Raw genomic sequence first — 68545 nt, 5'->3', positions numbered from 1 at the left:
GGCCTAAAAATGGCTGCTTCTCCCATCTTCGACTCGTTCTGTGGGCCATGTGTGAGATTCTATGAGAGCACATTTAAAGAGTTCTATATGTAGAGCTGTTTTGCTAGTCGATTTACCAAAACAGTTATAGCTCTACTAATAGAATTGCTCGTAGAGCTAAAACAAAAAAAAACTACTTTATTAGTAAAGTAGAGCTATGCCAAACAAGGGCCTTAATTGTTTTTTATGGTCATCTTCAAACTCCTTGTCCATCTCTCTGCACAGGGATCAATCAAGTTCTCAAAAGTTATGACCAAGGATCGTTTGAATCTTGCAAAAATTTTCTTGCCTAAAGTAAAAGTCAAACTACTCAAATTGCAGCATTTTACATAAATTTTGAGTCGTTTATTTTTTATGCTATGGTATAGAGTTCTATTTTTGTTGACACTGTTGAGTATGGAGAACAATATACTTCCTCAGGGAAGAATACAACTATGAGTTACATGACAATAAAAATAGTTCATGTTTAACCAAGTTTTTAGTGAAATAGCATTCATATTTATGGCTCTAAAAACAATTTATTATGAAAATACATTTCATAATTAATGTAATGGTATTTATTTGATATCATAAATTTTGATAATTTTTTTATCAATAATTAGTCAAAGTTAAAATTCTAAAACGTGACAATGTGTTAGGCTCTATGAGCGGTTCTATTTTTTTATCAGGTATAATTTAAACGTATACAACCACACACGCTCCATACTCACACCCAACACAACGCAAGTAGAGCTAAAACGTGACATTTTTTAGACGGAGGGAGTACCGAACTGCGCTTTCTAAACTTCATTCACGTCTCATCCAGTGTCAGGCTGACAGGTAGTTGCATCCACTGGCGGAGCCAGAACAATGGCCAAGGGGGGGCTAGATTGAACATTAGACTGATTTCCACGGTCATTAATAGTTTTTTGTCCCAATCAACATCAATAGCCACCTTAAATCTTCATAGTTTTGTGCAAATCAAGGGGGGCCAGGGGCCAGGGCCCAGGTTGGCCTGAACGTGGCTCCGCCACTGGTTGCATCCACTCACATCGATGTCCTCGTTAATCCTCAAATAATACTCCAATGAGGGCGGAAGGAATCCAAAATATAGAAATAGGAAAAAACGTAGGGACCAGACACGATGAAAAATGAAAAATTACGGGATTTTAAAATACAGGAATAGAAAATTTAGGCTATTTAGAACACAAAAATTTATAACATAGAAATTGTAACATGTTAGACAAATATGGGTCAGCAAAGACAAATATGGGTCAGCAAAGAGCCAACGATGATTGTTTCCTTGGATCGCAGTGTATGTTTTATTTCCTGCGTTTTGCACATCAGCTACTCCCTTTCCTGTGGAACATAACTCGATATTCCTTCGATCCAAACGCTCCAAGGTGATTCTTTCATCTGCAATCTGTTCCTCAAAATTCCCGTGGAAATCCTTCGTTCCAAACAGTGCCTGAGAGTTCCCCAAGTCGTATTCAAATGATCACGTCATCGAAAACCCAAAGTCTGAGGGGGTATCGTGGTCATTTGCCGCACCGCACGCTCCCTCGCGAGCACCGCTTTTTGCCCAGCCGCCGCAAATTTACAAGTTTACCCCTCAGCGAAGCACAGACCTCTTCTCTCCCCTGCTGCCGCCCCCTTTCCCAAATCTGGCAGCACGATGCACCAGCCACCAACCGGACACCCCCAAAACTCGAAGACCAACCCGAGCGCCAGGTCCCGTACCATCCCACGCGCTCGCCCCCCTCGCCTTTGCGCCGCGTCCGGCCGGCGGTAGCGGGCCGGGCACCTACCGGTGAGGGCTCTCCCCACAGATCCGTTCAGTTTTCCATTAGCTTGGTTCTTGGGTTCTTGGGGTTCTTGAGATTACGAGGGTTTCTGTCCTGGGGGGTCAAAAATTCCGACTTGGAAGTCCTCGGTGGGGTCACTTCCTGGTTCTTGGTAATGCCATGGTTTCTTGTTGCTTTGGGTGTGGTTTTGTTGGATTTTCTTGATAATTAGGGTTTCCTTTCGTGGGTTTCTTGGTAACTAGGGTTTTGGTGGATGCAGCTCTGTTTTGGTAACCCGCGTGTTCTCTTGGCTTCTGGAGTTGTAGGGAGGGAGAGGCGCTTTGGTTCCTGGATGATCTGCGAAGGAATTGGGAGCAGGAAGGCGTGATGTTTACTCCGCAGGGCAAAGGATGGACCGGCTGGTCGACGCCGACTGCGGCCAACCAGCGGAGCGGTGGTGGCGCTCCTGCTGCGTCGGCGCCGCTTGGAAAGGGGAAAGGAAGGGTCGCCGAGCTCGAGCAGGAGGTTTTGCTCAATCATTACCTTTTTCTCCAGTCATTCATCTGCTGTATGAATCTGATTTAGTGCTAAATTTCTCTGCACCTTTTTGTTACCGATTACTGATTGTTTTGCAACTGGGACTCTCAAGTAGGTCTGCTATTTTATCTCCTGTTTCTATATCATGTAGTCAATCTGTAAAAAAGATTAAAAAAAAACAATTTAATTTGTAGACATCCAACTTTCACTGCTGAGCGAGGTGCTTTTTTAAAGTCGAGTTTGGTGCTTACGTTAAATTATTGCAGCATTGCCTACCTCTTAAGAAATAAGCCATATTTTAAATGGCCCATTGAAGGCATAATTGTGAAATAAAGCATCACTCCTGGGCTCTGATGGTATTTTGATATCCCTAAAATTTTTTGCCATGTTGGTATTCAATAATTTGAAATTTTATACCTCTGTTGTAGAAATTTTATACCTTTGTGCCCAATTTATATATTCAATGATTAGATTCTCTGTTGTATAAAGTGAACTGTAGCAAATTATACTATTTCAATGAAGGCATGCCAACACCTATTCAAGTGTCTCATTACTTCTCATTTGGTACAATTTTGATTTTGAATCCAATTTCTTGTTTTTCTTGTGAAAGGTTATTTGCTATCAGGGCACTTTAGAGCTCCAGTTTTTCTGGCTTCCGTTCATTATCGTAATAGTTATTTAATTGTGTATTCATCTGCATATCTGCAGTTGCATGAATATCAGTACAATATGGGGCTTCTTTTGATTGAAAAGAAAGAATGGGCAGCAAAATTTGAAGAAATTAGTCAAGTGCTGACGCAGAAAGAGGAGATATTGAAGAGAGAACAAGCCGCACATCTTAATGCTATATCAGAATACGAAAGGCGGGAGGAGAACATGCGGAAAGCACTGGGTGTTGAGAAGCAATGTGTGGCTGATGTGAGTTGGTTTATCTCACAGATCTTTTTTCTTGTTCTTACAGCTCCATGATCATTAATCTGATTTGAAGAGAAGCCTTTAGTGAAAAAGCGCGAAGTATATCTATAACCTTCTGTGACAATTGAAAAGTTTTTGGAACGGCCAATTCTGGTCATGTTCCATGACATGATAATTGTAATGGTGACCTTTAACAGCCACAATAATAAGAAATTGTTAGGCAACAATTTACCCATATAGTAGTTTTTAGAAAAAAATATATATTAAACATAATTCTGTCCCTGGTACAACATTATGCTTAATTATTTATATGCTCAATGGTTGTATTGCTGTAAATGGATGTATAGCGCTTGCCTTTCCACTCCTCTAGCTGTTATATACCTTTCGTAAACATAAACTTTTGATGATATCCTAAATATTTCCTTGTAGCTTTCTGCTTTCTTTATTGATTGTTTTGTTGAATGCTGCAGCTTGAAAAGGCCTTGCGTGATATACGAGCAGAGATAGCTGAGGTTAAATTTACATCTGAGAAAAAGATAACAGATGCTCAGTCTCTTGAGGCTAGTTTGGAGGAGAAATCCTTGGGGATCGAGGTAAAACTTCATGCTGCAGATGCCAAACTTGCAGAGGCAAACCGCAAGAAGTCTCAAGCTGATCGGGATTTAGAAGAGGCTGAAGCTCGTCAACGTAGGTTGGAGAAGGAGAAGCTATATTTTGAGACAGAGTATGCCAGTTTTGCTATGTCTTGCAAATCTATGCTCTGTTGTGCTTAGCATGTGGTTAACTTGTTATGTTTGTTTAATCGTTCTAATACGTTTAGGCTGAAGGCCCGAGAAAAGCAACTCAAGGAGCAGGAGGAATCACTGCAGGAGTGGGAGAAAAAGCTCAAGGAAAGTCAGAATAGACTTAATGACTTGCAGAGATCTATAAATGAGCGAGAGGAGAGAGCAAATAAGTATGACCAACTTTTCAAGATAAAACAGGACGAACTGGAGGAGGCAAGAAAAACAGTGGAGGCCGCTAAAGTTACTCTGAAAGTCAAAGAGAATGATATTAACAAAAGACTAAATGAATTGCATTCACAGGAAAAGGTAATTAATTGATTAGCATCTTATTTTCTCCGTTTTTCTGATTTTCGTGTGTTGATTTTTAACAGTTCAAGACATTTGGTTTGCTCAATTCTGATTTGTTTTGCAGGATGCTGACTCAAAGCGCAGTGCCTTGGAAGAGCGGGAAAAAAAGTTGGTTGAGAGAGAGTCAAAGGTCACTACTAGGGAAAAGGTAAGTGCAACAGTCTGTCTTCCTCATTTTGCTACTTCCAGTTAATACCCTTGATGAAACAGTCCACTGCTCTTGGTCTGGTTTGCTCGTTGTACCTTATGAATTTATGATTTCCTGTATATGGTGTAATCACTTGTAGGCACCTTGTAGTTTATGATTCTTGAATTGCCTAATGTTTTGTTTTGCCAACCAGTGAAGTTAAACTCAACTGGGTTGCCTTTGTTCTTAAGTTCGCCTTAGCGCTTGCCACTGTACTTCTTAAATAGTTTTCACTATATGCTGTTTCTTTTCTTATTGCATGCAGTGTCTTCTATGAATCAATCTGCACCAATCATCATAATGTTTTGGGTGGACTACTATTTCTTTACCTTTTCTTCCCCTTCAGTGGACTGATATAGCTCTCTCCCTTGTTCCAGGAGGGGCTCCAGAAGCTTCTTGAGGATCATCAGGTGGAACTTGAATCCAGAAGACGGGATTTCGAATTAGAACTAGAGAGGGAAAGGAAATCATTTGATCAAAAGATGACACAGAATGAAGTGGATTTATTGAAAAGGGTGAAAGATGTTAAATCTTTGGAGGCTAAACTTTCTAAAAGTGAGCAGGCATTGAATGATAAGAAGAAATCAATGGAAAGTTTGCAGAATGATCTTGATGCCAAATCCAAGGCTCTGAAGAGGTGGGATGAATCATTGAAAAATGATGAGAAAAGATTACCCGAAGAAAAGCAGCAACTGAATCATGAAAGAGAGCAATTGGAGACATACAAATTGGAGCTGGAAAGGATCAAATCAGCATTAGAAGCTGAAAAGGAAAGAATATCAGAAGAGAAGAATAATCTGAAACTCACAGAGCAAGAGAGGCAGGAGCATAGCTTGCTGACAGCAAAACTTAAGAAGGAGATTGAGGAATACAGAATGCGAAGCAACTCCCTATCTGAGGAAATGGAGGATTTGAGGAAGCAACGGCAGAAATTTGAAGAAGAGTGGGAACAGCTAGACGAAAAAAGAGCCCTCCTAGTAGAGGAGGACAAAAAGCTGAAAATTGAGAGGATGAATTTAGAACGGTGGCGTGACAATGAAGAAAAAAGGTTAAATGATGTGAAGCTCGAAATGGATGAAAAATACAAGGACCAGCTGGAGAGTCTTGAGTGTAAGGAAAAGGCTTTGACTGATGATATAAAGCACAAGCAAATGGAAAATGATGAATTTCTGAAGGGAGAATGCGCTGATCTGCAACGTAAATTGCATCTGAAACAGCATGAATTGGAGATGGAGATGGAGCAAAAACAAGCAAGTAAAGAGAAGGAACTGGAAGAAAAGGAAAATGAGTTAAATAAGAAAATGGATTTTGTGGAAAATAAGCTACAACATGCTATTGAGTTGAACGAGTCCAAGATTCAGAAGATATTAGTGGAGAAAAGGGAGCTGCAGATGGAAAGATCATTACTGCTAGAGGAAAGAAAGAAACTGGAGACTGACAAGGCAGATATTAGAAGGGATATTGAGAGTCTGCATTCACTGAGCAAGAGTTTGAAGGAACGCCGAGAGAAATATAACAGGGACAGGCAACACCTCATCGATCTATCTGAAAAGTACAAGGCATGCAAGAACTGTGGGATTTCTATTTTTGAGGTATCAGATTCTCTTCTTCTTAAAGACAGTGCTGAAATTGAACATCCCAGTTTGGTTGTTGAGGGAGATGATCGTGCCTTGACCACTGATACATCAGGTCTAGATACAGGAACCCTTGTTAATTCAGGTGGTCCTTTTTCTTTGTTACGGAAGTGCTCAACGCTTTTCAAGTTCTCCCCTAGAAAAAAAGGTGAGCAGTCATCAGAGCAACCAGCAGAAAAGAATATACCTTTTGGCGCAAGACTTGAGGAAGCAACACAGAGCTATGGAGATTATGAGCCAACTCCTATCTATGAGATAGCCCATGATTCTTTTGATGCAGAGGATGAGCTCCCTTCTGATGGTGGAACCAGGGAAAACGAAGAGTCTGAAAGGCATGACATAGCTGATGATGCTCAGATGGAGTCTTCTGTTGGTGTAGCAGATAACAGTATAGATATTATTGGCACTCAGTCCTTTGATGGAACTAACGACATGGCAGTTGAAGCAACTATTGCCTCTGTTGATCAAAATGGCAAGGATTCTGCAGCACCTGCTGAAGCAGGTGTACAGCCTGAAACATCAAAGCAAGGTTGGCGCCAACAAAACCGGAGAGGCAGAGGGAAGGGTGGTGTGAAAAGGGCACGGTCCGTTCGTGCTGTAGTTGAAGATGCTAAAACGATACTTGGTGAGACGTTTGAGGAGAAGAATGATGGTCAGGGAGATAAAGTCATGATGGGTGCTACACGAAAGCGGAGGTTTGCTGGAGCTACAATAAGTGAACAAGATGAAGAAGGCAGCGAAGCACATTCGGAAAGTGTTTCACTTGGAGGGCAGCGTCGCAAGAGGCGGCAAACTGCTGGGGCAGTGACAGAGGCCCCAGGAGAAAGACGTTACAATCTGAGACACAGTAGAGTGTAAGTATCGATATTGGTCCCTAATTCATCATGTCTACTTGGTGCTTTGGTTTTTGTTTCCTGATTGTGTATCAAACTAATACTTTTGCGTTGCATTGTTCCAAAGTGCAAATGCTCCCGCCGCAACAGCCCAAGCTGACAAAAAGAAATCTGCGAAGGCAGGAAATAAACATACAGTAGAAGCTACTGCTGATGACACAGAAGGAACCTCAAAGGTTGACGAGGAACCTGCCCCTGAGAGCAAGAAGGCCTCTGAATCTGCAGACTATGGTGCATCCCAGTTGCACGAGTTTTCCCAGGTAATACCCTTTGCTGCTGTGCTCTGTACTGCCCACATGTACTGCCAATGCTGTAGCTACACATGCCTTCAGGCAATCTTTGAATTGTTTTTCAGTATTTGGATATATTGGTCATTTTGGGCCATGTGCTGTGCTTCTATGGGTATAGGCGTATAGCACATATGGGGACCAGAGCCCAAATCTAACTGTAACCTTATCTTTTTGTTTTAGGCTGAAGTTGGTGATGCCCATGCCCCTGTAGAGGGTGCTGGTGAGGAAGATGGTGATATTGTGGATGGCCAAGGTGCACTGCCTGATGTGCCGATGACACCTTCTGGAAGTGAACTTGGAGCAGAACAGGAAGACGAGGACGATGATGATTCAGAGAGGCGAAATCAATCAATCAGCAATAAACTATGGTCATTCTTCACTACATGACGGCTGAAGATGCCGCTGAATAGGTTGTTTCTAGCTTTTGTGCTTTTGATTCATGATACCCCATTCTTGGAACTGGAGGGCGTGTGCTTTTGGTGATTATGTACTAGATTTCCCACTTAATTGTGCTTCTCTCCCGTGTAATTGAAATATACTTGTAGTACATAGCTTGATGGCATTCACAGAAGTAGCTGATGAGATGTACTCCCTCTGTCCCATATTAATTGTCGTTTTCGGTTTTTGTGCCACAAGTTTTACTCGATTTATAGAAAATACGTATAACATTTGTATCTCTAAATAAATTTATTAAAAAACTAGATTCAAAGATCTTTCCAATGATACTAATTATGTACCATAAACATTAATGTTTTGTAATATATATTTTATCAAAGTTGTTTCTCGGAAAGCGAAAGGGATAGATATTTTGGGACGGAGGGAGTACAATGGTGATGATGATATGCCCTGTAACACCAGTAGCTTGGTTTGTAAGGGTCTGTTTGGTTCTTTTAGTCCACGGACTAAAGTTTAGTCCGGACCTTGTTTGGTTCCAGAGACTAAAGTCTATTAATGTAGTTGTATAAAGACAATATTATCTCTGTTGAGATGAAGATATTATAGCTGGTGGCCACGGGTGGGATGTGGAGTAATGAGGGGCAGGATTGTCTCCAAAACACTTTAGTCTAGTTTAGTCACACCCTCATGGACTAGAGGACTAAACCCTTTAGTCCAAATTTTAGTCTGTGTGTTTGGCATTTTAGTTTAGTCCATGGAACCAAACAGGCCCTAATTGTTGTTCCTTTTGCCTCGGTTCGGGTTAGTTACTTCGTTGACCTTACCAGTGTAGTGAATTTTGTCGTCCGGGGAAATATTTTAGTGCTCTGATGATGGTCTAATGGCCTGTTTGGCTAGTATTAAAGCCGGCTGAAGGTATTTTGTTGTGAAAGAAAAATATTATAGATTAGCTCATAAGTCGGCTGATAAGTTTAAGCGAATAAACCTTTAATGTTTGTTTGCTTATTGAAACTATACAATAAATTAGAATGCCACAAGAGTTTCTGCCAGCTGCAGAGACTTCAACTACATTGGAGGGTAGTGTTTCTGCCTGTTGCAGAGACTTCAACTACATTGGAGGGTAGTGTGGGCGGTACCCTGGAACTCCTTCCATCGTAAATCGTAAGTTTTTATAGAGAATGTATAGTACCGTACTTTTATATTAGTTAAACTTATTAAAATTGTTTGACTCCTTTAAAAAAGAAGAATTGCATTCTTTTTCCTAGATGAAAGTAGTAAGGAGAACTGTAGCGTGATGTACAGATAGAACTTGAAAGTCTTTGGTATCCGAGACTTGGGACTTGGGAGTTGGGTCCTGCGTGTACCCTGGAGCTGGTCTGAGATCGGACCATCCCCTGGTAGAGTGGTAGAACGTCGACGATCGAGAGTTCTTTCTGGGGCCTTTCAGGCTTTACACGGACACGGCTAAGGAATGCCCATGCAGGCCATGCTGATCTGTTTTCCTTCGTCTGTAAGGCATGGGCCGCCTGAGGCGATACCATCTTCAATCCTAAATAATTACCTTCATATTCTATATATTTCATTTCAATTCATTTATGTGGCTTGAGATCACATGCGGAATAAGCAGTATCTGAATGTCCGATCCAACAAAAATATAAGAACAAATAACATTCTTCATTATGCTGCATAAGTTAATACTATTATTCTTCGGCGAATATCACAGTATTAGTACACAATCGCCCTGTTTGACTTAACTTATTCAGAACTACTTTTTAGCTATGGAATAGTATTTTCCTTTTACAATATTTCAACATAAATATCAGTGTAAGCTAAATTTTAGCATAAGTGAACATGGTTAATATCTTTGCTTTTAAATTACGCACCGTGTAAAAAATAAAAAATATCCGCATTGGTTTCACGGCCAAAGTGTGCTGGAACACGGGGATAAAATTCAGCCTGTTCGTTTGGTCGTATTCGGCTTATCAGCTAACGAATAATATTTTTCTTTCACACTAAATTAGTCAACAATACTTTTAGCTATGGTTTATAAGCCCAGCAAGCCCAAACAAACAGAACGATTATCTTCTCGTTATTAACACTCATCGAACACATAAAAGGCAACACGCCAACAACACGGTGTTCTCGGACACGCCATATCAGCCCCAAAAATACTATTCCAGGCTTCGCCGCTTCGGCAGTAAGAAGAGTTGGTTGGGATTGAGCAAAAAAAAAACCCCCGAGATCGCACCTCTCCGCGTGGCGATGCGTGGAGGAGACGTAGCAGCAGCGGAGGCAGGGTCCCCACGCTCGCCGGACCTCTACGACCTCTCCGACGACTCCGACTACGCCGCCGCCGCTTCCGACCACACGGTACTGCCGCCACCCGTGATTAACTCGATGCTACCGCAGTTTATCTAGCTTGCTCCCCTGCGCGATTTAGGTGCGGCGCGAGCGGATTCGTCGATTAGGTCACTGGTTCCCGTTGGGGGTGGGGTGGACTTGGATTGCTTCTCTCTTATGTTGGGGTGGGGGAGTACTCTTCTTCGATGCTAATCACAGCTGCAGTTGCCCCCCTCTCTGTATGCAATAGGATTGCAGTGGCACTCAGTACAGCTTCTGGTATTCTGTTGGTTTCGTTGGGGATGCTTGTTGTGGCGAGGAGCCTACCTGTGTTCCCTTTAGATTGAACTGATACCTGTTTGGTGTTGGAAGGCGATGCGGACTGATCCGGCGGACAGAGGCTCAGTGGAGACGGCGAGGGTGGACGTGGTATATGAGAAGGAGCGTGTGACCATCCACCCATCGCAGTATGGCTCCGGTCGTATCAGCGGGAAGCTGCGCCTGTTTCTGCAGCAGGGATCATTGTTCCTGGTGAGTCATTCCAGCTGATCTCCCTGAGCCATTAGCGTTCACATACATACGTGGTTGATTTTTATATCTACATATTCACTGAGACAATCGAACATTTTGCTAAGAACATAATGACAGCACTAGCAAATACTCAAGTGGGGTTCATATTGTAGCAGGCTGCAGGCATGTTAGTTGCCATATCCTAATCTCAGGCCTTTTGAGTTTCTTAGGATGGTGAATAACATTGCTAAATGAACCACAAGTTGTTTGTCTTTTGTTGTATTTTGGTCATTATTATCTGTGCTAGTAACTAGTCACATGCTACTATTTCTATCTCGTGTTTCTCATATACGGCCTGTTCGTTGGTTGGTTTCTGGTGCTGGTTTTATGTGAGAGGAAAATACTGTTGGTTGGCTGGTTTGGGCTGGTTGAAACCAACAAGCGAACAGGGTGATAGTTTCAGCTATATATGTGATATTTCACTGGCACAGTTTACATTTTGAGAACCCACAGGGCCTTATTGCTTAATTGCTATATGGATATAGATTTAGCAATGATTCGTGCGATTCCCTTGTTGCTCCCTTTTTATTTTCTTCCTTTGTTGTTGTTTTGATCAATATTTATGACAGAGTTGGGAGCCAAACGAAGGAGCCAACTCTTTGTCAACCAGTTCAGTCGGTGTGGAAATAGAAAAATGTATGCCAGCACAGTTTGTTTGTTTGTTACTATCATTAATCATCTGGCATTTGGCAATAAGGACAAGATGATGCCTTACTCTCTAAACTTCGTGATCCTACGCAGATAGAAATCTGTACACTATCAAGGCCTTGCCTTTAAGTGATGTACGCTTCATCCGTAGGTACACCCCAACATTTGGATTGGACTACATAATAATTGTTCTCTCATCAGGTGAGATGTGCTAGCCGTTTGTTCTTCATATCATTAGTTTGAAACCCCACATGATTAAATTGCTACTGCCAATTGATTCTGCTCTACCCTGTCGACACATAATAGCATTTCTGCTTCTTGTGTCTAGATAAAAAAAAAAATCATTTTATGCACATGCTGACAGAAAATTAGAGAGAAAGGGATCATGTTCATTTATTTTTACCTACTAACTTTTGCAGGCCTGGCTTTTCCTCCATTCTATTTCTACAACGGTGGAATTCGTGAATTGTTCGCAACGCTGAAGCAGCACGTCTTCATTATCAGGTTTTCTTTTCTGTTTTAATGGTTCTAAATACATAATAATAGTGGTCCATTGTTTCATTTATATTGCCCATAAACTATCATTTTGATTTCTCCATATGGAAAAATAATGTTACTTCCACTAAAGTGGCTGAGTGTTCTTTGTATGCATGAATCATCCATATAATAAGGCAGATAAATTATACCACGTGAATCTACAGTTCTACACTGAAGGAGATAACTACAATTGTCGAATTAGCAACCTATGTATAGAGTTTGTTTAATTATGAGTTTCTAGCATCAACTCATTCAATTGAAAGGTAATTAAGTTTGAAACATTGGAACTTTTCAACTATAGTGACCAAAATCCTGATTGCAGACCTAATTTCCTTATGCATTCCCCCCTGAATGTATGATTCAAATGTTTTCTCTTCTATTTCAAGGTCGGATGACGATCCTAATGTTTTTCTCGTCAACGACTTTCAAGATCCCCTTCAGGTGTGTTATCGTATTCTAGTTCTTTCTAGCCAAATAAACCACTCTCAAGTCTCAACTCATCATTGAACTTAATTCTTATCAACTGGAAGAGTTTGTAAGTGTACCTGCCAAATTGTTGTACAGTGGGAAATCTTTTCTTGGTTAAGTTTGAACTTCAATGTGAAGTAACTTAGCCTGTTCTCTGAAAAGTTCTCTTTCCTGACGCAAATGTTTCCCAGTTTGAAGACTAATTCACCTTACTTGGTCACATTGCAGAAAAGCTTGTCGTCCTTGGAGCTTCCAGGAGTAGCCTCTGTAGCAAATGCCATGTCAAGACAAAATTCACTCAGTTTTACTGGGTCAAATGATGAGTCCAGACATGGGGCAACTTCTAGCATGTCTCAGTATAGCTCAAAGCAAAAGCACAAATCAAATGACCCAGGTCGTGATCTTTCAATTCAAGTCTTGGAGAAATTCTCATTGGTTACTAAATTTGCACGAGATACTACATCAAGCCTCTTTCGAGACAATAGTGGTGCTAATGCTTATGGACGGCAACAACATGAATACATTTTGGACAATAAAGCAGCTGATAAACATAAAAATCAGTATATAACTCCAGAAAAGGCTTCTACACCCTCGGCAACAATCGAGGTAATGCATCTTGCATTTTATGTGGTATAGTATCATTAAATTATGACTGGAAGGCATTATTTACTGCATACTAAATCAGTACCAAATCTTCAAATCTGTTGTGCATTTGTGTATTTGATCCACAATTTGGCACAATTACATTGCCAGTCAGGATCAACGGACCATCTGATATTTCTAGTTCAAAACCACCGTGGGTTGATCTGGAAACTAAACCTCTGATCACCCAAGTCATCTCTAGGCTTGTAACATCAGTAAATTAGATAATTTACCTGAGGTTTATTGGCTAACTGGGGATAGTTGTCACCTAGCCAGGCTAAACCTTCTGCATATTAATGCTACTGTGGAAAACTGGAAATATTTCCAGGGGTCAAGTTTTTGACATCTATAAATTATTTATAGTGGAAAACTGGAAATATTTCCAGGGGTCAAGTTTTTAACATCTATAAATTATTTATAGAACATTTGCTCACAGTTTAGTTGCAAACTATGAGTTCACAAAAAACTTTTAAATGAAAACCATTACTCACTTGGTTTTGTCTTCTGACCTTTGATGCCCGCTGAAAGCTTTAACTGATTAGCCTTTCATGATTGCAAAATGCATATTCATCAATGTGTAACATCAGCTTATCCACTCTTTTGGCAGTCAGATCCATTACCTCTGGTATGGGGAAAACAAAGAGATCACCCGTTAAGTGTCGAAGAGGTAATAACTCCTTGATTTCTGATATCTTCGCGTTCTTCATTTCAACATATTTATATTTATTTATTTAAATATGTTTCTTTAAATTGAATTCATTCATGACATTAGAAGTCCATGCTGTAGTAATTCAAAATTTTCATTTTTAATGGGAATTACAAAAATATACCCTGTTTCAATGAAGTTACAGAAATAACATGATGTCGCCCCTGGGAAAACAAGTTTCACTAAAATCGCCTAGTGGGAAAACAAAAACATGATTTTATAAAAAAAAAATAGTCGTTTCCTGGGAGAATGAGTTTAGAAATTGGCTGTCCAATAAATGTTTTTTGAAAATCGTCTGTCCATGAAATGAATTCCAGGAAACGCTGGCCAAATTTGGAAAAAAAAATCTTCATTGCCAGGGTAGCCACTGCCCTGCCTCCCCTGGCACCAGTCCTTTTTGTCAGTCTGACGGGCACACCGCCGTGCCATCTGCAACACCTGCCCTCAACACCAACCGCCCCCACCAACCCCCTGCCTCCTCAGGTGCCAGACCTTTCCAGCAGCCCGTTGGCAGTGCTGCACCGCGCCGGCCATGATGCAGGATGCACGGCCACCCTGCACCAGCACCCGCCCCCATCAGCACCCGCACAGCGATCGTGCCGCTCTCCAGCAGCTGCAGCTTACTATGCCGCCGCCTGGCCGAGGTCCAACGTGGAAAGTGACGCGCCCGAGGTGTGGTTCTGCACAACCCTTATCCGTTAGAATTCGGCCTCTGACCAAACGATTTCTTTAAATCGTACTCCAGCACTATGAAATTCCAAAGTCGTTCCCTGGTAAAAACAAGTTCTGTGAACATGTCGGTTTTCTGTTGTATACCTAGATCTTGTTTTATGTTAGTGCGATCACTATCTAATTTCGTTCAACGGTTGAACGAGATTTCAGTTTCGCTTTACCAACGGCCAACGTCATATTATTTTTGTAATTCCGTGTATCCATGGTATATTTTCTGAATTTCCATAAAAAATGTATTAAGAAATAAAAAATCCATAGTTATTCTGTGATCATAGCAATATGAATTATTAGTTTACTTCTAGATCCATAACCGAGTCCATGTGATGCATAAGTTGTGAGTTGTGATTGTACATTGAAATGAGTCCAAGATGAGTTTTCTGGTATATGTTTTAGCATAAAGTACAATTATCATTAGGACAACTAAGTTTCAGGCAAACTTGATAAGCATGTCCCCAGGTTCACCTCTGGCTCAGACTCTAGGGGTATACAATTTTATTTTTAACTTATGGCTTGCATTCCAAGTAAACCTTTAGGACAGTGATATTCTAACGGAACTGTTGCTCAGTAATTTTCAAAACATGCTTTTACTGGCAGAAGACCTAAATTCTTGGATTAAGTTGATATGAATAACACAATTTTTTTTGAAGATATAGATAGGTAAGTACATGGACCTAAAGCTTGTCTGTAATATTCAGCCCATATGACTTGTCCCAGTTTAAACTTTTTTAAACCATCTAGCAATATCTTTTTTGTCAGTATCAGTTTTCCTCTTTGAAATCTTCTGATGTTTGCCTGAAAAATCTTTGGACAGTGGGCAGCTTTCTTAGATCCTGAAGGTAGAGTCATGGATTCAAAGGCACTGAGGAAAAAGGTTTTCTATGGGGGAGTTGATCATGCTTTGAGAAAAGAGGTCTATACTTAACACTTGATCTGACAGTTCGTAACTAGCGAGACCTGTTTTTCTATAAATATATTCTGATATTGGACATATAGGTCTGGAAATTCTTGTTGGGGTATCATGAATATGATTCAACATATGCTGAGAGGGAATACCTTGCTGCCATGAAACGAGCAGAATATGAAGCCGTAAAATCTCAGTGGAAGGTTAGTGGTTCACAAGTGACCCATGCTGGTATTACATGTTCCCTTCCACAGTATGTTGGCATTACATTATTTAGTATTTGCCACATGGTTTGGTGTTAACTCTGGACGTATTTTAAGAATCTGAAACTTTTGGGAGCCTAGGCATCAGTTCCCTCCTTGTGTGGGTCCTTCGATCATCAAGTAGGGGTTTCTGGATATATCATGTCTATGGAGTAGAGCTTGAGTTTTCAGAATGAAATGCTGTCGTTTTTGGGCAGCTGATAGGGATCTGTTCGATGCATTTTTTTAGCTCCTCTATGTTGGAACAATGCTTTCACATTTTGGGACATACTTTACACTTCATTTACTCAAGTATATGCATGATTTTCCTTGATACCATTCTGCAGAGTATCTCAGCCACCCAAGCTAAAAGATTCACCAAGTTTAGGGAAAGAAAAGGCCTAATTGACAAAGATGTGGTATAAATAATTTCTCTTTTCTATTTGCCATTCTGCACTACACTGTTGTAGCTTAACTGATGCTTTGATATTTTCTCTATCAAGGTGAGAACAGATAGGTCCATTCCCTATTACGAAGGGGATGACAATCAGAGTGTTGTAGTTCTACGTGATATTCTGTTAACATATTCCTTCTACAATTTCGATCTTGGTTATTGCCAAGTAAGTTTTTTTGTCTTGCACAACATCCATGTAAAATGATTTAAGCTTCCTGTCATTTCTGTGGGAACACAAAATACACTGTGTCTGTTGGCTTCTACTCCCTCAATTCTCTTTTACAAGGTGCAGTTTGACATGACACAGTCTCCCAAATTACACTTTGACCATTTATTTATTTTATATTATATTGTTTATACTTATAAACTTATGATAATCGGATAGTGCATTTGGTTACAAATCTAACTGTATCAAGTTTGTATTATAATGATAATTAAAAAATGTTAGCTAAATTATTGGTCATTAAAGTTTGAATCTTGGTATGCGTGTGCACCTTATAAAAGAGAATGGAGGGAGTACTAGTTATGCTAAGTCACATCTTAGGGCTGATGCTTGAATAGATTATTAATGCTTCTTTTTTTTCTCAAACATGCAGTAGAGCTGTGTATCATTATATTTAGAAGAAGGGGTGGGGGGAGGGGGGAGAGCCCTTGCGACACACTCATACCATGCAATAGATGCTTAATTCTCATGCTCTTTTTAGACAATGACATCATACATATGCACACAATATTTAAAAGCCTTCAGATTTGTTCATTATTTAGGTACTTCCACTTTTAGATATACCACTGCTGCTGCTAATTTGTTTACTGTCAGGCGTGCTAACAAGAAGGAATTTTCCAGGGCATTTACCTTATTTCTGTTATACTGAGTTACTGACTTCTTCAATAGCTTTGTCGATAAATTTTTGTTTGTTCTTTTATACGAACCCAGTAAATGTTGATGTAATTTTCTCATAATTTACATGATATACAGAGCTTATCGTTTGTGGTTCAAATGCTCAACTTGAAACTTGGAGTCCATGTTATTTTTTGGCTGTTGTCTTCCTGTTACTATACTACAATGTTGGTGTATTCCAGGGAATGAGTGACTTTCTGGCTCCCATACTTTATGTCATGGAGGATGAGTCCGAATCATTTTGGTGCTTTGCTTCCCTGATGGAACGTCTAGGCGCCAATTTTAATCGTGACCAGAATGGCATGCATGCTCAACTACTTGCATTATCCAAGGTATATAACATATTCATCTGCCAAGTGCTGAGTGAGCAGCTAGTAAGCAGCATCATGTTGCTCCTTTTCCATTCTCTGATGTTGCGTGACAGATTCAAAAGTTTGTCACATCCTGTATTAGGGAGACGTGCAGAACGTGGGGGGTTGAGGGTGTGTGACTGAATGGATGCCAAACTTCACATTTGAGATTGGGCACGCCGAGGATGGCAGCGCCCAATCTCAAGGCCTGGAGGAAGATGAGGATCTCTCCTGATAATTATTGCTTGCCTTTGATTGATACATCTCATGTCCTTATATAGAGAGGCTTACTTGATGCCTAAGCAAGCTGGCTTATCTTATCTCTGATCCTAACCCTAATGGGCCTCTCAGACCGCCGATCTGACCCATAGCGGCCCCCCCTCCCTCCCTTTTTTTTGAGCAGCTCGTCCTCGAGTTGCAGCATAACCGTGGCTTGACGACTCATCTCAACTTGTCACAAACCTATCACCTGAAGACAAGCCTTTTACATCTCCTCTTAGTGTCTTATTCGCTACTAAAAAAATAAAATGAGGAACTATCTTTATTTGTTGTGCCATCTGGCCTTCCTGACTGTCAGGTGGCCGGGACTAGCACATCCAGTCCAAGATTTGTGGGCCAACGTGGCATGATGGTCCCCCTGGATCCCATGGAAGCAAACCAACCATGATATCACGGTCATTGCCCTTCAGTAGTAGTACCGCACAGGAGATCACATGTTCCTCCACGCACATAGTGCAGATGGACTCCGAGCTGGGGATGTACTCCCCGCCTTCATGCAGATCCAAGTGATGAGATTGTAGCTGTCCTATCCGCTGAACTTGACCATGTATGCACAAATCTATTAGTGGGGACAACTTGCATGCAGCAACCACCCCTCCTCAGGGAGAACACGAGCTTGTAGATTCCATTGTACAAACACTTGTTTCCATGGCCATAGCGGAAGCATCGGGGACAACGATGCAGACAAACAAGTTCATGGAAACACCATGTAAGCTACGAACCAGCAGCTGCTGTAGCGCGGTGCTTGATCAGCCAGAGAGTCTCACATGATGCGCTGCCTGCGCCTGGCGCTTCACCATGAATGGCCTAGCTGACTGCCTGTGAGGCATTATAATCTCAATAGAATTTTGCTTAGCTAACTTAGGAGTGCAAACGTGCTAGTTCTTGGATTATGTCTATACTGTTCTTATGTCACTGTGCATCCATCTGTTCCTTCTCTGGAATTGAGCCATATCATGGAAATATCATTGTACAGCTTGTTACAAAATTTATTTTAAAATGCCAAGTTATTAAGATCTGGAACCTTTCGCATGCTCTTGCGTTCGAAATTTCAATGGTTTGACACTTCAGTATTTATCATACCATTGTTACTTTGATTAACGCCTATCAGCTTAGTGGGCTAATTTTTTTTGTGTGTGCCTCAGCTTGTGGAGCTTCTTGATCCTCCATTGCATAACTATTTTAGGCAGAATGACTGCTTGAACTACTTCTTCTGTTTCCGCTGGGTTCTTATACAGTTCAAAAGGTAATATTTTCTTCTCTTTTTAAGTTACAAGTGTTTTGCATATGCATGTGACATATCAGTTTGTATTCCATCCTTGAACCATAGCTTCCTTGAAATGTGTCCTGTTTCTGTCTGTGTGATATGTATGGGTGGGGCAGGGATTCGGGGGTTTTCTTGATTTGCGTGAGAAGATCTTCTTAACAAAATGCCCGGGGCCTGTCTTACCCCCCTCTCCCCCAAGGTCATCTTTTTTTTTCTGTCACTGTAGTACCTACCCTCAGACTAATTTCCCTTTTTATTTTATCAATTTTCTACAACCAAATTCACGGACCAGTAGTGCCCCAGACTAATTTTCCTATGCTTTTTTGACTGGAGAGCTGCATGTCTCTGTGAGAATAAGTAAAAAAAGTATCAGCCACTTAAAGGAACCTTTCAAAGACCAAAATCTACTCTGCTCAAACTTGTCAGACTTCCTAGCCCTTTTGCTATACCTGTAATGCACAGCTGTTCTTCATCGGCAATCTCTCTAATCACTGTTTGCTATGGGGGAGGAACCATTTGCCTGGCCATGGATCATCAATCATGATGTTAGTAAATTTGTATTACCTACTTCATTCGTGGAAAAAAAAACACCTAGGTTTTGCCGGTGCATAACTGAAATTAGGTGAGTTCAGACTTGATCTAACCACATGGCAGGTCTTTTCTTTTTCTTTTTTCTTTTTTTTTTTGGGTGGGGGTGGAGTGGTTGGGAGGGCTTATTTTAACTAAGCAACTGATCTATTTTATCTAGCCACGAGCAGTTGACCAATTATGTAAATTGAAGAAAATGTGTCTTACCAGTCAGGCATCAGGTCTCATTTTTTTTAACTCTAAGATGGATCAATTTCTTATGGATCGCAGGGAGTTCAGTTTCGACCAGATCATGCTTTTGTGGGAAGTTCTGTGGACCCATTATTTGTCAGAACATTTCCACTTGTACTTGTGCGTAGCAATCTTGAAAAAATATCGTCAGCGGATAATTGGGGAGCAGATGGATTTTGATACCCTCCTTAAGTTCATCAATGAGCTCAGTGGTCAGATCAATCTTGACCGGGCTATCCAGGACGCGGAGGCATTATGTACTATTGCAGGAGAAAACGGGGCTTCCTGCATTCCACCTGGAACCCCACCTTCAATGCCCATTGAGACCGATGGTGGCCTGTATGTGCAAGAAGACGAGGTCTTGTGAGATATCAGCAGCGACCCTAGAAAATAATTGCACAGAAGCATCACAAGTTTTTATCCTGTAGTGCTCTCGTCGATGTCATAAATGTGATCCGTTGTAAGGTTATACCACTGTGAAGAATCATGAAAAGTTGTCTGTGTATATACTCCACGGGTCTATTTGGCACAGTTCACAACAGCTTCATGAGCTGTTTTATTTACCAAACACTCGTTTCTAAAACAGATTCACTCATGAAGTTATTTTTTTTCCTCTCTCATAAAGACATGAGTTGGGATAAAGCTGAAAAAAGTAGCTTATCCCAGCTTTCTCTCATTTCTCTCTCCATCCATGTATGAGCTCTTGGTGAAGCTGTTTTTCTAAACAATTTTTTTTTCTAAAATAGCTCAGTTTTATTTAGAAAGTTGCTCATGAAGCTGTTTTCTAAAAAAAAAATAGCTTTACTGATGAAGTTGAGCTATGCCTAATAGATCCTTAATAGATATGGGTTCTGTATGGAACCCCAGGTTCCTCAGCTAACATCTGTTCTGCCACCCAACACTTGTTTGGCCAGTTCCTTTGTTACAACTTAATTGCTAAAGGGAGTTCATTCTAATACACCCTCTGTCCAAAAAAATAAATATAATTATGGAATCAATGCCGGTCAAATTAGCTTAATTTGATAAAGTTTATAGTAAATAGTGTTAATATTTATATCTTTAAATAATTTTTTTAAAAATATATTCTATAACTAATGTAACGTTACTTATTTTGTATAAAATGTTAGTATTTTTTTTATATAAATTTAGTTAAAATTTAAATTGTTTGACTCTTCGAAAAACGAGAATTGTATTCTTTTGTAGATGGAGGGAGTACTTTGTTACTTGTACTTCAGGCTCTTCTAAATAAAGTTAAGATGGTATTATAGTTTGTATTTATCACTATATCTCATCTGAAACCCTGCAAGTAATGAGACCTGGGTATAAGTTTATTTCTTCATTTTGTTCTGATGCCTTGTTCAGTCTTCGTGATGAGAACGGTTAAACTGGAAGTGGTTTGTGCGTAAGGGTGGCAATGGGTAAATCCCCATTGGGTATGGTTACCTCATACCCATCTCCGTCATAAAAATTTGGTACCGTCAGAATACTCATACCCGTCATGGGTGGAAAATTTTCCCCATACCCGACCGGGTAAATCATATCCGTCGGGTCACCCGTACCCGTCAACAATTTATTCACACACATAAAAATCAACAATTCAACAGCAACCACCACTAATCAGAGCACATCAAATTAGATAAATAATAGCATATAATAATATCTTCTGCAAATTAAGATTCCTTTCTATTTAGTTTCTCCTCTACATTAGTCATGATTAATGTAGAAGTTACTGATTATAGACATGATTTCGGGAACTTCCAAGTGGAGTATTGGACTCGTTGACTCCAGAACAAGTGATGCACTGCAACACTAAAGAAGAGTGTAGCCATCTTGCAAGTACCCTACCTCCTGTTGAAGCAGCATTGTTTGAATGGGCCATCAATCTCATGGGAGATGTGGTGGAAAATAAAAGCTACGACAAAATGAATGCTCGCAACATTGCTATGGTTTTTGCACTAAATATGACCAAGGTTACTGGCAAGCATATTTGTTTCTCTCTACCTACGTTACTTTTCACAATCTGTAGTCTAACCACGGAGCATTGATCTCTTTTAGATGGCCGGGTATTTTTCATCCATGGGTAAACGGTTACGGGGACTGCTGGAACATACCTATACTCGCGTACCCGATGGGTGAAGGGTTTGGTCCATTTACGTATCCGTGGATAGTGTGTTTAGTCTATATTTAGACCCTAATGGAGTAAATACCCTTCGGATATCCGGTTGTGGGCCCCATTGCCATCTTTATTTGTGCGGAAAGCCTGCTAGTTTTGTCTGTGACGTGAGCTTGGATGCTTCGTTGCACCAGCGTCTCGGCAAAATAATTTGGTCCCGAAATGCGGCTTGAAAAACAGATTTGCAATGATGATGCGCGTACTTTTGGGAAACAAAACAATTTTGCGTGCTCGTTTGCTCGTTGCCATAAGGGTTTCAAGAGCTTATGATTGAACTTCTTTTGAGTACCTTGAAGACCAGAGCGTCTCGATTATATTTTTTAAAGCAAAATGTACAAGCGGTCATTAAACTTGCATGACTGTATCATTTACGTCTCTAACTCTAGAATTTTGATACTTGTGTCCCTAAACATGTACGATGGTGTCACTTTGATTCCCAACTCTTGAATTGAATTTAATTATTTAGGTCCCCCAACTTATACGGCGGTATCATTTGGGTCCTTAAACTTGCATCTTAACACACAAATGGCATTGACGCTGCATGCTAATTGTGTATTGACGTTGAAACCTCTAGTTTGGTTTTGGTGAATTGATAAAACCCTAAGTGCTAATTTATTGCCCCAAGTGATCATGAGATAGGGTAGCACATTCCAATTGGTGGAGCAAATTGTGAAGATCATGATGATGGTGATGGCCACGGTGATGATCAAGTGCTCGAGCTTGGAAAAAAAGAAAGAGAAAAACAAAAAACTCAAGACAAAGGTGATATCCATAGGAGCTCTTTATTTTGGTGATCAAGACACCTAGTGGGTGTGATCACATTTAGGATAGATAGTCGTACTATTAAGAGGTGTGAAACTGGTATCGAAATGCGGTTATCAAAATGTCACTAGATGTTTTAACTCATTGCATATGCATTTAGATTATAGTGAGCGCTAATACCCTTGAAAATATTTATGAAAATATGCTAACACACGTGCACAAGGTGATACACTTGGTGGTTAGCACATTTGAATAAGGGTGGCAAAGTTTGTGACTTGGAGGAGCTGCCTCGAGCTGACTGGACGCTGCCTAGGCAGTGACCCGACTCAGACAGGCACGTCCGGTCAGTGGCGCGCAGTGTGGCATTTCCTCGGTCCTTCGACCAGACGCTGAAAGGAGAAGTTGATCGGATGCATAGGAGGGTGAGTCCGGTCGTGGTGTCGTACGCTGACGCAAGCTCGTAGGCGAGGAAGGAAGGATCGGACGTTGGCCTACGTCCGGTCAAGGTTGAGCGGGCACGTCCGATCGCGGAAATTCCTCTCTGCATGGTTTCTAAAAACGATCGGACGCGTGGTGGCTCAGCGTCAGATCTTATGAGCGGTGCGTCAGGTCGCGGTGCTAAGCGCGCGGGCGTGGGCGCGAGCGGACGCGGCGTCGGGTGCGTCCGGTCGTCACTAACACACGAGCATGAGCGCATTTGACCGTTGAAATCGCACGGACGATGTTGAATGCGGGGGACACGTGGACGACATCCAGCAAGTGCGTCCGATCACTGTGATCTGCGCGTCCGGTCGCCCCGTGAATGTTGGCAGTAGGGAGCCAACAACTCTATTTTATGGGGCTCCTATTTAAGCCCTATGGCTGGCTCTAGCTCACTCTCTTGGCCATTTTCATTGACATAGCAACCTAGTGAGCTAAGCCAAAGCCATCCCACTTATCTTCATCGTTGATTCATCATCTTTGTGAGATTGGGAGTGAATCCAAGTGCATTGCTTGAGTGTTTGCATCTAGAGTCACTTGGTGACTGTGTTTCGCTTGTTTCTCTTGGTGGTTGCCACCACCTAGATGGCTTGGTGCGGCGAGGATCGTCAAGCAGAGGGTGGTGCTTTGTCTTCGGCTCTGATCGTGGTAATTGTGAGGGGTTCTTGACCTTTCTCCGATGGAAAGCCAAAAGGTACTCTAGTGGATTGCTCGTGGCTTGTGGATCCTCATCTTATGTTGATTGTGTGGCATCCGATCGTGGGTTAGGCGTGTGATGCCTATTAGCGCATGAACCTCCAGGTGAGTGAATCGCCATAACAGGGACTAGCTTGCCAGCAAGTAAGTGAACCTCGGTGAAAAATTATTATGTCATCTTGTCTCCAAGGATTTCATTGGTGTTCGTTGTAATTGATTGATCATTTCTCACCATGGTAGGATAACTCACTACCTCTCTTGTGCATTTACTTTCTTAGTGTAGCTAAGCTCTTTAGTATAATTAGTTTTTAGAGCTAGCTTGTGTCTTGTCTAGTGGTTAATGATGCTAAAAGGTTCTTATGTGGTTTTGGTAATTGAGTGACAACCCTAGGTGGACTAATTGTGTTTATATAAGATACACAGGTGATTAGTCCACAGGTACATGTGTGTGAGCAACATATGCCATGAAGGTGAAAATGGCTTAGAGATGTTGCAAAGTTCACACATGTGATGATGAAGGAGCTCATTGCAAATGAGACATGACATTGAGTTATATGATCAAGGTGGAGAAGATCAAGATATGACTTGGCTTGATGGACCGGTTGCAAGCGTGAAGGGCAAGTCGGAGGCTTTGGAGCGATGGACCGCGTGGCGGTGAAGCTTAAGCAAGACTTTGCGCCGATGGACGAAGGCAACGGTGAAAAGCAAGTGAAGTCAAGATCGATGAACCAATATGATCACATGATGATATGAAGTGGATCATATCATTGTTGATTGTGTTGGTGTATGTGTTGTATCGACATTGGAGGAGATGGAATGGAATGCGCAAGGCAAAGGTATAACCTAGGGAATTTTATTTTACCGGTCATAGGTGTGTATAGAAGTTTATGATCGGGTTTAGGATAAATGGTCATACTATTAAGAGGGGCAAACTTATCTGCATATCGGTCATCTAGTGCCACTCGAGTGATCTAACTTTACATCGTCGCTAGGATCGAGTGGCGTGGCAAGTTGAGTGACTAATCCTTTGAAAAATGTTTGTAAAAAACTAACACACATATACATGGTGGTGCACACTTGGTGGTGTTGGCACATTTACAAAGGAGAAGAAGTTAGAGTTGTTGTGAATCAACTTAGAGAAGAGAAAAAGGTTTTTCAGTGTACTCCAAACTATAGGATGGTCCTTGGATTGGAATACTGCTTTGATCCATTGTGATTTGGATCAAGTATGCATGTGGGATGTGTAGCCCTCTGAGTAAGCTTTCCAAAATGTCCAAGATCATCGAAATCGGAGTTCAAAGCTAAGAGTTATAGCCGTTGTAGCATTGAAAGGTCTGTGACCGGACGCTGGCGCGAAAAACGACCGGACGCTGGGGTCCAGCATCCGGTCAGCACCTGCGAGTCCGATCACAGCGTCCGGTCAGTGTTTTTAGCGTGTCCAGAAGCGACCGGACGCTGGGAGAGTTCGATCACTGAAAAACGTCGCTGGAACCTCTCTGTAAGTGACCGGACGTTGGGTTTCAGCGTCCGGTCGTTATGACCTGCGCGTCCGGTCAGTACGCAATTTACCCAGTGAAGAGATAACGGCTATTTTAGCCCTTGTGACTATAAAAGGAGTGTGTGGCCGGCCTTGGGCTGGTGGCTTAGCACCCTCACGCCTATGTGGCTTGTGTAGGAGTGCTTGGATGCCCTCTAACTCACTTGTGCTTGCAAGAGTACGAATCGATTGCGAGTGAGTGTGATTCTAGTGCGTTGCATTGTGAGATTGCATCGAGTGGCACTAGGTGATCGAGTTGTAAGCCGGTGGTGCTTGTTACTCTTGGAGGTTGCCACCTCCTAGATGGCTTGGTGGTGGTTTCCGTCGAAGCTCGCAAGGGGCTTGTGCGGTGCTCCGGAGAAGAGCTTTGTGAGAGGCATTGTGCTCACCCCGCGGGAGCCGCGAAGAGCAACTCTAGTTGAGCGTGTCATTGAGCTACCCTCACTTTCGGGATAGGTTCTTACGGTGCCCGACGTGCGGGCTTTGGCGGGTGATGCCAATTAGTCGCCAAACCACCAAGTGAGCGGTCAACACAACGGGGACGTAGCGTGTTAGCAAGCACGTGAACCTCAGGAGAAAATCACCGTGTCAACCTTGTTCTTCCCGTTGGTTTGCAATCCCCTTACACAAGCTTGTGATTACTTTTATATACATTGTGCTTGTGTAGTTGCTCTTGTAATTAGTTAGCTTATGTAGCTCACTAGTTACCTTATTGCTTGTGTAGCATAGAAGTAGCTCCCTTACGTGGCTAATTTGGTTTGTGTAACCTTGTTAGTCACTTTGCTTAGTTTGTGTAGCTAAGTATTTGCGCTCTTTAATTTGACATTGGTTGCCTTGTTATTGAGCATTGCTAGTGAGCTTAGTTGGATTTGTGCATTTGCTTACTAGCATGTGTAGGAGCTCCCTCATTGCTTGAAATACTAGTGGCATAGGTTTGTGTGACCTTGCTCCTAGAATTGGTTAGGTGAGCTCTAGTTAGCCCGGCACCTTTGTTGTTTAATTAGGATCTTTGCAAGGTGCTAGAGAACATAGATAGAGGGGTGTAGTCTTGGCTAGACCGATAGTTTTAATTCCGCACTTATTTTGGTTAGCCGACGCGATTAAGTTTTATAAACGACTATTCACCCCCTATCTAGTTGCCATCTCAACCCTTTAGAGGCCCTTTAATTAGTCTTTGAGAGCTCACTAACTTAGTGATAGTGACTTTAGCCTCTTGTGTGTTATAGAGATCATAGATAACTAGAATTGTGGATAGAAGGCTTGTATTTTTTAGTAGGCTAGCGCAACACTCGTTTCGCTTCATAATTGACTAATCACTCGGCTTAAGTATTGTTGTAGAAATTTTTTATAGGTTATTCGTCTCCCTCTAGCCATTAGGACCTTTCAGACGTGCAAGTCCGAGATCTAGATGACATTGTGATACAAATTTGGAGACTCAAATATCAAACTTTGAGAGTTTAGGACACCACGTCAGGACTTAAATTTAAAAAATTGAGAGTTAAGGATGGAGATGACATTGATGTACAAGTTTAGGACCGCTAGAGTATTTTACTCATTTTTAGACGAGTGACACTGTGACAGGATGTTGAAGTTGCACTAAGGTCCTGTTTGGTTCTCTAGTCCAGGGACTAGAGACTAAAACAAGAACTAAATTGTAGTCCCTTACCTTGTTTGGTTCAAGGGACTAAAGGGACTAAAGACCATTAAAGACACATGAACAAAGACTAACTTATCCCTAATTAATGCTCTTCTCCTGCACAGTGTCTGCTCGTGCGCACCCCTCAATGCTGTGCTGGCCGTGCTGGCCGGCTTCAAAATTTGCCAAAATTCATATATTTAAAAAAGTGTTCAGGCTGTTCAAAAATTTTCATTATTACAAATCATCGAAGCTATGACCTACTAAACAAACCATCGGCTATCCCGAAACCGATTCATATTTTGATCTTCTTTCCCTTGACGTGTACTAGCTCCATTTTCTTGACGAGATGAGGTTTCTTCCAGTTGAACGTAGTTTTCATCTTCATCACATCTACCAAAGTCCTTATCCGTCAAATCATCTTCTCCTTCATTGTCGTCGTCGCCGTCTACATCCTCTACATCGACGATGTTGTTGGCGGCAGATGTGGATCCACGGTAGACCGACATCCTCACCCTTCCCCCGCAGCCACCGCCGCCGACTTCGCCAAGTGGAAGACCTTGGGGAACGGATCCCGTTGGCTGTCCACCGGAGCCCACTCCGGTAAACAGAGCTCGGAGACGGCTTCCTCCTGGGTGCGCAGCCTGGCTACTTCCACGGCCAGATTTGCTACAAGCTCCGCTCGAGCGTGGAGGCTGGAACTGGCTGTGGCTCGATCTGCTGCCAGGGCCAAGTAGAGGAAGCCCTTGGCCGCCACGAACTCCTTCTGAGTGTAGTTGCTCCTAGTTGGGGAAGATGTCGAGGTGGGCGAAGGCGTAGGCCTGGGAGTTCAGATCCAGGCATGCGTGACCAGGAGCAGAGAGGCTGGGAGAGGCGTAGGGAGAAGATGGTGCTTGGGAATAGAGGTCGAACTCATCGGCGTTGGGGAACTCAGGGTAGGATCCGGGGGGGGGGGCGGCATAGGAAGAAGATGAGGGCTGGGAGAAGAAATCTTGGTAGTTGTTCCCGTGGCCGTCCATGGCGGATGCATCATGGGGAGGAGGGGGAGCAGCGACGCCGACATGGGGACGAGCGGAGGCGGTGTAGGCGTGCGGGCGAGAGTGGCGGCGGTAGAGAGGAGGGGGCGAGTGCAAGGGCACTGAGGGTTTATTCGGGATGGGTGGGAGGAAATAATTAAGGGGCATGGGGTGTTAAGTTGGGCTAGTAGTGCCAAAAACCCACCCCTCAAGGAACTACAGCTCAAACCCACTTTAGTCCCTCTAATAGTCTCTCTATTTAGCAAATTATGGACTAATTGAGACTAAAATAGGGGACTAGTCATTAACCCCATTTAACCCAACACGTACTAACCAATCCGGACTCCCTCAAACCTGACGCTTTTGCCCCAAAAATCCTCAATCAAAAAAAAAGAAAAAGAGAGTAACTCGGAAACACAGGTGGTGCGGACGGAATTTACCACGAAACTTGCAAACGACAATACTAGGCCCACGGCCACAAGCGAAATGCCGCGCATGGTTTCAGGAGCAAAGCTGGAGTCAGATCTGTGGTCTGTCCAGGTGACTACACGTTAACTGTCCATCGGTCCATCCATGAACCCCGACATCAAAGAAGCGATCAAGCACAACGCGAAGACAAGACTGATGGTCCAGAGCCGTTCGGCTGGTTGTACGGGTGATAAGTTAGCTGAAGCTAATTTATTATGAGGAAAAAAACTATTTTATAGCCGATAAGCCAAACATTTTCTCTGCTCCTTTTGTCGTGGTACATGAGGAGGAAACATCCCTTGTTCACGCTCCAAACCTCCATCCACGGCTCTCTTGTGAGAGGTTGGTCGCCATGGGAAACGTGGGTGTGCAGCCAAGAACTCCATCCATGGTCGCCCCTTGTTCACGCTCCATTTCGACTTGCGCGTCATTGTCGTCGCTGTCGTTCTCCACTAGTCCAGTGAGCAATGGCTATCGTCGGCCTTGAAGAGAGCGATGATAGTGCTAGACATGTTGCAAACCTGCAATGAATCCACAATGATGTTCAAAAGATGACACTACAAGTAATGAGTAATCTACCTGTACATACGGCGAATTAGTGGCTTCGCTTGTGAGCTTCCACCACGAAAGACGAATATGCTTTGGTTGATTATATATACACACTGTATCATTCGAAACTATGGATAAGAAGAGGGAGAGAGTGACGATGCTGCACATTCCAAGGCGGTCCTTAATCCAAGGACTGAGTTGCGCACACTCGTGCACAAGCCTGTAGGAAGAGCAGCTGAATTCTATACTACTTTTTCTGAATACTGACAGTGCCATACGGAGTACTTGTCGATACCACTTGCACCAAAAGGTACCGATGCTAATCATTCAGGCCTCTTCTGCCGCCTGCCGGCCTACACATTCTCTGAAACTCTGAACCGCCAGACCTTTTTCTGAATAGCAGAGTTGCTAAAAAAATTCAACCAGTACTGATATCCTTGCAAGTAGATGAGCATATGATGATTGGATATACTCCCTCCATTCGGAAATAAGAGCACTATCTAGATTTCGAAGAGGCAACTTAACACATGTGCAAAATGACAGAACTACCCCTATAGTAAGACACTTATCTGGCGTTTCATGCATCTGGAGACAGTTAGCTTGTGGCCAGGAATTATCGAGAAAAAAAAACTTGTGGCCAGGAATGCTCCCATGCGCTGGCGCTGGTGAAAAGGTATTGCAGCTCTGTCCGCCAGGTTAGGACTGGAGACCTATGTGATCGATTAAATTGGGAAAAAATTTGAACTCCAGACGTCCCTTTAATTTGGGACGGAGGGAGTACGTAGCATGTAGGCATGTACCACTGGACGCTCCGTTGAGTTCTTTAAGGCACAATGGCATGGCAAGTCCAACTCAAGGAGTATTACAGAAGATATTAGAGCAATCCATCCTAAATTAATTATCGTTTTGGGTTTTCGTGCCATAAATTTGACTAGATTTGTAGAAAAAATATGTGCAATATTTGTATATCTAAATAAATTTATTATAAAAATAAATTCAACGATCTATCTACTCCCTCCGTCCGAAAAAGAATACAACTACGTGTTGCGTGCCACCAAAAGTAGTTCACGTTTGACCATTTTTTAGTGAATACTATTCACATCTATGGCTCCAAAATAATTTATTATAAAAATATATTTCGTAATTAATCTAATGATATTTATTTCATACCATACATATTGATACCTTTTAATCTCTAATTGATCGAACTTGATATACTAAACCATATTACTATGCTAGAATTATATTCTTTTCTGAACGAAGGAAGTAATGATATTAATTGTGTATCATAAATATTAATATTTTTTATATAAAATTAATCAAAGTAATTTCTCAGGAATCAAGAACGACAAATATTTTATGACGGATGGGTACTCCACAGCACAAAGTGAACTGTGACGACAGATAGAGGCCATGAAACCGAGTGGGAAGAATAATAACGGAATATTACCGCTTCTTTTTTGTCCCCCGTGGAATGTGAGGTCAAAGGATTCGACGGCGAGGTATAATGTTGTTGCATGTGCAGAATTCCACTTGTGAAAAGGAAGTACCTGTACCTTGATGGTCGTGTGATTATTTAGGGCCTGTTTAGATTTCAAAAAATTTTGCGCAGTATTCGTCACATCGAATCTTGCGGTATATGCATGGAGTACTAAATGTAGACGAAAAAAAACTAATTACACAGTTAGTCAAGAAATCGCGAGACAAAACTTTTGAACCTAATTAGTCCATAATTAAACACTAATTATCAAATACAAACGAAATGCTACACTGAGCCAAAATCCAAAAAAAATTTAGATCTAAACGGGGCCTTAGTGGCTACTGCTAGCACTTGTCCCTGGGCCTCGAGTATAGGCGGCGGCGACGCCAGGCCTACCCTGATTTGTAGTCTGTCGGCCATGACATTATGCTGTGATCTCTGAAGCAGCAGCATAAACTTTTGTACTACTACACATTTCATCGCCTCTAATACAGCCGTTTCACGCTTCTCACACATCCCGATTTGACTAAGCCTATGCGAGCATTCAGCACGTTTTGAATTAGTAGCCAGTTGCTGACATGTACACATCGGAGCCTTTGAGTGTTTAGTTTAAACTTGAACTATATGATACACCCTGTTCACTTGAGCTACCTTTCAGTCATGGAACCGTGTTTTTCTCTCACAATATTTCAGTATAAATATCAGCATAAACTAAATTTCAGCATAAACGAACAGGGTGATCCTATTCACTTTCCCAGTTTCCCAGAACGACCTCCTGGAAGAAATCTTGGCCAAAACTGTTACTTAATTTAGGGGGTGTTTGGTTACTACAGGAAAATTTTAGTCCCTATCCCATCGAATGTTTGGACACATGCATGAAGTATTAAATATAGACGAAAAAAATAACTAATTGCACAGATTGTGGCTAATTTGCGAGACGAATTTTTTAAGCCTAATTAGTCTATGATTTGACAATGTTGTGCTACAGTAAATATATGCTAATGACGGATTAATTAGGCTTAATAAATTCGTCTCGTAAATTAGTCTCCATCTATGTAATTAGTTTTATAATTAACTCATATTTAGTTCTCCTAAATAATATCTGAACGTCCGATGTGACATGGACTAAAATTTAGTCCATAGAACCCAACACCCCTTATACAAGCTTGAACGAGCCCCTAACTGAATCCAAATCCAACACCCCTTATACAAGCTTGAACGAGCCCCTAACTGAATCCAAATCAACCCCCGTTTCTGAATCCGACAGCCGCGCATGCGTGCGGTCGCCGTCGCCGTCGCCGTCACTCGTCCATCATCGGCTCACCCATCATCCCCCAGCTCACCAGCGCCCCCATGCACTCCATTCCGGCGCAACAAGACATGACAGGCGGGGCCCACGCAGGCGGGCAAAAACGAAGCAGGCGTGCAAGCGGGCAGCTTTACGCGCTGCGACGCAATGATGCGTGCGCGGGAATATCTCGGCCCTTGGCGCCTGGTTTAAGCAAACGCAATAGTCGCTTGGGCTTTAAAAGCTTTCCTCTTTCCAGGCGCAGTAGTAGGGCTAGTAGCGGGTTTAAAGATCCAACTGGTCTCTCCGTGGCCCAACAAACCTGGGCACAACTTCCTCATGGACATTCCATTCGTTGGGCCATGCCATCGCCACGCACTCGCCCTGGCCCACCCACCGCCTCTCTTTTTTCCTTTCCTTGCCCGGGCCCCGGAGGGTGCGGGGTGGGGCCCACCTGCCCCCCCTGCTTGCTTTCTCGCCTCGCCCACCCCGGATGAAAAAGGGAGAGCAAAAGGGTGCTTCCATTGTTAAGCCCTAATGATGAGGAATAAGTGGAGGAATTACTTGGGATTTGTAAAATGTAAAGGACCCTTTCAGTTATGCCTAGCTATGGCCCCATATAGTCCTTGTCTTTCAATTAAAATAGACCAAGAGGGCCATGATGGACTTGAATAGTTGTATAAAATATTGCATTTCAGCTTTTCGCGCAAAATAAGAAATGCAGTTCAGCTGGTACAGTGCTTTGCTACCTGCCAAATTATTTGCAGGTATCATTGTGTAATTTCTCTCGAGCCAGATTAAGCCGTTCTGATCATCATTGGTTCTACTTAGCGAAGTCTGATGATGATAAAGGACTACTGCAGTGTAAATTAACAATGACAAAGGAAAGGAATATACCTTGCCTAACGGTCATGATTCAGGAATAGGAATCCACTAATTAAAGGTCCCCATGCCTCAGGTTTCGTACATCAAAAATAAATTTCAGAAAGAATATAGCTAGTTGTTCTTCAGAGATGCAATAAACAAAATTTATGCACTGCTGGTTGCGCCCACACCAGGAACGGATATATCCACTCCGGTTTTAGTAGTATTATAGTATTGGAGCAATACTGAAGAGTAATTATTAGCTTTAGTCAAAAAGAAAAGAAATGGACAGGAAAAAAAGAAGAGATACAGTGAAAGTTCAGAGTTTCTTATCTTTATAGAGAATATATATAAGATTTAATAAGGAATTGAATCCGACTCAGCCTGTGCAACTTGTATAATGTAACAGTACTATGGTACCAGATTCCATAAATCTCTCTTGTTTGGAACAATAGATACAACAAAATTTAAGGAACCAGTCGCATCACACTTCATGGCATACAGTAGTTGACAGTATAATTCCTGTTGAACAATTAACGCATCAAGAGCTTACACTGCACCATCACGTTCTCGTTAGCATCTTATCATGCAGCGGAGTCACTGGTATTATTCTACGATTCTTTCAAACAAAAATGAGAAGGTTTCCAGTTTTCCAAGCCATTTTATCACAGATCTAAGAGAAAGATTTCGCAAACTGGAGACTTTGCTAGCACCACACCAGCGCACGCCAGAGACCAATCACCTACAGAAATTAACCTTAATAACCATGTAAGTGATCAGTAATATTGTACATACACCTTTGCCAAGCCATCCATCCCATTCTCCAAATTACATGAAACACGACTAAAGAAAAGCCCAACCAGACTATGCATGCATGAGTGCACTACATACAAAGATGGAATGCAATTGCAAAGCTGAAGCCTTTTCTTCAGCCATGTCCACCCGGGCAGCCGGTGCCGGTCAGACTCGTAGAAGGTAGATGCTGAGCTCGGGGCCGCCGCTGCCGTCGGGGTTCATCATGTAGAACGCCTCCGAGTCCCTGGAACCCACCACACGCTCGAACCTTGCCCGCATGTACATCAGGTCGCCCTCCGCTGCTCCGGCGCCGGCGCCGGCGATGTCGTCCGGGAGCACGCCGGCGCCCACGGACACCGGCTCGACCGCGCCGAGCACCCTCCACTCGTCCGCGCCGCACTCCCGGCGCACCGCGAACCCGCACTTGCGACCGTTGCAGTATGCGCGCCACGTTGGCTCCTCCAGCAACCCCCGCCGCTTCTCCCCTGCATGTATCCCATTTTTTTTTTTTTTTTTTGCGTGTCAATGATAAACCCTTCCCGGTGCAGAGATGGAGTCAAATCATTTGGCGGCGTGCATGTTTTGTGTCTACGTGTCACGTCAGTCGGTGTGACACAGTGTAGGAGTACGTACCGGCGGCGAGCGGCGTCTTCTCGCACTCGAGCGCGAGGCGCACGAGGCCCGAGGACATCTCCCTGACGAGCGCGCCGGTGGAGTAGGCGGCCATCTCCACCAGCAGCACGGGCGCGGAGCGCGGGTCCGTCTGCAGCGCGATGTGCACGCGCCCGCGCCGCCGGCCGAAGATGGTGCCCGTCACGCACGACCCCAGCTGCCGGCGCCGGCGCCTGTGCGTGATCGCCGCCAGGAACGCCGCACGCAGCCGCGCCAGCGCGTCCGCGCGCTTCCTCGACGACGACGACGACGGCGACGGCGACTGCTCGATGGACCCGGCTGCGGCGGTGGCGGCGGCGTTCGCCCCCTCGGGCTCGTCGCCCTTGCTCTCTTGGCCGCCCCCGCTCGGCGGCGCCGGCTTGCTCGAGGTCTTCTTCGTTAGCCACGGGAAGTTCCCTCTCCCGCCGCCGCTCGTCACCGCGGCGGCGCTCCTCGAGCTTGGCAGGGGCAGCGGGGAGGCCGCGCGGAAGGCTCTCGCCATGATGGGATGATTGGGATGGATGGATAAGCTCGCTAGCTCTAGAGCTCGCTCGATCAGCGAGCTCCCTTTGCGTGTGGGCGTGCGCGCGGCGCGTGATGGCAATAATGGGAGGTTCCGAGGGCAGGCGAGCTCGCGCGCGCGTCGACAGTGTTTGATGATGGGTTGCCTTCTAGTGGCGGACGCGGAGCCGAAGTGCCGAGACGCTTTTAAGAGGTTGGCAGGCAGCAGGGTGGTGCTGGTGCATGCGCGGCGCGACTCGAGCGCTTTTGGCAAAGCGGCAGGGCGGGCGCTGGTCCGCTGGGGGCGCCCGGCTAGCGCCCGGCGTCTGCGTAAATGCGCTGGTCCGCACGGTCGAGAGGGACGGACGTGCGCGGATGCGCGAGGGCCGGGGCGCACGGCGCACCGACCGGCCGCAGCCGCAGGGCGCGTACGCGTGCACGGGCGTGTGTGGCGCGCGGGTATACGTGCGGCGGCGGCAGGCGGGAGAGGGCATGGGGCACGGCCGCTGCCCGCACGGGCCGTGTCGCTGTGTCTGGGTCATGGTTGACGTTGGCACAGGTGACGTTTGTACAATCCACTGGACTACTGGAGTGGTAGTGGTGGCATCGAACTCAGCGCTACTGTTGGTTCGTACTTGGTACTGCCTGACCACAGCCTGAGGTTGCGGCCCGTTCTGTTACGAAACTTGGTGGAAACTGATGGAAAATAATGTTTCGACTGAATTGTTGTGAGAAAAAACATTGTTCTGACTAAAAAAAATGTCGAATAAGTTAAATATGAGGTAAGCCGAACAGAGCCAGCCGAGAGCTAGCGCACGAACAAATCAGAATGAGAGATGTATGGCCGTATGGGATTTCGATCATTCGAAGGTTAATTCTTAGCCCAGGCGTAGTGCAGTGGCTCCACCAGCAGGCAGCGAGACTCGTCCATCAACGTCAAAAGTCTATCACCTCATCACTTGTTGGATCACAGGTTGTTGGCAATCACCGATTTACGCTTGTGCCGACGTAAAGCTCTACTCCTGTTCACTTGCAGGTGCTTAAGCAGGGAAACGATCGAGATTTATCAAGACTCGCTTTTCAGGTGAAATGTCAGAGGTTTTTTTCTCCCTAACTAAAATATCCCAGCGGCTTCGGCCAACGACGAGCAGGAGGAACGAGCTCAAAGTAACCATCAAAGCTGTGATCACCTCATCACACAAGATGAGGGAGGCAGCGTCGCGGCGGTCCCCGAACACGGGGCGAGAGCATGTTCGTTTGGCCATGGCTTGTCATAAATGATCGTAAATTTTTAGCTGAAATAGTATTTTTCTTTCACACAAACCGATCAACAATATTTCTTTACAAACCAACCACGATACGAACCGGCCAATCTAACCAGCTGATAAATGATGGGCACGCACCCGCTTTAGCGGCGCCGGGTTTATGGCGTGCGGTTGCCTGCCAGATCAAGGTTCCGCCTTCGCGCAACGTAAAAGCGGCGACCACTAGCGGCTTGTGAACTCATGCCCTCGAGCAGGTGCTCTGCTCACGGACTCCTACTGCGCTCTGCTCTGCCACTCCATCCGTGTCAGTGCTGTGTCGCCGGCTCACATAATCCGCGTCAACTCAGCTGTCAACTCAACTGTCAACTCACGCGCGGCGCAGGTAGAGGTACGAGATTGTGTCGTCGTGGCAGGATGTGTCTCCGTGCCGGCCACTCCTATTCCTATGCCGGCCTGTCGTGTCGTGATGATATTTATCAGGTTTCAACCATGAATCACACAAGGATACTACTGGTAGCAGCCTAGCAGCATCAAGCTTGGGTACTGGTACAGCCGCTGCGGCTCCGGCGCACCGCGAGACGTGAACTGTGATCGCAGGAACTGTGTGCTGCCTGCGTTGACGCGTTGAACGTGCCAAGACGATTAGATGATTTGATTATATGATGAAAAGACCTGGAGGCTGGAGCCGAGGCGGAGGCGCCCAGCCGCCCACAGAGGCACAGACGGACGCGGACGCGCGCGCACCGCTTCCCACCACTCCGCCACGCCCCGGCGGGGCGGCGGCTATGCTACGCGACGTTCGCCCAGGCCGGGTAAGCCGGGTATGGGCCAGGCCGCACAGCTGCCTTCGCGGGAGGCCGCGTATTGAGTTGTCTTGATTTCCTGGCCCTGTCCTACGCCCGGGATGGCAGGCGTGTTGCCGAATGTGTTTGCTTGGTTGCCTGGAGCGAGTTTTAACTTGTACCGGATGGTTTATTTTTTCTTGTTGTATGTATAATAGGTTTTCTTTAGCTAAGAAAAGAGAGCGTGGGCGAACTTATTGTACCTCTTTGGCGTAGCTCCGGAGGCTCCGGCTCCTCCGCACGTGACACTGTAGCTGCAATGTAGCTGCACTGTAGCAGAAACCATTTCGGGAATCGAGACAGAAAATGAACTAGGAAGAGCCGGAGCCGGTGAAGCCACGATTTGAAGCTCCTCCGGCTCCGTGCTACAGTAGTGGAGCCGGAGCCGGCGAGAGCCGTGCCAAAGGGGGCCTTAGATCATACAAAGTTTAAGATACGAGACTTATAAACTAGAGGCTCTTGGATTCTCATAAATAATAAATAATTGGCATAACGCACCAAGTGTGGCTAGGTGTTATGGAGCCACACTTTATCATGTCTAAGTAAAACTTATTGTACCTTTTACTCTATGACATTGTGGAGCCAAAAAAATCATGTCTAAATTTAGTTACCAGCTTATCTCGCAAGAAAGTGTAGGAGTGCCTCTGGGGAAGACCCTTAAGTCCCTCGAACTTGGCACATCACCCAACTTATCTCAACCATCGGCAACCATCAGTCTGTTTGCTTGGGCTTATTTGGCTTATAAGCCGTACTTTTTCAGCCATCGAACAATATTTTTCTCTCACACCAAATCAGCCATCGGTACTTTCAGCTATGACTTATCAGCCAAATAAGCCCAAGTGAACTGGGCGCATGGTTACCGACAAGCTACACCCATCGTCACCCATTCGCCCCTTGGCCCTCACCCGCTTTTTCGTGTTTGGTGTGAGATCTCCTATGCGGCAACTTTAGGAAGGGCTACGACGCCAACCGCCGCCAATGCTCGCCTAGGCATTCTAGGCACAATTCAACTCGTGTGTGTAGATACTCGTAGTTACATGTGAAAAATGTAACTGACGAATATGAGTCTCGATATGAATTGCTACTGTTAGACAATTTGTCGTGGGTGGATATTTACTCCATTCGCATCTTAGTAGACCGTTGTCATTCCTACCGACATCCAACTTGGTCCTCGCCAAGATTGTCTCAAGTACCATTGTAGGTTTGGACTCCCCACGTTATAAGTTGTAGGTATTTGTTGACCAAATTTATAGAAGAGTAGATTAATACTAGAACGTTAAAATGTTCCATTAAATCAAATTTGAAATATATATTGACATGAATATATTTATTTAGTTTTGTAAAATGCTTTAACATATTTGTCTGTAAACTTAGTCAAAGTTAAAATATATTATATCACTCGATCAGAGGTAGAATCATCGGGGTCAGCCAGTGCTTTAGTTGTTGTTCGGTCACTGTCAACTACCCTCTTAACATAGTATTTCTAAGGTGGTGTTTAAATTCAAGGAGTAAAGTTTATGGACGTCACATCGGGTGTCATATCGGGGTGTTACATGGGAGTGCTCGGATAGTAATAATAAAACAAATTATATAAGTCCTCAGTAATCCGTGAGACGAGATTATTAAGCCTAATTAATCCATTATTAGCACAGGTTTACTATAGCACCATATTGTCAAATCATGGACTAATTAGGGTTAAAAAATTCGTCTTGTAAATTAGTTGTAATATGTGTTATTAGTTATTTTTTAGTCTATATTTAATACTCCATGCATATCCGATGTGACGAGCGAGTAAATTTTATAGGAAGAAACTAAACAAGGCCTAATCTCGGCCCGATTTGTGAAGGCTTGCGTACATGCCGAAGCAACCGTGAAAGAACGCAACAGACCGGCCTGACAATTTGGCAAATATGGCATCGTGCATGATCCTGATGGGAGAATGGTTGTTGGTGATAGTGTGTAGACCACGGACAAGTCTGGCGGCCATGTGGGGTGCAGGGTAGGAATGTGTTCTTTAATTGTCGTCCCCAAACTATGCCATACGTACCTAAATTCGCGGCACGATTGACCTGCCAATCTAGTAACAAAGCACCAAAGAACAGCAAATCTATCATCGATTCAGCGCACTTTTGTAAGCGTGGTGCTCTTCAGATCAGCACTCGGATCGTCACCTTAGCTTGCAGCTTCAGGGCGGGGTTCAATCTGTAGTACAAAAACAGCAAAGAACTATCATCACAGTTCAGATCAGGGTTCATTCTTCAGATCAGGACTCGGATCGTCCCCTCAGTTTGCAGCTTCAGGGTTCAGTCTGATATATGATTCAGAGCTGTTGACTGAAAGGTGCCGTTTGTACCACACTGAAACTGTCAAACTCCTATTCATCATGAATGTAACAGCTGCTATGTCTCTTCGGTTAGATATAACGAGGATCATTGGATCGGAAGTGGTTTATGCATATCATGCACTAGTTGATCAGAGTACAGAACAGTTGGGATGTACTCATCATGATGATAAGTGACACGAAGAACAGATGATCAAACGACAAGTGACTTATGATGGATTCTTTCTCCTATTTCATTAGACTATCCTGCTAACAGTCGTAACTAGGAAGAGAACGAAGTAAAGGGCCATGAACCTCGGCGCCGGGAGCTTCTTTACGGCTCCTCGGGCAGTGGCGATGCGGCGGGCACTTCCAGTAACAGCACGGGCGGCGCCTTTTCCTCCCGCTTCACAGCGGCCCGGCGAGGCGCCCGCCAGCCGCACCACCGCCGGGCCAGCCTCGTGCAGTCGTACCGCTCATCGGGCCCGTCGGCCTGGGCCGCGCACACCCGGCCGAAGACGCAGGACAGCAAGGTGAGCACCAGGACCGCCACGAGCACCCCGAAGAAGGTGCCGATGGACCCCGAGGAGCTGTGCAGAGGCTCGGCGCCCGCGCCCGCGCCCGCGGCAGAGCCCTGGTAGCCGTAGCCCGGCAGAGGCGTGACCGTCGCCGGCATCGTGGGCGTGGTGGTGCTCGCCGCCATCCTCGCATTCACAGCAACACGATGTAACAGTGGTGGGTGGGTAGTGACTGCCTGACCGGTGAGCAGGCAAGCAGCTGAGTGCTTGAGGTCGGGTCGTGCTTGCGCACGTAGGCACGGGATGGGACTAGGAGGCGATCAGGCGAAGGCAGCGCGAGGGTTCGGCAAAGGCGGCGAGCTGCTTTGTGACCCGGCGATGTGTCAAAGGATTAGAGGGTAGGCGCGGTAAAGTTCAGGAGAAAGCCTGCGAGGTCTGCTTTTCTGTGGATCGCCGCAGTGGAAATCAACATGGAAAGGGCAATTGGTGAGACGGTTGGTGTACTTGGTATACTTGATAATCGCCCATACTATACAGGAACGCGTCTGAATACTCTGAGGACACTGCAATTTGTAAATAAAAAGTGGTAAAGAATCGTCCGGAGATGTTTAGTAGTCTGTCAAAAATCAACTTTTAGAACTGTTTTAAATCAAACCTTTTTACATTTAATAAAATTTATAGAAAATAGTGTCAAGATTTATAACACCAAATTAGCATCATTAGAGACACTGTACCATAAACTATATTTACATAATGTGCTAATATGTGTACTTTTTCCATAAATTCGATGAAACATAAAAAGTTTGTCTATCGCATTTATTGCATAAAATATGTGTACCATAAACTATATTTTTCTAGGAATTGAATTATTTAGGAAAGGAAGGAATATCAAATTATATACTATCACGTTTATAACAATTGATGCACAAATACAAGAAAGATGGAAAGAAAAAGTTGAGGAATATACAACAAATAAGCTAGTTCACTAATCTCTAGTTCATCGGTCATCTGAGATATTTAGAATTGAAGGAAACATTAACATAAACTACTTGACACTAAGTGGCTTACTCCCTCTGTCCTGTAATATAGTGCATTATAGGAATTTTAAGATAAATTAAGAGAGAACAAAAAAGACGCATGTACCCTTATTTTGTTTCATAATCAGACGTTATCTTCAACGTGATTAATGGTGAATGGTTGATAAATGGAAAGTATTTAATATAAAATTGCTTTTTATCCCCTAAAATGCATTATATTTGAGGATAAATTTTGAATGCTATTACGGGACGGAGGGAGTAGTTGTTGCCTTGTGTTTGTTTCCATCACGGTAACAACAGTAACTATATTTAGCGCACTTTACCTTTAGCTTCTCTTGAAAAAGGACAATCATGCCTCTTATGTAGTAAGAACTTGGATTCAAGTTACTTCCATGAAGACGCTGAAGTAGAATTTTTATTCTGTTATCTAAAAAAGGGGAAAGAAGGAATCATAGTTGAATTGCAGAAGTCTGCAAATAGCTTAACAATAAAGCTTCGTCAAATATGGGCTGATCTGTTTCTGATTTTTTGAACAAGGGGCTGATCTTGTTGGACCACGAAGAAATGTACTGAAGTGACTCAAATCCGAAGCACTGTTTTCTCCTCTCCTCTTTTTTTTTGGGAACAAATGGGAGCCGAAAGAGGCCCAAATACCTAGCTGTTAAGGCCCAAGTGGTCGAAATACAGCCCATGACAAAGCGGTCAAGAAACGGCTCGCTGGGCCGCTACAGAGGGCTGTGGACTTGTGGTTGCCCTTGCTGCCCTGCCCCGTCGCCTCTCGGGCATAGCGTGGCCTCCCTCTTTTTCCTCGCACTCCGCAAGACCACCTCACCAGCCTCGTCGTCCCCGATCTCCTCCCACCCGCGTCCAAGGGTTTCGATCTCTACCGCCGCGGAACGAGCCAGCGAACAGGGATGGCGGCGGCGCGGCACCTCAGATCCGGCCTTCCCCTCCTCCGCGCCCACCTCGCATCCTCTGAATCCGCGGCCGTCGCCCAGGTCCTTGCCCGCCGCGACCCCCCCCCCCCCCCCCCCCCCCCCCCCCCCCCCCCCCCCCCCCATAGTGGTTGAAACATATCCATTTCTGTCGATTTTGATTGGCCTTCCGCGCCCTGTATCCGATCTGGGATAGATCTCCTGAAGTTTTAGGGTCTTTTGCAGGGGAATTTGTAAGTCATCCTTGTGATTTTTGTTGGGACTGACGTGTTCGTTCTGATGCAGATTTCGAGGGGCTTCGCGTCGCAGCCGGCCAAGCCCACCGGGAAGGAGATCAAGGTACCATTCTCCGTGATGAGCGAATGTAGTTGTAAAATGGGATACGAATGCTGTTTTATTATACGTCCGGGAGTGGTAAACTGGTGATAGGCTACTCATGTCAATGCATATGTATTATTAGCAACCCATAGGTTATGCAATTATTTATCTATTATATCCTACCTATTGTTAGGAAAACTACGCTGTAATAGGGTTGAATACCAATTGGATGTTATAGTGAACATAATGTTGCACACATCAATCACTTATTTAAGTCGTACACAAATGGTGTATTACTGAATGCAAGTTACTTTTTTGCTGCTTTGTCCAAACAAAATTTCTTCATGTTGAGCTTAGCTGTATTGTTGGTACAGAAGCTTTAGGACAACAAGACACTTTGTGTTGTTTGGTTTACATTTCTTGGTTTTCCGTAATATATCTGTGTAGTTTTATACTGACTCCTGGATGAAAGATTCTCCTTTAAGTTAGCTTCTTCTTGGAAGCTCAAGATGTGCTTCATTTCTCTGTGCATGTCACTGTAATCTTCTTGTCTGCCCCATTTATGTCTTTAGGTTCCAGAAGCTCTGTATGGTGGCACAGGCAACTATGCCAGTGCACTGTTCCTCACAGCAGCTAAAGCTAACTCATTGGACAAAATTGAGTCTGAGATAAAAACTGTTGTAGAGGCATCCAAGAAGAGCCCGTTGTTTTCTCAATTCATAAAGGACTTGTCAGTTCCAAAAGAGACCAGGGTGAAGGCTGTAACCGAAATATTTGCTGACGCTGGGTTTTCAGATGTTACAAAGAATTTCTTGGGTATGTGCCCTGCCTACTCATTTTTGTGTGCCTAATTAAGTTAAGATACAGTTTCGTGTAAAAAGTTAATCACTTTGATACACTCCAGGAAAAAAAAAATCTGATAAGGTGTACATGCCTTACTGATGGACTGTGTAGAACGTATTCAGACATTTACTTGTGCTGGTTCCAATAATTTTTTTCATATTGATACGGAGCAAATATTTTTTTTGTTTGCCATGATCTGCATAATAATTTGCCATGTGCAGCAGTATATTTATATTAGTGTTATCAAGTTGTCCGATTAATAGTGATTAATCATCCTAGTCAGTCCCTTGGACTCGATTAGGTACTCCGGCTCGATTAGAGTGACCAGAAACCTGGTCAGCCGGTTAGTCGATGATTAATCACTATGCTGTGGGTGCAAATGCGCAACCATCCCTGCCACCACTGGTCTTCCTAACCTCCCTTTCAGCCTTCCCAGCGGTCGTGCCTACTCCCTCCCACTGCTGCCGCCGCCGCCTCTCGTCCCTGCCTCAGCCACCAGTGCGTGGGGGAAAGCTCATGCGGCACACAAAGGAAGCCACCAGCTCTCTTTTCCACCGTAGCCAGGTCAAGTACCAATGGGTCACACCTCCATCAATCCAGGTTCAAGGGAGCACGAAGATGAGCTCCTCCTTCGAAGGCTAGTGATAGCTGGGTCACTCCTCTGTGCAGTTTGTCTTTCCCTGAAGCTTGATGCTCTGTTTCTAGTAGCAGGTACGTAGCAACGAACTAGGTCATACCTCTCTAGTCTCGATGCTTGATTTATACTATATAGTATATATACCTTATAGGTCCTGGTACACACAACAGACGGCTAGGACCGATTAGGGTCGACTAGTCAACCAGGTCATCGACTAACCATGGCTAGTCGCCTGGTCGGTTCCATGGCGACTAGGGTTGAGTAGCCCATTTAATAGTGTGTTTATAAAGTTGGTTGTAGAATCAATTATATGTTGTTACCAAACCCGTTAATTGAAGGACTTCTCACAAAAAGTTGCTTTGTCTGTTGAATTTTGGTACTTGGCATAATTGGTAAATGCTTATAATTTGTTCCATATTTGTCATGTATCTTGTGAGTGCCTAACTTTGTGTTCGTTTATGAAGCTGTCCTGGCGGACAATGGCAGGCTGAAATATATTGAGCGCATTGCGGAGAGATTTGTTGATTTGACTATGGCACATAAGGGGGAGGTGAAGGTTGTGGTCAGGACCGTTATTGTAAGTTGATTTTCCTTCTCTTATCCCCTCTTGCTACCATGAAAACAGTATCTGTCGAACAGCTGTCTCCTCGCATGTTAAAAGAAATGTTTTCGATGCATCTATAGTTTTCTCTTGCCTGATAGGATGATAATATGGATAATGTTGCTTGATGTGAATTTTCTGGAAGTCTTGTTTAGTTTAGTTTTTCTATTGTACTTTCCTGTTTTTATTTGGAAGGGCGGGCCTGGTGCAAGCGGTAGAGTCTTACCGCCTGTGACCGGAAGGTCCTGGGTTCGAGTCGTGGTCTTCTCGCATTGCACAGGCGAGGGTAAGGCTTGCCACTGACACCCTTCCCCAGACCCCGCACAGAGCGGGAGCTCTCTGCAGTGGGTACGCCCTTTTTTTTTTTACTTTCCTGTTTTTATTTGGTGTTGTTTATGTTTAAAGAAAACTGAAAAATACATTAACCATACAGATAAGTTAATAAAAAATGTAGTGCCTCTAGATTACATATGGAGAATTGCCAGGTATCGTGTCCCTCACAAATTTCAAACTAGATAAAGTATATGTACTATTCATGACTGGTAGTGGGAGGTGCTATTGTGCACATTTCTGAGTTGTCTTGAGTAATCCATATCAGCGTTTGACATGCTTAATTGTTTTAGACTTGACATGCTTAATCATAGTTGACCAATTAGAGGCATGCCTGCATATTTTGGTACAGCATTTGTAGCCATCAAATATTGCACTCGGGTCCCTTCTAGTTCTTTTGTTTTCTTGATTTGTTTCTTTCTTAGCTGGGAAAGATCGTGGGTAATATGGACATTTTGTTTTATTTGGGTTAGGATGTGTTGATTTTTCGAGTATAGAAAGCCAATTTGCAGAGCAAGGGGGCCATATAAGTGGCGATCTTTGCATTGAAGGTTGGCAAAATCAAGCTCGACCCTGCAGTTCTCCGTGCCGCTCAAAGTTGTTCTGTTTTATGTCGGCCTCGAACAAGCTGCTACATCTCTTATCACATCATCAGGGAACAAATTCTGATAATATTCACTTCTACAAACCTAGTACAAATCATCCCAGAATTTTAGGAAGCTTGCTAGCCTGAATTGTCGATACACAGCTTCATGTATTGTTCCTTGAGTATTCAATTTTTTGCTGATACATTTTTGCTGACACATGTTTCCTCTGCTATTAGCCACTTCCCGAGAAGGAGGAGAAAGAACTAAAGGATACCTTGCAGGATATCCTTGGGAAAAACAAAACTATTTTGGTTGAACAGAAGGTAACTACTTGATCCACGAGCTTCTCGAAAGTAATATCTGAAGGGATGCTCCTCCTCAACTTGTGTTTTCTCTGTTGCAGATTGACTACAGCATCATGGGAGGATTAGTGATTGAATTCGGGCAGAAGGTGTTTGATATGTCTATCAGGACTAGGGCGAAGCAAATGGAGGCGTTCTTGAGGCAACCCCTTGAATTCTAACAGCCTTTTGGATAAAAACATCATCAGAATGCAGAGGCTGTGCTGTTGAAGGTTTCCCCATGTCTGCAACTTTGATCTGGCCTTTGAATAAAATGTTTCCTCTAACAAGTGAAGGGCACTGTTTTTACTGTCTTGTGGGCTAGATGCCTGCTGAACAATTTATGTTCATTTCTTCTTTACTTAAAGAAGCATGCACCAAAAACATGAAAGGATGCATGCCATGGAAAGTTTTTGAGCTCCAAGTCATTGGAACGTATGAACTCCTCACGCAGTGCATCATTTTTCCTGTATTCATGGGCTTACGTCTATTCATCGGTTCCAAAATAAATCAACCTGCCCTTTTTGTGTAATCGCGTGTCCGTAGCAATGGATTGCACTGGGTCAGAACATGCGTGGTTGTCTTTCCCTAGACCGGAATGGACTCTCTGAATAGCAAGTTTTGATACCATTTTTTTGTTGAGTACACCTTTCAAATTCTTTACAGCCATATATAAGGATTGTAGATTTTTTTTTCTTGAATACGTACGAGAGCTGCGTATCATTGCATTAAGAAGAAGAGTTGTAAAATACATCACCCACACACCCCTTAACATTCAGTTACATTCGCGCCTGTCAAAATAAAACATGACCAACTACTAACAACGGTGATGGGCCTAACCGTTTGCTACAGGGAGCCGTGTAAGCTCCCTTGCTCCAGCTAAACACCACAAATGCGCTTCCTCTTCGATGTGTGTTAGGATTCTCTGCACGTTTGGCGACGCCCCCGTTGAATACACAATCGTTTCGCTGCTTCCAAATCATCCATGCTCCCAAAATAATCAGAGAGTTGATTCCCTTTCTAAAGACCGTAGGCGCTAGCTTGTCTATCTTGATCCACCAATCCTCAAATGAAGTGTCCGCTGCCTGAGGGGCTAGAACTGAGAGTCCCACTTTACTGAGCATTTGAAACCACACTTGTTTAGCGAAAACACAACCAATCAGGATGTGTTGGATGTCCACCTCGACTTGATCGTAGAAACTATGACGAGTTTGTTAAGTATATTGACTAGATTTGTAGACTAGATTTGTCATAAGGGAAACTATGATGAGTTTGTTAAGTATATTGAAAAGAAGAATAATATTTATGACATTAAATTAGCATTATTAATATATTATAAAATATATTTTCATAATTTATCTCTTTGACATCATTAATATATCATGGATATATATATATATATATAATATAATATATACCTTTTTGATGTAGTTTTAATATTCTTCTCTATAAATATGATCAAATTTAGCTCAATTTAATTATGGATAAACTTGGATCCCTTATATTTCGAGGAGGTCAGGAAGGGAGTTTAACAAGTAAGCCAACGGCCTTTTCATGTGCCTCTGACGGTGGTCTCGTCGAATTGTTATCCAGGTTCCAAGCAATTGTTACGCTCCACTTCATTTCTGGGTGCTATAAGCCTATAAAGATTGTTACGCTCCACTTCATTTCTGGGTGCCATAAAGAGAGATTGTTCGTCCGCTAAACATAGCAATCGACAATCATCATCCACGCCACTCATGCCTCTGTTTCTTGATGTTTATGTTTATGTCACCAATCGACAATCATCATCCACGCCACACATGCCTCTGTTTCTTGATGTTTATGATTTCGTTGTTGTGTCCCCCAAGAAAAAACGCGCCAAAAAAAATGCAGATACACCTCTGTCTCTGTTTCTTGATGTTTATGTTTACGTTGTTGTGTGTCCCAAGAAAAAACGCGCCAAAAATGCAGATACACTACACAGCATGTGTTATAGTCACACAGAATAGGCATGCTTTGCCCTTGCTTTATCCCTGTAATGCGTAGTCCACGCTTGAGAACAAGAGACACGTAGCCCCTTGCGACGGTTCAGGGTGAGTTGGCTTGAAAGAATCAACAAAATCGATCCCCCAAGCCACTACTCTGCTGCTCAAGCAACCTTAACCTCCGGCTCACTCTTACAAGCAACCAATGCAGTTATCCTAAGAGCTCCCAGCTGCTGCTGCTTATTCCATGTCCTCGCCGTCTCTTCTTGCTCCCTCACCAGCGCTGTTGCTTCTGTGTTCTGTCTACGCGCGTCCAGCGATGTCGTCGTGCGTGGGCGAGACCGGCCTGGTGGCCATGGACTGCCTGGTGGTGTGCTGCTGCTGCCCGTGCCTGGTGCTGCAGGTCACCGTCTTCCTCTTCGTCAGGCTGCCCAGGAAGGTGGTCGTGAAGACCAAGAGGATCATCCTGAGGAGATGGCATAGGAGAAGGTCGTCGTCGTCGTCGTCGTCGTCAAAGGCAGCCTGGCTGAAGCTGGCCGACCTGCTGGACCTGGACGACGGCTTTGAAGCCGCGTTTGGGATCGGAGAGGAGGAGGGCGCCGGCGATTGGAAAGAGAGGTGCTTCGCTGTCGGCGGCGGCGGCGACGAAATCGACGGCGTGTGGGAGGCGATCACTGAGCAAGAAGGGCTCTTCTGGTTCGGGAGCTTTTGGGGCCGGCATGAGCAGGAGGGGTCGGCTTCTCAAGGTGATGATCGGATGGATGGAAGCTTCAGGTTGCCTGTGGCGTTAGAGCGGGTATGTGAATAGGCTAATTTTTTTCGATTCACATAACGGTGAAATATGAGGGGATTTGGCCAGGCCAGGGATTCCATTAAGAGATCCGCTGGTCGGCATAAACTGTACTCGATCAGTCAAATGCATGCACATAATATCGACATGCCAGAAATAATGGTATGTTCACGGCAGAATGAACAATATCACAGGTAAATTTAGATATAAACTTCATTGGAAATTTCAGATATCAATAAAGCAGCACGATGTCCGTGGCTGTGATCTGTGGCGGTCGGCCGGTCTATCTGGCGACTGGCGAGAGGATCCTGCGGATTTGACAAGCTACGACTACGACCGGTAACTGTATTCCTGATGATTGGATCACGTCACGCGATGGACCACCGAGCTCCACAAAGACCAGCAAGCATACGAGCTCCGTTGGAAAACAACAAAGTCGTCTGATCGTTTTCGGTTTCCCCGGCCCTGCCGCTATCGATCCAAGCGAACACACACAAAAAAGTCGCAACTGGCACGACAATCGCATGATCTGGACACGAAAACGAGAGGTTGACCGGAAGAAGCGATCGCCTGTGTTCCTTCCAATTCCAAGCAACCAGCAACAAGTGAAGAAGACCGCGATGCGCGCGCGGCGGTGGCGTGCCCTCGTGGTGGAACGCGATGCACCTGTGCCGGGGCTGCGCGTCCGCCCGCACGGCGCACCCGGTGGCCGGTGGCCTGTGGCGAAGCAGAACACGATGACCTGGAACTCAGCCCTCAGGCACGGAGAAACGCCAGATGCGTCAGGGCGCGAATTCTCAGCGTATCCAACTCCAAGCCGTGCAGATTGTGGGCACAGCCGCACGGACCAACGATTCTCCTAGTGCTAGCCTAGGTCCTCACGTGCGCAATACGCCCCTGGGGCTCTCATCTCACTAGTCACACTTGGCCCTCAGCGATACCAACACTGTCGACCCCAAGCGCCGCCGCCGCCAGCGCCCGACCCCAGGCCCCAGCGCCGCGCTGCGCTGCCGCGACGCTCGGCCCCAGCGCCGCGCCGCCCACGGCCGCTGCGTCGCGCCACTCCAGGTCCAGCGCCGCGCCCCCCAGCCGCTGCCGCGCTGCGTCCGCAGCTCCGGCTCGGCGGCGCCGCTTCGTTGATGGATTGTTCCACCCGGTTCCGCATCCGAAACCCGTCGCCGGCCGCGTCCCACTTTGCCGGAGAGAGGCGTGGCTCAGCGGGCAGGGTATTTCTCCGGACCATGGCGTCGGCGGCCCCGGTGGAGGAGCCCACGGCGGCAGCCGAGGCGAAGCGGCGGCCGACCGGTGATTCCTTCATCCGGCGCCACCTTAGGACCCTCGCCCCGTATCAGCCCATCCTTCCTTTCGAGGTAAGATACGAAACCCGCTTCTAAGATTCCCCTGTATTTTGGAAAAGGCACGCCGCCTTTTGTTATGCTCTCGAGGTGCTCGCGAAAATGCCCGCTGCAAATTTCTCTGGCGATACTGTGCTCCGCTTTTACATTCGCTGAAAACGGGACCTCTTAACAGGTGTTATCTGCTCGGCTTGGGCGCAGACCTGAGGACATAATCAAGTTGGATGCAAATGAGAATCCATATGGTCCACCTCCGGAGGTGAGCTATAGTCTTCAATATAAAGATTGGTTTACTATAACCTGTAGTCCAGTACTCGAAACAGTACATTCTTAACAATCAGCAGTTAGACAAGGCGAACATGAACAAACTCTAAGAAGGATTCATAAATTTTATTCAAACAGTAGTACACTTAGCCATGCTGGTATTTCTATGATCGAGCAGTTAAGTGCTGATTCATGTACACAAATAATACATTCTCTTTGCTGTATTTTTCTTAAGCATACCTTTCCCTCCACAGGTGGCTACAGCATTAGGTAGTCTCAAGTTCCCCTATGTGTACCCTGATCCTGAAAGCCGCCACTTGCGTGCTGCTCTTGCTGAAGATTCTGGACTTGAATCTGAGTACATACTTGCTGGATGTGGCGCAGATGAACTAATTGATTTAATTATGAGGTTAGCATCTAGCTCATTTATATCTCAATACTCTTAACTTTTTGCTCATATCTTCATCCAAAAGCTGAGTTATCATCTATTTCATAAATGGTGCAATTGCAGATGTGTGCTCGAACCAGGTGACAAAATTGTTGATTGCCCTCCAACATTCACAATGTATGAGTTCGATGCTTCAGTCAATGGTGCACTTGTTATCAAGGGTGGGTAGCTAGCCCTTTCTTGAATTTTGCTTATATTTCTTGAACCTTCAATGATTCTTCGGTTAATTTTACTTCATCTATTAAATTGATTTTTCTCTTCGCTATATGCATCTTCCCGGCATGATATTTCATTCACCATTCTATAATGTAGTTCCAAGACTGCCCGATTTTTCCCTAGACGTTGATCGCATTGTCGAAGTTGTTGAACAGGAAAACCCAAAATGCATATTTCTGACATCCCCAAATAATCCAGATGGCAGGTACATCTTTGTCATTCATAAGTGGAGGAACTATTATTCTATTGGCTGCTGTACAGATTACCATATTTTACTGAATTACTTTGATTCTATTTGTTCAGTGTAATCAACGATGAGGATCTTTTAAAGATACTGGATCTTCCGATACTTGTAGTGCTGGATGAAGCTTATATTGAGTTTTCAAGCCTAAAGTCAAAGATGGCATGGGTTAAGAAGCATGATAATTTGATTGTTCTCCGAACATTTAGCAAACGAGCAGGTTTGTGATTTTTATGTCCTATATAGTTAGCATGCAAGTGTAAATGTATTCCAAACAAACTAACAACTTCACTAGTATTTGGAGATCTCGAATTTATTGTTATGATTTCCTCATGACATTGCCTTGTAATCCCCTGGTTGGTTTTTAGACTATGATAAGGAAACTGCTAATCCAATTGTTGATTGTAGTTTTTTTTGTTAGCTCATGTGAGCTGCTATATGCCAATCATCTGTTGCTAAAGTCACTTGCTTTGAAAAAACATATAAAAGACACATTTGCTACAAAATTACGAACTGAAAGGTTAAGCTTAAAAGTTATTAACAATGCAGGTTTAGCTGGTCTTCGTGTGGGTTATGGTGCATTTCCTCTGAGCATTATTGAGTATTTGTGGCGGGCCAAGCAGCCGTACAATGTTTCTGTGGCTGCAGAAGTTTCAGCATGTGCAGCATTGCAGAATCCAACCTATTTGGAGGTATCACTTTTACAAAATCACTGTAATAATTCTTTCCACAGTTCGACTTTGCCTAACTTAACGTGCATTTTCGAACCTTGTACAACGGAAGAATGTGAAAAATTTACTGGTACAAGAGAGGGAGAGGTTGTTTAATCTTCTCAAAGGAATACCATTCCTGAAACCGTTTCCCAGTCATTCTAACTTCATTCTCTGCGAGGTCACATCAGGAAAGGATGCAAAGAAAATAAAGGTTCGTTTTCTTTATTGTTGCATATTTATGTGATTTAAGGTCAGAAAATATCAGAACATGGTTTTCTACAAATGAATATCTCTGTTCACGTTTTCTGGAATACAAATGCAGGAATGTTTGTAAGAGTACGCAATTTACAACATTACTCACATGTTTTATTGAAAAAAAAAATCAGGAAGACCTTGCAAAGATGGGAGTGATGATCCGCCACTATGACAAGAAGGAACTGAAAGGGTATATTCGTAGCTCGGTTGGGAAACCTGAGCACACTGATGCATTAATGAAAGGCCTGCATGCGCTTCAATTGTGAGCTTTTACAAACCATCACATTAATGTAAACATTGGAGTACTTAGATATGTATCCGTCAGGTTGGATGCAGTCTATAAGAGGAGATTTGCATCATTCCAACGACTGTGAAGCTCAAACAGACAAGGGCTGACTGGGTTTCACTATCCTTTTGTTTAACGAGTTAAAGTATGGCTTTTTTATTCAGCGACATAACAACTATTCGCAAGATTATGTCGTTCAGAACAAGTGCAGCAGTTGAATTCCTGGTAGGTGGTTTCTGATGTTGAGTTGCTTGTTTGGCTGTTGATGAGAGAACTGAAAATTGTGTAGGTATAAATAAAGGCCACATAGCAATGCTGTTGTCTTAAGTTCTTGTATCAGAGGTCATTAGACATTGCAAGCTTCAAACAAATAAAGGAAGGAAAGTTGGAAAATGGAACAATTTTTCATCCATAACCGCCACGATGAGAATGTGTAAAAGTCGTAACTTTATTTATGGTGATTGACATGTTGAGGCAGAGGAGGCTGAGGCAGGAGCAGGCTTCACACTGCAGATGCGTCTTCATGTATGCTCACTGATACTGGCCCGCGAGCTTGCCTTCCTTGACGATGTAATTCTGCACTGGGAAATCCTGACCCTGGAAGTACCTCTCCAGCATGTCCTTCACCCCGGCCGCATACCTCAGCTGTACCAAAAATCGTGCCAGAAACATGCTTATTATTACATCAGTATTCCTCAACTCTGCTCTTCTAAGAACTGTATGTACTACTGTCTACTGACCTGGCCATCAATGGTGGTGCCGGAGATGTGAGGGGTCATGGCGTTGTTGGGCATGTAGCGCCACGGGTGGTCTTTGGGCGCAGGCTGAGGGTGCCACACATCGCCGCCGTATCCTGATCATCACACATACAACAGTTTCAGACGTATCAGTCTGGTGAGCATGACGTTTTTCTATATTTTGCCACAATGCTAACCGGCTGAAAATGAGCAGGACACGACAGGCAGTACATACCAGCGATGTGCCCGGTGGCGCAAGCGTCCGCCACGGCCTGCATGTCCATGATCGCGCCTCGAGCGTTGTTCACAATGATCACGCCTTTCTTCATCCTCGCGATCCTCTCCTTTTCGAACATGCCTCTGGCCAAAGGCAGCAAGCGGTTAATGAGAACCAAGCAGATGGCAGTCGTGCTAATGACGCCCGCATGCGCGTTTGATTTTTCGGTTGTAGTAGGTCTGTCTCACCTAGTTTTCTCGGTGAGCGGCATGTTGAGCACGACGACGTCGCACTTGGGCAGCATGGCGTCGAGCTCCGCCTCGAACTGGGCGCCGGTCTCCGCCTCCAGCGCCGGGTCGATCCGGAGCCTGTCGTGGTAGAGCAGCCTGCAGTTGAACGGCCTGAGGCGCTGCAGCAGCAGGCGCCCGATCCGGCCGGCGCCGACGGTGCCCACCGTCTTCCCCTCCAGATCGTACGCCCGGTGCGCGACGCCGGCCACGTCCCACTCCCCGCTGATGGCCTGGTGGTGGCCCGGCAGGAAGTTGCGCACGAGGACGAGGACGCGCATGAGCTGGTCCTCCGCCACCGACACCGTGTTGCTGCCGGTGACCTCGGCGACGGTGAGCCCCGCGGCGGCGGCCGCCGGCAGGTCCACGTGGTCGGAGCCGATGCCCGCCGTGAGGAGCAGCTCCAGGTTCTTGGCGCGCGCGATGCGGTCCGCCGTCACGTACGCCGGGTGGAACGGCGTGGTGATGAGCACGTGCGCGTCCGCGATGTGCTTCTCCAGCTCTGCAGGCGCCAAAAGCATGTACGCAACGTTGTCAGCGCGACACCGAGCCAGTAGTGACGTGTGCGCACAAGCATAACACGCTTACCGCAGTTGGGGCCGTCCTTGTCGTCGGTGACGATGTACTGGTGGCCCTGCGACTCGAGCCAGCCGCGGATGCCGAGGGCGTGCTCGGCGCAGCCGACGAAGTTGGGGTTCCGGTCGGCGTACTCGCCGCCCTTGTAGAACACGCCCACGATCTTCTTGCTGCCGGCGGACGCCTAGAGGTACACGAAACAGAACGACGCACGGGTAAGTGGCCCAGATGTATTGCAAATAGTAAAATGGAGGGAGTAACAAACGTGCCGTACATGAAGGCTCCTCGCAGCGGGCGCAATGTGAGGGACGTGCGGCCCCATGGCGAACCGTGCCGCCTGCTGCGCCGCCCTCCTCATGGCCATGGATGACACCGGAACCGGTGCTGAAACGACTATAGCTCGAGCTCAGCTGGTGTGCTCTGGATCGGTGTTGCACTGATACTGCAGCGAGCGAGTGCGTGGGGAACAAAGCTTTGAACCGGCTCGCATTTTATAGCGCAGGAGACGTGGCGAACCTTCTTAACCACGCACGACGCACGGCGCGGCAGCCCGCAGGTGCATCTGGGCGGGAACGGGAGCAGTCGATGAGGCTGCGCAAAGAGCGCTCGGGTGGGAGCGGGGAAGGTGAACCGTGTCCAACCTAGAGTGGGTGCACGGGAGGTCGTTCTCACCTCTCGTGCTGGTGTCACGTCTCTGTTCTGTGGAGCCGCGTGCTCGATGGCTTGTCTGTGCTCGGCGGCGCGGACGGGGATTACTATTTGGTTTACCAGCTTTATGCCACTTCATTATTTTTGAAAGGCTCACGATTTCTGGAAAAAGCTCGAAAGGTTCGTAGAAATTATTTTGCTTCTGGGGATAATTGCAGAGGTTTCAGTATGTTACAGAAACTTTGAACCGGTAAACTTTATGCCTTAGTGCTTGTTTAGTTCCCAAAAAATTTCCTAAAAAGTGCTACAGTACCCATCACATCAAATCTTGCGATACGTGTATGGAGCATTAAATGTAGACGAAAAAAACTAATTGCACAATTTGGTTGGAAATTGCGAGACGAACGTTTTAAGCTTAATTAGTCCATGATTGAACACTAATTGCCAAATAAAAACGAAAGTGCTACAGTAGCCAAATTTCTAAAATTCGCGAACTAAACACGCTCTTAGCCGTTGAACATGGATTGATCCCATAACTCCATAAACACAAACTGCTCCGTGGTAGGAGTAAACTGTACCCCTACTAGTCTCCTACGTCTACGCTTGCGTTCGGACGCCCGCGCCAGGCGGGACCGCTCGTGCCGCTCCTTGCGCTTCCCCCTCTGCTTCACGCGCCCGTCGCCGCGCAGCACTCTATCCCTCCGCTTCTCACAGGCATGCACGGTACTCCAGTAGCTGCAGCAGACGACTGTGGCAGGTGAGTCACATTGCCACATGTGTAAATACCTGATCAATTTCTAAAACATCTAGATGAAATATTTGAAACGCGCATTTGAAGACAGACTAAACACTTGAAACATGTGTCTAAAACACTTGCAAAAACACCTGAAAACATTTAAAAAGCCATTGCAAAACATATGCAACGTCTAGATAAAAACACTTATAACATATGTGTGAATCATACGCAACATCCAAATAAAAACACTTTCAACGTATGTCTGAAAAAACAGATGAAATATTTGAAACAGACGCTTAAACATACGTGTATAGCCATTGCAACATATGCAACATCCCGATCTACTTTTGCAACATCTATATGAAACATTTGCAACATACCTCTGAAACACCTGAAAGAACTATGAATAGATCTGTAAGTTTTTCTCTCCCTCGCTCTGCTCTCCTATCTCCTAGAAACCCCCGTGGTGCATAAAGGTGCTTAGCAAAAAGAAGGAAGAGGAAACGGTGGTGGTGAAGGAAAGGCTGAAAGCATCTAGACCCCTGGTTGGGTTTCGGTGATTAATGACGACATGAGATTAATATGACTAACGTGTGTTTTGCAGAGGCAATTTGAGTTAGATCATGGTAATGGAAATTGATTGGGCAATCATGGTTGTCATGCCCCTGTCGATGGAAATCATTTCGGTTTCAAAGGATGGACGACAAGGTAAAGGGCAGACTAGTTCTAAATATTGTTTGGTGTTGGAGAGACACTTAGAGTAGTTTATGACTTTGTTTTTCCTTTGACCGTACTATTAAGGGGGGTATGGACTAGTAGCTTGACCTAAGTGAGTCTAGTGGGTTAGGTGTGGTGCATACTTGTCAAACCTAGCACTAGATAGCTCAGGAATAGCCCTAAAATTAATTGGAGTCAACTTCATTCACATAGGATTTTAAGTTGGAAGTGAATGAAGGGTCAAATGACTGATCGGACGCTGGTCTGGTTGTGATCGGACGCTGGAGGGTGAGTCCGATTAGTTCATTTGATCAACTACAGTCGTCTGGTACTGACCGGACGTTGAGTGGAGGAGCACCAAACACTGAGGTGCCTGCGTTCGATCCACTCCAGAGATGTTTTAGAGAGGCTTTTTCTTGACCGAACATGTCCGGTGGGTGCTGATCGAACGCTGGTCAGAGTCCGATCAGAGCTTAATGGCTCTCTTTGACACAGTGGTAGGTACAACTGACCGGAGCGTCCAGTCAGCCCGCAGAGTGATAACTCAGCCTCCAAACGTTATGTTTTGAATGAGGGGGTATAAATACTTACTCCACTCATTCATGGGAGGCCTCTTGCCCATTTGCTCAGCTTAGAAACACCTTTGTAGTGCAAGGGAGAGTAAGAGCCTAGTGAAGTGATTGAGATTTGATAATCTAAGATTAAGGACCTCGTTAGTGCATAGGATGTAGCACGTGTGCATCCACCTTACTCATTAGGCTTGTCTTGGTCAAGTGAGAGTTTGTGCTTGTTACTCTTGGTGATCGCCATCACCTAGATGGCTCGGTGGTGATTGGAAGCTTGGTGATCATCCGGCGGAGCTTGTGGATGATTCAAATCACTTTGTGAGTGGTTGTGGGAGATTCACCGCAACGAAGTGTCAAAGAATCAGCCTATAGAGAGCACTTGGTCCTTACGCGGATCAAGGGAGAGCAACACCCTTGTGTGGGTGCTCCAACGAGGACTAATGGGGAGTGACAACTCTCCGATACCTCGGGAAAATATCGTCGTGTTCCTTTCCCTCTCTTTACTTTGAGTATTTATATTTGAGCAATTCATTTTATGTCTTTACATTCCTAGAATTGCCATGCTAGAGTAGGATTAGAACCTAGGGTGCAAAACTTTTGTACGGGAGAACAATAGAAACACATTTTAGACATAAGGGATGAAATGGGCTAAGTGTATGGCATAATTATTGCAAAATTTTAGAATTAGCCCAATTCACCCCCCTCTCTTGGGCATCTTGATCCTTTCAATTGGTATCGAAGCCTCATGCTCCCTAAATTAGGCTTAACCGCCTAGAGCAAGATGTTCCACAGGGATGGACCTCCTCCTATCTTTGAGGGAGATAATTTTCCTTATTGGAAAATCTACATGGAGGCATACCTAGAGGCTTTAGATGTTGGAGTTCTTAGAGCCACCTCACAAGGCTTCCTAAAACCTAAGGATCCCATCAACCTTCAAGGCGATGAGGTTAACTACAAGAAGTGGAATATAAAGGCTAGAAACACCCTCTTTAGAGGCCTATGCAAGGACGTTTTTAATAGTGTGTGGAACCATAAAGATGTCCATGCACTATGGTCGGACATTTGTACGCTCCATGAGGGAACCAAGAGTGAGCGTAAGGAACGCTACCACCTTGTGATGAAAAAGCTTAATTCATTTGAGATGCTTCCTAGAGAAAGTGCCAATGAGATGTATTCACGCTAGAATGTTCTTGTAGAGAAAGTTAATGGGCTTGGACTCACACAAATGCAACCATTCGATGTTGTGAGAAAGATCTTGGGTGTCCTCCCCATTGACAAATATGGGCATATTGTGACGGTGCTTCATCAAGGTGATCTTTCCATCGCTACACCAACTGAAATAATGGGGAAGATCAATGCACATGAGATGTACATGCACATCACTCCACAAGATGGCTCTTCTTCCACCAAGAAGAAAGATTTGGCATTTAAGGCTAGCCACGAGAAGAGGGGCAAAGCAAGAGTTGATCATGATAGCTCAAGTGATGATGAGATTGATGATACAAGTCTTTCTCATGGTGAGAAGAACTACCAAGATGCTCAAGAAGCTAAACAAGAATGGTGTCAAGTTTGATGGTAAGAAGAAGAAATTCTTCACTAGTAATAGAAAGAAGTCCATCACCAAAATGGATTGCTATAATTGTGGAGAACTTGGTCATCTAGCTCATCAATGCTCCAAACCTAAGAAAGACAAGTACAAAAAGAAGTACAAGGGCAAGAAAGATGACTCAAGTGATGAAAATGATGATGAGAAAAAGAAGAACAAGCCATACAAGAAGAAGGATGACAAGAAGAAGGAATTTCACAAGAAGAAGAATGGCAAGGCATACATTGTTGGTGATTGACTCACGTATATTGAATCATCAAGTGGCTCATCTGATGATGAAAGTGAGAATGAGAACGAGAAGGTGGCCACTCTTATGATTGATTCTTCACTATGTTCACCAACATCACCGCCATCATCCTCTACACACCTATGCCTTATGGTCAAGGGTTAACGAAAGGTATAAAATGATTATGATAGTAGTGGTGATGATAATGCTAGCAATGATGAAAGTGGTAGTGATAGTGATGAAGAATTTGAATCACCTTCTTATAATGATCTTGTCAAGTTGCTAAACCAATACAATTAAAATCATTAGAAAGACAAGAGCTAAAAATGAAAAGTTAGAACTTGAGAAGGACTCACTCTTAGCACAGTATGACATAGCCAAAAAAACTAGTGTTGAGCTTAGAGAAGAAAATAAATTGTGTCATCCAAACTCAAGGTGCTCAAATCCTCTAAAAAGAGCTTACAGAAAAACATGATAAACTTGAGGGGATACATAATGAGCTTACCACTAGTTACAAATTGCTAAAAGAAGAGTACACCAATCTCAAGATTAATCATGACAATCTTGTTCTTTCTCATGAGTTATTATTCAATGAGCCACATGATGCTACTAACAATGTTGTTAAGATTGATATAGCTACATCATGTGATGACTTGATTGTTGAGAGCATTGAGCAATGTTCTAGTAGCAAAGGCAAGAAAGTAGTTGAGTCTGACAACTATGATGATTATGTCAAGCTCAAGAATAAGAATAAAAAGCTCAAGAAAGATCTTGAAAAGCTATCAACCACCAACACAATTGTGATAGAAAATCTTGACAATGATTATGATATAGCTCTTGAAAATGAGATGCTTAAAGAAGAGAACAAAAAACTCAAGATGGATAAAAATCATGATGAACTTAGAGAAGAAAACAAGAAGCTTAAGTTGGAGAAAGAATATCTCAAGACCGGTTTGAGCAAGTTCACAAGAGGCCAATATCTCCAAAGTGAGCTACTCATGAACACCATGATGAAGATGAATAGAAATGGTATTGGGTACTTGGCAAATCAAGAAAAGAAAGCTCAAGCTCAACATCAACAACAACAACAATACAAGTCAAAGCCTAAGCCAAAGAGATGTTTTGAGTGTGGACAAGAAGGTCACTTTGCCCATGAGTGTCAAACTCCACCACCATAACCCTTGCCCAAGCATGCTAGACCCTTTGCCTTCAATGCTTACTACATGCTTAGAAAGGATTCTAGTGGAAAAATGAAAGTCATGTTCTTAGGTCCACCCAACAAGAATAGGCCTAAGCAAATTTAGGTTGTAAAATCGCTTGTTGAGAAAGTCAAGGGCCCTCATCAAGTTTGGATCCCTAAACAACAAGCTTGATCTCTTGTGTGTAGGTGAACTACAAGACCGGTGGAAGTCATTGGGTTATTGATAGTGGTTGCACTCAACATATGACCGGTAATCCTCGTATGTTCACCTCACTAGATGAAGAAGTAGATGGTCAAGAAAGGATTACATTTAGTGATAATTCAAAGGGCAAAGTTCAAGGATTGGGTAAAGTTGCAATATCAAATGATCATTCAATATCAAATGTGCTATATGTTGCTTCATTGAGTTTCAACTTGCTATCCGTTGGTCAATTGTGTGATCTTGGCTTTCAATGCTTGTTTACCGAGAAGGAAGTGGTTGTGTCAAAGAAAGATGATGATCAAGTTATATTCAAGGGTTTTAGATACAACAACCTATATCTAGTAGATTTCACCTCCGAAGATGCCAACTTGAAGACATGCTTATTCACCAAAACATCACTTAGGTGGCTATGGCATAGAAGACTTACATATGTTGGGTGAGCTCACTCAAGAAGCTAATGAAGAATAAATTGGTGAGAGGTTTGAAGGATGTCAAATTTGACAAGGACAAGCCTTGTAGTGCATGTCAAGCCGGCAAGCAAGTTGCAAATACTCATCCAATAAAAGCTTACATGTCAACAACAAGAGTACTAGAGCTTCTTCACATGGATCTTTTTGACCAACAACTTACAAGAGTTTGGGAGGCAATCTCTATTGTCTTGTGATAGTTGATGACTACTCTAGATATACTTGGGTGTTCTTCCTTCATGATAAGACCGAAGTGGCCGCATGTTTTAAGAAGTTTGCCAAGAGAGCATAAAATGAATTTGAAGTGAAGATCAAGAAGATAAGAAGTGATAATGGAAAAGAATTTGGCAACACAAACATTGAAGCATATTGTGATAAAGTAGGGATCAAGCATGAGGTCTCCGTAACATATACTCCTCAATAAAATGGTGTAGTAGAGAGAAAGAACTGGACACTTATGACCCTTGCAAGAACAATGTTTGATGAGTACAATACACCCGAAGCTCTATGGGTGGAAGCTATCAACACCGCATGTTATGCATCCAATCGCCTATTTCTTCAAAAGTTTCTTGGCGAGACCCCTTATAAGTTGCTTAATAGAAAGAAGCCAGATGTATCATTCTTCTGGGTGTTTGGTTGCAAATGCTACATCTACAAGAAGCGGCAACACCTAGAGAAGTTCTAAAGACGTTGTGATATTTAATCATGACACTGGCTTGGTTGAAGAAACATATGATGTGGAATTTGATGAATCTAACGACTCCCAAGGAGCACATAAGAATCTTGATGATATAGGTGATGAACCATTGAGGGAGGCAATGAAGAACATTTTGGTTGGAGACATCAAGCCCAAAGATGATGGAGATGATGTACAAGTGATTGATCCACCCTCTTCATCAAATGAGCCACAAGATGTTGATAAAGATGGGAGAGTAAAAAATGAAGATACTCATGTCTCCCATGATCAAATGGTGGCACAAGCTCAAGATGTTGATGCTCCACAACCTCCCTCTCAAGTGGTTGATATAAGAAATTCACCCCTACTACAAGCACATCCACAAGATCTTATCATAGGGAGTCCTTCAAAGGGAGTAATGACTCGCTCTTAAAAACTTGCTTCATTTATTGAACATCACTCGTTTGTTTCTTGTATTAAACCTAAGAATGTAGAAGAAGCTCTTCAAGATCCAGATTGGATAAATGTCATGCATGAAGAGTTGAACAATTTTACCCGTAATGAAGTTTAGACACTTGAAGAGCAAGCACAAGGTGTAAGAGTTATTGGAACAAAGTGGGTATTCTACAACAAGCAAGATGATCAAGGCATTGTTGTGAGGAATAAGGAAAGACTAGTTACAAAGGGGTTCTCTTAAATTGAAGGGTTGGATTTTGGAGAGACCTTTGCACTGGTTGCAAGACTTAAAGCCATTCGTATCCTCTTTGCATATGCATCGCATCATAAAATAAAATTATATCAAATGGATGTTAAAAGTGTATTTTTAAATGGTTTCATAAATAAACTAGTCTATATTGATCAACCTCCAGGGTTTGAAGAACCTAGATATCCTAATCATGTCTATAGGTTGTCTAAGGCGCTATATGGGCTTAAGCAAGCTCTAAGAGCTTGGTATAAGCGCCTTCGGGATTTCCTCATTGAAAAGAGCTTCACCATTGGGAAGGTCGATACCACACTATTCACTAAGAAGCTCGATGGAGAGATCTTCATTTGTCAAGTATATGTTGATGATATCATATTTGGCTTATCAAATGAATACTATTGCAAAGAGTTTGATGAATTGATGTCAAAGGAGTTCGAGATGTCTATGATTGGAGAGCTTAGATTCTTTCTTGGCTTTCAAGTCAAGCAAATGAGAGAGGGAATTTTCATCTCTCAAGAAAAATATACCAAGGACCTTCTCAAGAGGTTCAAAATGGATGAATGTAAGCCAATCAAGGCACCAATGCCATCTAATAGACATCTCAACCTAGATGAGGGAGGTAAATCAGTTAATCAAACTTTCTACCATTCTATGATTGGTAGTTTATTATATTTGACCACATCTAGGCCCGACATTATGTTTAGTGTGTGTATGTGTGCTAGATTTCAAGCTAATCTTAAGGAGGCTCACATGGTTGCCGTTAAAATAATCCTTAGGTACCTTAAGCACACACCAAGCATTGGTCTTTGGTATCCCAAAAGATCTAGATTCCAACTAGTTGGCTATTCCGATTCGGATTATGCCAGTTGTAAAATTGATAGAAAAAGCACATCCAGAGGGTTCTATTTGCTTGGTAGATCACTAGTGTCTTGGACCTCCAAGAAGCAAAATAGTGTGGCTTTATCCACCGTTGAGGCAGAATACATTGCCACGGGTGCTTGTTGTGCACAAATTCTTTACATGAAGCAAACTTTGCTAGACTATAGTGTAGTTCTAGAAAAGGTACCTCTTTTATGTGACAATGAGAGCGCAGTAAAGCTTGCTAATAATCTGGTTCAACACTCTCGCACCAAGCACATAGATATCCGCCATTATTTTCTTTGAGATCATGTTGCTAAAAATGATATATCACTAGAAGGTGTAAGGACTGAGGATCAATTGGCGGATATCTTCACTAAACCGCTAGATGAGGCTACATTTTGTCAGTTGAGGAATGAATTCAATGTGCTTAACTTTAGTAACTTCACTAAAAAATAAGCTTGTGTTGTCCCTTGCATTGCATTGTAATATAAAACATATTTAATTTTTTAGTAATGCACTTAGGGCTTGTCTAACATAGTTAAGATAACCGCCAAAAAGCATGTGAAGAAGCTTAACCTTAGAGCAAACTTGACAAGCAACTAGACTTATTTTCAAGTATTGCATTGCATGTGCATGTGTGTTGCTTTGTCGTTTCTGTTCGGTTATCTTTTGAGCACCCGCTGTGTTTGTCCACAAATAGGGAGAGCATTTGAAGCTCCTATTGGTCATAAAACCCTCTTGTGTGGTCACATGGTGCTCCTCGCCCCTTTTATTGCATATTTTTTAAAAAAGAATTATAGCCTAAGGTAAAATACTTTAAAAAATTTGAGAGCTTGAGAGAGGTCTCTCACATCAATCCCAATTGGTGTTTCTTTGTGTCTTATTGAAGTTGGGACTTGATTGGGAAAAAGGCAGCATAAAGGAACTTTAAAGATTTGCTGAAAAATGGTGACCGAACGCTGAACAGTGTTCCTCCAGCGTCCGGTGTGAAGATGGCCCTGCGTCCGGTCAAACAAAGAAGAAGATGTCAGGATTGACCAGACTTTGTTGTGCGTCCGATCATGAGGCACCAGACGCATCCAGTCATGACTTGAGGGGTTTTGGACCTCTCTGTTGTTGACCAGACTCTAGGTGGTAGCGTCTGGTCGTTGCCACCGGTGCATCCGGTCAGTTGAATCCGAGTGGATCTAAAATTCATTTTCTTCTCTATCACGCGGGGGCCACCATGAATAGTTTTCCTTTGTCTTCACCTTGTTCATACCCAGGTCACCCACGCCGCCTGCATCATGCCGCCGTGCCCATGCCTACGCCTCCACTACCGCGCCCACGCCTACCTTGCATAGTCAAGCTCTACCACGTCACCATCGCACCACGTCCGTGCCGCAGTGTCCGCGCCGCCCTGCATGTGTCATCATGCCTGCCCCACCACGACCATCGTTGACTTCTTCATGAGCGTCACCACAAGGTGCTCCATCACTGGTCTACTCAGCGTCGTCAAGCTTTCTATCTAGGCACCAGCAACCCTAGCCCTAGGTGTAACCTTGCTAATCCCGAGTGGTAAACCGTGATCCTCTCCTTTGCTTGTCAGTCGCTGGATCCTCAGATTTCATCAGGTAGCAAGCTATCAATTTCAATTTCTCTTCTACTGCTTGCTTCTTAGGGTTTCTCACCTCTAGATGAATATAGTGATTATTTATATTTCCTATCTATTCCATCGTGAAGCGAGTCAGTGCTCTTATGGTTGATTTGGCAGTTGTCAGTAAACTCGGGACCAAGCCTGTGAGTATGGATTGAGGCCAAGCCTCATGAGTGTTAGTTGGTAGTTGTTCCTTATCAATGGCAGTGATTCTTATCAGCTTCAGAGATGTCTCATTGCAAGAATGTTGAGGGTGGTCCCGGCGATGAGGATCCAACGCCTCTGCCTCGCCTGACTGCTCAGCAAAAAGGAAAGGCAAAAAAGACTACTAAGAACAAGCATAAGTTCGATGATGTTGAGGCAGAGAGAGCAGCAGTAGTGGCAGCCACAGCAGAGCGAGCCAAGATAGGTGGATCTGGCAGTGGCATTCGTATAGGTGATCAATTATCACTGGCTCAGAGGGTCGCCGTTGAGAGGATTGAGGCTAGTCTTAGTAGTCCACCTAGGACCATCATACTTGGAGGACGACGTGTCTCTTTAGAGGAGAGTCAGACTCAGGGGGTGACTAAGCAGTAGACATAGATAGTAGAGCAGACAGAGGACGCTCAGCAGGGAGAACATGTTGAGGAGACAGAGCAGGCAGCATAGCCACATCTTCGATGCTCTAGTCGCACACGCACTCTGGTGTCACCGAGGCCTTAGACACAGAGGCAAGGCTCTTGTCCACCTCCCAGACCACAAGGTCCGCCTTCGGTGGTTCACCTTGACCTAAGGGCAGCCATAGCTAGACAGGTGTAGCAGCTATGGTTCATACAGTTTGAGGATTGGTTTCCGCCGAGGCGGGATGAGCGTGCCTCAGAGCACTTCTACACTGTGTTGCAGGAGGACTTCTATAGTGCATATTTCAACAGTGGTGTTACTTTTAGATCTCAGTGGGTTTGCTCCTTAGAGTCTCTAGTTACAGCTATAGGCGAGCAGATCTGTCCTCACCTCACTTATCTGCCAGGTTTGTTAGATCTCCTTGGACAGACTGGTCGGCATGTTCCATCTTGGGTCCATGAGTTCTACTCCTCCTTGTGGATTGACCTGAGACACAGGTTTATTCATTTTGCTTTCCGAGGGCATGACTATAGGCTCTAGAGCTCGAGGGTCAAAGAGATTCTAAGGATTCTAGAGTTACCTATTCGTCTTCATGAGGTATGCTATGGATAGACAGAGCCTCTGAGATGCCCTCACGGTGGACTTGTGCCACCTACAGATCTTGTCAGACCATGCTTCACAGAGCTATTTGGCGAGGGGTCGACCAAGACACCACATGACCTTACACCTATAGCTCGGCTCCTTGATGCTATTATGAGGAGGACTCTGCTCCCGAGGATGGGCTATCACGAGGGCCTGACTCGAATTCAGCTGTGGCTAGTGCATTACCGAGTGTCTCAGACTGTCTTTGATATTTGGGATGTGATGCTTTTAGAGATGGAGGACACACTAGTAGAGGGCTTCAGAGGTCACTGTCAGCTGCCTTATGCTCATTGGATCACTTTCCTACTCCGAAAGGCAGTTACACACAAGTCTCCAGAGACAATGACAGAGTGGATAGGTGCTACCATTGAGTTTCCATAGTATGACATGAGCCAGATGCTGCGTCATAGTCATGCGAGGACACCTCACCAGCCGAGTTATCACCCAGAGGTACTAGAGATAGCAGCTCAGCAGGATGAGATTATTAGGGGCATTGCAGAAGATAAAGGAGGAGGAGCTTGATGCACAGCATGAGGATGAGGTTGAGAGTGACCCAAGTGACAGCTCCTATCCGACAATTCTGCAAATGGCACCTTGTCCACATGATAGAGAGGCCAGTGGCTCCAGCTCAGCTTCACCATAGCCATCGTAGACATACCTAGCACTTCTAGCTGTAGTTGAGCGGGTGAGGCAGGACCAGACACGCTAGGCACAGGAGACCGTAGCTACACTTGCTCAGGTTTAGGCACGATAGGATGAGTTTCAGCGGTAGCAGCAGGCCATGTAGCAGCAGCAGCTTATGATTCAGCAGTAGTTACTCGGCTTCATGCAGCATGTATTCACTGCTATTGGGGTTGATCCTTAGCAGTCTACATTTCAGATAGGCCAGCCTGCCACCACCACTCCAGTGACTCTAGTTGTATAGCCCAGTGGGCTTCTGAGTAAGAAACAGCCAGTTCCTCAGTTTGCCTCACCTATAGAGCAGGTGTCTCAGTGGTTTGCTTCACCAGGGACAGCTTAGGGTTTGTACTTTACTCCTATTGTTATGGGCTTCACTCCAACTCAAACTTCTTTGGCATTAGTGACAGACACCTCAGTCTCTAGGAGTCTCAGCGCTACCTTCAGTGAGCTTACAGGGCAAGCGACATCTCTAGTGTTTTGAGTCTCTAGTCCTACCACAGCTACTCCAGTTACCAGGACTACCGAGATGATTCCATCATCTATTGCATCATCCGAGCCACCTCATACAGTCACTCCTACACTTGAGGCTTCAGCGATAGCGATAGATGTGGCTCCCCTTCCTATAGTGACACCTGCAGAGTCAAAGGTTGCGCCAGTTACTGACCAGACCTAGACCACCTCACCTTCACTTCTAGCTACAGAGGGCTAGACCCCTCAGAGTTTAGGGTCAGAGGATGATGTAGCTCAGTTTCAAGTCTCTCACCGCACCTCAACGCCCGACTCGACTGCTCCTGTCCCACCGTCCGACCCTTAGGTTTTGGTGCTTGACACCAAAGGGGGAGAGGGAGCGAGTATGTTAGATCTAGGGGAGCATGTGGGATGGTCTTGATTCGTTTCTTTTGGTCTTTTGTGTGTGATACTTCATGCATTCACTTTACTTTCATGCATTGTATTATATACATGTGATGGTGAGACTTATGTGACATGTGTGCTCTCTACATTGATATGTATATGTATATGTATATGTATATGTATATGTATATGTATATGTATATGTATATGTATATGTATATGTATATGTATATGTATATGTATATGTATATGTATATGTATATGTATATGTATATGTATATGTCATGTCACTTGGTTATGTTCATTTGCTTTGCTTCCATGTTTTACTCTGATTCAAATGAGCTTTACTTTATGTACTCAAGCTTAATTCATATCTTTTGACTACACCATGTTGGCTTGGGTCATATAAGCATGTCTAACCCCTTTGTTCTTATTGTCAAAAGCTTATATGAACCAAGCATGTTGAAAACCTTACTCGTCTCTTTTACATACTTGAGGTTGTGTTGTCATCAATCACCAAAAAGGAGGAGATTGAAAGCATCTAGGCCCCTAGTTGGGTTTCAGTGATTAATGACGACACGAGATTACTATGACTAACGTGTGTTTTGTAGAGACAATTTTAGTTAGGTCATGGTAATGGAAATTGATTGGGCAATCATTTCAGTTTTCAAAGGATGGATGACAAGGTAAAGGATGGACTAGTTCTAAGTGTTGTTTGGTGTTGGAGAGACACTTAGAGTAGTTTATGTCTTTGTTTTTCCTTTGGCTATACTATTAAGGAGGGTATGGACAAGTAGCTTGACCTATGTGAGTCTAGTGGGTTAGGTATGGTGCACACTTGTCAAACCTAACACTAGGTAGCTTAGGAATGGCCCTAAGATCAATTGGAGTCAACTTCATTCACATAGGATTTTGAGTTGGAAGTGAATGAAGGATCAAATGCTGACCGAATGCTGGTCTGATTGTGAAAGGACGCTGGAGGGTGAGTCTGATTAGTTTATTGATCAACTACAGTCATCTGGTACTGACCGGACGCTGAGTGGAGGAGCACCGGACGTTGGGGTGCCTGCGTTCAGTCCACTCTAGAGAGGTTCTAGAGAGACTTTTTCTTGACTGGACACGTCTGGTGGGTGCTGACTGGACGCTGGTCAGAGTCTAGTCAGAGCTTAACGGCTCTCTCTGATACAGTGGCAGGTACAACTGACTGGAGCATCTAGTCAGCCCGCAGAGTGATGACTCAGCCTCCAAACGTTATGTTTTGAATGAGTGGGTATAAATACTCACTCCACTCATTCATGGGAGACCTCTTGCCCATTTGTTCAGCTTAGAAACACCTTTGGAGTGCAAGGGAGAGCAAGAGCCTAGTGGGGTGATTGAGATTTGATAATCCAAGATTAATGACCTCATTAGTGCATAGAAAGTAGCAAGTGTGCATCCACCTTACTCATTAGGCTTGTTTTGGTCAAGTGAGAGTTTTTGCTTGTTACTCTTGGTGATCGCCATCACCAAGATGGCTCGGTGGTGATTTGAAGCTTGGTGATCATCCGGCAGAGCTTGTGGATGATTCAAGTCACTTTGTGAGTGCTTGTGGGCAATTCACCACGACGGAGTGTCAAAGAATCAGCCCGTAGAGAGCACTTGATCCTTGCATGGATCAAGGGGAAGCTACACCCTTGCGCGGGTGTTCCAACAAGGACTAGTGGGGAGTGGCGACTCTCTGAGACCTCGGGAAAACATCGTCGTGTTCCTTTCCCTCTCTTTACTTTGAGCATTTACATTTGAGCAATTCATTTCATGTCTTTACATTCCTAGAATTGTCATGCTAGAGTAGGATTAAAACCTAGGGTGCAAAACTTTTATACGGGAGAACAATAGAAACACATTTTAGACATAAGGGGTGAAATGGGCTAAGTGTAGGGCTTAACTATTGCAAAAATTTAGAATTAGCCTAATTCACCCCCTCTTGGGCATCCTGATCCTTTCAAAGGTGAAGAGACGGGAGAGAAAAAAACCCTCTCATCCCCCCTATTTAATGTGAAAGGACGTGTGGCGGAACATGGCCT

General features: G+C 44.2%; 8 protein-coding genes and 1 non-coding gene across 11 annotated transcripts; 6 read left to right on the top strand and 3 right to left on the bottom strand.

Annotated features, from left to right (window-relative positions):
• The first annotated feature begins 1654 nt into the window (after positions 1 to 1654).
• On the top strand, positions 1655 to 8016 carry LOC136467604 (nuclear matrix constituent protein 1a-like). 2 transcript variants are annotated; one of them, XM_066466366.1, is made up of 9 exons: positions 1655 to 1828; positions 2129 to 2327; positions 3048 to 3257; positions 3725 to 3978; positions 4075 to 4345; positions 4452 to 4535; positions 4952 to 7062; positions 7169 to 7361; positions 7572 to 8016. In XM_066466366.1, exons 2-9 carry the CDS (start codon positions 2190 to 2192, stop codon positions 7776 to 7778), a joined length of 3468 nt encoding a protein of 1155 aa, XP_066322463.1. In that variant the 5' UTR covers positions 1655 to 1828; positions 2129 to 2189; the 3' UTR covers positions 7779 to 8016. The 2 variants fall into 2 exon arrangements, with proteins under 2 accessions (XP_066322463.1, XP_066322464.1); XM_066466367.1 differs by having other exon boundaries at positions 2123 to 2327.
• A 1886-nt stretch (positions 8017 to 9902) lies between these two features.
• On the top strand, positions 9903 to 20145 carry LOC136467603 (uncharacterized). Its single transcript, XM_066466364.1, has 15 exons — positions 9903 to 10157; positions 10500 to 10658; positions 11267 to 11333; positions 11439 to 11546; positions 11765 to 11849; positions 12269 to 12323; positions 12579 to 12956; positions 13600 to 13659; positions 15242 to 15340; positions 15424 to 15534; positions 15921 to 15992; positions 16077 to 16193; positions 17108 to 17257; positions 18700 to 18800; positions 19680 to 20145. Exons 1-15 carry the CDS (start codon positions 10050 to 10052, stop codon positions 20005 to 20007), a joined length of 1998 nt encoding a protein of 665 aa, XP_066322461.1. The 5' UTR covers positions 9903 to 10049; the 3' UTR covers positions 20008 to 20145.
• Positions 20146 to 33259: 13114 nt separating this feature from the next.
• LOC136464301 (protein MIZU-KUSSEI 1-like) lies at positions 33260 to 34734 on the bottom strand. The gene is made up of 2 exons (XM_066463265.1): positions 34018 to 34734; positions 33260 to 33869 (listed from the first exon to the last, which is right to left on the bottom strand). Exons 1-2 carry the CDS (start codon positions 34535 to 34537, stop codon positions 33550 to 33552), a joined length of 840 nt encoding a protein of 279 aa, XP_066319362.1. The 5' UTR covers positions 34538 to 34734; the 3' UTR covers positions 33260 to 33549.
• A 4243-nt stretch (positions 34735 to 38977) lies between these two features.
• On the bottom strand, positions 38978 to 39882 carry LOC136464300 (uncharacterized). Its single transcript, XM_066463264.1, has one exon. It carries the CDS (start codon positions 39664 to 39666, stop codon positions 39298 to 39300), a length of 369 nt encoding a protein of 122 aa, XP_066319361.1. The 5' UTR covers positions 39667 to 39882; the 3' UTR covers positions 38978 to 39297.
• Positions 39883 to 41296: 1414 nt separating this feature from the next.
• LOC136467602 (ATP synthase subunit O, mitochondrial-like) lies at positions 41297 to 45582 on the top strand. 2 transcript variants are annotated; one of them, XM_066466362.1, is made up of 6 exons: positions 41297 to 41516; positions 41739 to 41792; positions 42344 to 42587; positions 43716 to 43828; positions 45006 to 45092; positions 45173 to 45582. In XM_066466362.1, exons 1-6 carry the CDS (start codon positions 41433 to 41435, stop codon positions 45290 to 45292), a joined length of 702 nt encoding a protein of 233 aa, XP_066322459.1. In that variant the 5' UTR covers positions 41297 to 41432; the 3' UTR covers positions 45293 to 45582. The 2 variants fall into 2 exon arrangements, with proteins under 2 accessions (XP_066322459.1, XP_066322460.1); XM_066466363.1 differs by lacking the exons at positions 45006 to 45092; positions 45173 to 45582 and adding an exon at positions 44048 to 44977.
• On the top strand, positions 44694 to 44820 carry LOC136468267 (small nucleolar RNA snoR86). The gene has a single exon (XR_010761784.1). It is a non-coding gene; the product is annotated as a small nucleolar RNA snoR86 (small nucleolar RNA).
• Positions 45583 to 47350: 1768 nt separating the features above from the next.
• Positions 47351 to 48518, top strand: LOC136467600 (uncharacterized). Its single transcript, XM_066466361.1, has 2 exons — positions 47351 to 47873; positions 48097 to 48518. The coding sequence occupies exons 1-2, from the start codon at positions 47397 to 47399 to the stop codon at positions 48208 to 48210; spliced, it is 591 nt and encodes a 196-aa protein (XP_066322458.1). The 5' UTR covers positions 47351 to 47396; the 3' UTR covers positions 48211 to 48518.
• A 348-nt stretch (positions 48519 to 48866) lies between these two features.
• Positions 48867 to 52038, top strand: LOC136467598 (histidinol-phosphate aminotransferase, chloroplastic-like). Its single transcript, XM_066466359.1, has 9 exons — positions 48867 to 49237; positions 49398 to 49481; positions 49741 to 49895; positions 49998 to 50095; positions 50247 to 50355; positions 50454 to 50611; positions 50941 to 51083; positions 51175 to 51315; positions 51491 to 52038. The coding sequence occupies exons 1-9, from the start codon at positions 49007 to 49009 to the stop codon at positions 51623 to 51625; spliced, it is 1254 nt and encodes a 417-aa protein (XP_066322456.1). The 5' UTR covers positions 48867 to 49006; the 3' UTR covers positions 51626 to 52038.
• Positions 52039 to 52153: 115 nt separating this feature from the next.
• On the bottom strand, positions 52154 to 54206 carry LOC136467599 (formate dehydrogenase 2, mitochondrial-like). Its single transcript, XM_066466360.1, has 6 exons — positions 53737 to 54206; positions 53475 to 53646; positions 52848 to 53388; positions 52618 to 52742; positions 52386 to 52498; positions 52154 to 52290 (listed from the first exon to the last, which is right to left on the bottom strand). The coding sequence occupies exons 1-6, from the start codon at positions 53824 to 53826 to the stop codon at positions 52177 to 52179; spliced, it is 1155 nt and encodes a 384-aa protein (XP_066322457.1). The 5' UTR covers positions 53827 to 54206; the 3' UTR covers positions 52154 to 52176.
• Positions 54207 to 68545: the final 14339 nt, after the last annotated feature.

The sequence above is a fragment of the Miscanthus floridulus genome, chromosome 7 (genome assembly GCF_019320115.1).
Source record: "Miscanthus floridulus cultivar M001 chromosome 7, ASM1932011v1, whole genome shotgun sequence".
Classification (NCBI taxonomy): Eukaryota; Viridiplantae; Streptophyta; class Magnoliopsida; order Poales; family Poaceae; genus Miscanthus; species Miscanthus floridulus.
This window is presented reverse-complemented; position numbering and strand designations above follow the sequence as displayed.

Excerpts from the sequence above, each read along its gene's own strand:
- LOC136467604 (XM_066466366.1), top strand. The coding sequence starts at position 2,190 with ATGTTTACTCCGCAGGGCAAAGGATGGACCGGCTGGTCGACGCCGACT. Across the intron at positions 3,258-3,724 it reads AGAAGCAATGTGTGGCTGAT|CTTGAAAAGGCCTTGCGTGA; the intron begins GTGAGTTGGTTT and ends TGAATGCTGCAG. Across the intron at positions 7,362-7,571 it reads AGTTGCACGAGTTTTCCCAG|GCTGAAGTTGGTGATGCCCA; the intron begins GTAATACCCTTT and ends TTTTTGTTTTAG.
- LOC136467603 (XM_066466364.1), top strand. The coding sequence starts at position 10,050 with ATGCGTGGAGGAGACGTAGCAGCAGCGGAGGCAGGGTCCCCACGCTCG. Across the intron at positions 11,334-11,438 it reads CGGTGTGGAAATAGAAAAAT|ATAGAAATCTGTACACTATC; the intron begins GTATGCCAGCAC and ends GATCCTACGCAG. Across the intron at positions 16,194-17,107 it reads TCGATCTTGGTTATTGCCAA|GGAATGAGTGACTTTCTGGC; the intron begins GTAAGTTTTTTT and ends GGTGTATTCCAG.
- LOC136464301 (XM_066463265.1), bottom strand. The coding sequence starts at position 34,537 with ATGGCGAGAGCCTTCCGCGCGGCCTCCCCGCTGCCCCTGCCAAGCTCG. Across the intron at positions 33,870-34,017 it reads GAAGACGCCGCTCGCCGCCG|GGGAGAAGCGGCGGGGGTTG; the intron begins GTACGTACTCCT and ends GGATACATGCAG.
- LOC136464300 (XM_066463264.1), bottom strand. The coding sequence starts at position 39,666 with ATGGCGGCGAGCACCACCACGCCCACGATGCCGGCGACGGTCACGCCT.
- LOC136467602 (XM_066466362.1), top strand. The coding sequence starts at position 41,433 with ATGGCGGCGGCGCGGCACCTCAGATCCGGCCTTCCCCTCCTCCGCGCC. Across the intron at positions 43,829-45,005 it reads TTGTGGTCAGGACCGTTATT|CCACTTCCCGAGAAGGAGGA; the intron begins GTAAGTTGATTT and ends CTCTGCTATTAG. Across the intron at positions 45,093-45,172 it reads CTATTTTGGTTGAACAGAAG|ATTGACTACAGCATCATGGG; the intron begins GTAACTACTTGA and ends TCTCTGTTGCAG.
- LOC136467600 (XM_066466361.1), top strand. The coding sequence starts at position 47,397 with ATGTCGTCGTGCGTGGGCGAGACCGGCCTGGTGGCCATGGACTGCCTG. Across the intron at positions 47,874-48,096 it reads TGCCTGTGGCGTTAGAGCGG|ATATCAATAAAGCAGCACGA; the intron begins GTATGTGAATAG and ends TGGAAATTTCAG.
- LOC136467598 (XM_066466359.1), top strand. The coding sequence starts at position 49,007 with ATGGATTGTTCCACCCGGTTCCGCATCCGAAACCCGTCGCCGGCCGCG. Across the intron at positions 49,896-49,997 it reads CTAATTGATTTAATTATGAG|ATGTGTGCTCGAACCAGGTG; the intron begins GTTAGCATCTAG and ends GTGCAATTGCAG. Across the intron at positions 51,084-51,174 it reads AGAATCCAACCTATTTGGAG|AATGTGAAAAATTTACTGGT; the intron begins GTATCACTTTTA and ends GTACAACGGAAG.
- LOC136467599 (XM_066466360.1), bottom strand. The coding sequence starts at position 53,826 with ATGGCCATGAGGAGGGCGGCGCAGCAGGCGGCACGGTTCGCCATGGGG. Across the intron at positions 53,647-53,736 it reads CCGCTGCGAGGAGCCTTCAT|GCGTCCGCCGGCAGCAAGAA; the intron begins GTACGGCACGTT and ends GTGTACCTCTAG. Across the intron at positions 53,389-53,474 it reads CAAGGACGGCCCCAACTGCG|AGCTGGAGAAGCACATCGCG; the intron begins GTAAGCGTGTTA and ends TGGCGCCTGCAG.